The following is a 53,471-nucleotide window of genomic DNA, read 5'->3' on the forward strand; positions in this document are numbered from 1 at the left end:
TCATCTGGCCTTCAGAGTTTTACAAAACAGTGGTGTCTCACAAAATGACATTAGCTATGTTTAACTTAGTGTGAGGCTGGGGTCTTTCAGAAGCATCCCCAGAACACAGGCTATCAGGGGGTGTGAGTGAAGGAGAGTGGTAGGTGGCAAAGCGGGGGGGGGGGGGAGAGAGGGGAGGCAGAAAAGATGAGATCATGTGGTCAGAATGGTCGAGCTCCGAATTCGCCCGAGCTTTGCTCTTCTGGGAAACTGCAGTCCTGAGGGACTGAAGCAGGAAAGTGAGGTGATGTAGAAAGAGTTTGGGCAGCTGCTGGCGGTAGAGCTGACAGGGGCAGGAAAGCCCCTTAGGGGGAGATGTCCCACCAGCCTGGCACATCCACGTGCCCCATGGCAGTGTGCCCTTCACCTTGGCGCCCTGTGAGACCAGTTAGGTATGTGTGGGACACATCTTTGTTAAGCCCTGGGAGTCAGGAACAGGCAGCGTGAGCGCGGGTGTTCTGCTGCAGCCACTGCCATCTCTTCTCCCCACCCTGAGACGACCTATGCCCCACTGCCATCCTTTGTCTCCCAGCAAGATGAAGGCTGTAGGCAGAGATCCTTCAAAAAAAAAAAAAAAAAAAAAAAAAAAAAAAAAAAAAACGCTCTCACCCCAGTCTTTCTTGAGACCTTCCTTCATCAGCCTGTTGCCATGACAACCATGGCTGACCCAGCCTCCAGCAAGCGGCAGCTGCAGTCCAGAAAAGCTGTGGTCCTGCTGCTGTTCCAAATTACTCAGGTCATGATGAAACCATGGCAGGTTGCATATGACACACACACACACACAGAAACACACACCTTCTGCGTCTATTCTTTGCACATATTTTTCTTGAGACACCCCACCCCCAGCAGTATTGGCGGATTGCCTGAGCAATTATAGAAGCTTGTTCCCCCAACCCACAACAGTGATTTAACCAAGTGGTGAGCACAAAACCCCGGGGAACAGGGACAGTTCATTTGTTGGGATAAACACCAGAGACCTCAAAAAAGAGGCTTCCTTCCTCCCTGTGGGTACCATGCCTTCACCCCAGTGTTAGAGGTCAAGGATGCAGAGGCCAACGGGGCCAGCATTCCCATAGCATCTAGTCCCCGCTTCTGAACCCTGTGAGCCCTGGCTCCCCTGGCTAACACTTGGGGTCTGCTCAGCCTCAGCTTTGGGGGTCATGTGCTCTGTCATCAGAAGCCCAAGTGGATTGGTCTCAGTTAGCCTGTCTGCTCAGCCCCCTCTGAAGGAATCACACCCCTCCTGTGTCCTGTATTCCACAGCTCCAAAAATGGTTAGAAGGCATCTTGGCTCCAATGCTCTCCACTCTAGACGGGGTAAGGATGAAAGAGCAGATGGTGGAAGACTTAGGACAGGACCAGGCCAGGGGATTCCGGAGTAATGCTCCTGTTAAGGAGCAGTGGGAAGCTGGGCAGGGGAGGAGCCTTCATAGAGCTGGCCTGAGGCTGGGGGGTCAGAGCTGTGCTGCCATACCTGGAAAAGGGCACCTCCTGGCAGTGACAGGCTGCTGCCAACAGAGAATGCACACAGCTGGCACACTGGAGAGGATGTCTCCAGAAGCCAGCCTTCCTCCTTCCCAGAGAAGTCCATGCTAGTAGCAGGCCTTTGTTACTCAGCTCGGACTCACTGTTTATCCCAAATGCTGAAAGGATCAGCCCTACCATGCATGTTTGTGTCTGCATATCCTGTGTCCAAACGTACAAAGGAGCTCAGGAGGAGGGGGAAAGTTTTAAACAAGTAGCTGATGGGCCAGGCAAGCCTTTGGTTCTAGTACTTAGGAGAGAGAAGCAAGTGGAACTCTGTGAGTTCGAGGCCAGCCATGGCTATGTGGTGAGACCCTGCCTAAAACAAAACGGAAACAGAGAACCATGTCAGATGTGGGGAACCTGATCAAGGCTACCGTCACTCCTTCAAGTGGCTAGCATTCACTGACTGGTGTGGAGACAATACTGTAATCTCAACACGGGAGGTGGAGATAAGAATTAAACGTCCAAGGTTATCTTGGTTACATAGCAAATTTGAAGACTGGCTTTAGGAGACTGTCTCAAAAACAAAACAAACAACAACAAAAACAAAGCAGCCAGGCACAGTGGCGCATGCCTGTAATCCCAGCACTCAGGGAGGCAGAGGCAGGGGGATCTCTGCAAGTTTGAGGGCAGCCTGGTCTACAAAGTGATTCCAGGACAGACAAGGCTACACAGAAAACCCTGTCTCGAAAAAACAAACAAAAAACAACAACAACAACAAAAAAAAAACAAAAAACCCATAACCAAAGGTCTGGGGAGATGGCTCAGCTGGTTAAGTGCTTGCTGCCCAAGCCTGAGGACCTGCTCCACACTACAGAAAGCCAAGCCAGAGGGAGGGTGGTACACAGCTGTCTCCCAGCACGGGGGAGGTGGAGACCAGAGCATCCCTGGAGCTTTCCATCCATCTAGTCTTTCTGAATCATTGAGCCCCAGGTTCAATGAAAGGACAGTCTCCAAAAATAAGAGGAAGACGCTAAACACTGACCTCTCCTCACCAACATGAGAGGTAGGTAACAAGAGCAAATATTTATAAGCTTTGGGATGAAGAGACGGTTCAGCAGTTCACGACTGTGTTCAGAGCACACAATGCTCTCTCGGAGGACCCGAGTTTGATTCCCAGCACACACATTTGGTGGCTCATAATCAACTGCTGTAACCAGCTCTAGGAGTTTCAAGACCCCTGAACATACACACAACATAGTTCTTTAAAGTAAAGAAAGGAATTTGGGCATGGTGGTACACACCTGGAAACCCCAGCACTTGGGAGGCAGAGGCAGAATGATTAGGACGTCAAGGTCATTCCCAGCTAAGTAGTAAGTTCAAGGCCAGCCAGGACCACATGAGGCTGGATTGGGAGATAGCTCACTCGGTAAAATGTTTGCTTTGCAAGCGTGAGGATCCCAGTAGAGGTCTCCAGAACTGCCTACAAAGCCAGGGGTGGTGGTGCACACCTGTAACCCCAGTGATGTCAAGATCAGAAGCAGAGACAGACAGAACCATGGCGCTCACCAGTCCGTTAGCATACCCGTTCAGGGAAGTTCTAGGCCAGTGAGAGGACCCAACCCAGGTGGAAAGCACCTGAGGAACATTATCTAAGGCTGTCCTCTGGTCTTCTCATGCAAACACACAGGCACCCATATATACAGGCACACATGCAAACACACAGGTACTCATACATACACACGCATGTGTAAGCACACACATGACTCTGCTGCTCTGAAATGTTGAGCAGTCACACAGCTCCTAGGTGCTGAGATAGAAATGACTGGCAGGGCCACCCCGCTCTCCACCCTGGGGCTGGATGACCAAAACAACACTGAATAAACAAACCAGCAGAGTGGGCAGAGTCGGCGGAGCTTCCTCTGCACTGCGAAAAACCCTCCTCCACCTAAAGACGCCCCGGGTAGAGACTCCTGGTTTAGGATGAGCACTGAAGGCTGAGCTAACCCGGGGCTGGTTTTGTGCTCATCTTCTTATTCAGGACAACATCCCCAAAGAGATGGCAGGACACCCAGGTTGGGGTTTTGTTTTCCGTCCTCTGGAAAGCTCTGTTGGGCCTCTGCTGCCATCCACAGAGTCGCTAACCACGTGCACCACGGTCATCGCTTGTGTCCATCGGTGTCCCTCAGCCAGACTTCATTTCCCAAACTCCCCTGCAAGAAGACCTGGCCAAGCTCCAGCCAACTACGTGAGAACAGAAGTGCGCTGGGCCCCGCTCAGGAAACAGGGAATATCTTCATGAGCAACTGGGGATACCGAGCCCGGGATGGGGTTGACCGTGGAAAAGCGCCGCTCACACACGCCTCTGAAAGCGACGCAGAGGACCCTGTACAATTAACTAGGGTGGACAACTCAAGTGTTGCCTCACTTGCTCATCGCTAACCCCTGCACTGTGGGCATTTCTAAGCCCTTAGAAATATGGTCCAGCCTGAGACGCCACGGTATATTTTTGTATACCCACAAGATAGAAAAGTGCTGGCAGTTTAAACTATGACACTCAGAACCTCCAATTCACACTCACTGGTGTTACAGGGATGTTACAAAGGTGATTAGTCAGCAGTTTTAGAACCGGAAGTTTAAATGAAATATTAGGGACCCACAGGGGGAGTCAAGGGAACGGAACCAGGCCCGAGCACACAGTCCACACAAATACATACATGCAGGAAAAAAGACATAAAAATAAAATAAAATAAATCTTTCTCTCTCTCTTTTTTTTTTTTTTTTTGAAAGAATATTAGCTAGGCAGCGGTGGCAAATGCCTTTAATCCCAGCACTCAGAGGCAGGAGGATCTCTGTGAGTTCGAGACCAGCCTGATCTACAGAGCGACAGCCAGGGCTACAAAGGGAAAACCTGTCTCAAAAAAAAATTAACGTACAAAAGAATATTAAAATAACAATAAATCATGAAGGCCTGAGCATATATGACCTTGATTATGACTTTGCTCTCTTTCCAGATGTAAATCTGCAATTTCTTAGAATTTCACAGGCTACAAACTTTGCTTACAGTAAAAACATATCTCCCTGTGTAACCTTGTGACCTGTGGGTTTGTGGGAAACTATGGGACCTGAGAAGGGAGAGGAGCCTGCCATCTCGGAGTACAATTGAAGCCTCTCAGCTGAAAAAGCAAGAATTCAAACACAGTCAACGCTTGCTGTAAAGCCTGCCAACATTGGTATTCCTTTCACACACAGATACTGTGTGTTAAAATAAAGGTGGCCCTTGGCTCAAGGCCTGAATGCTCAAGACCCTTTAGGCACCATCTTACCTTTTTCCTATACGTTGCCCAAGAATTTCAAACTGTTTGCTGTAAAGCTATCCTACCTTCCTGTGGGTTGGACTTCTATAACTGTACCAGGCGCCCCTCAGGAACCACGAGAAGTAGATGACTTCATACTCCACCCAAATTCTATCAAATGCCACCCAAATCCTGTATATGACTATTGTAAAAACAACTAGTTGCATCTCTTCCTGGAGGCACTCTACCCCCTTCTGTAGGGCTTACACTTTTTTTTCCTCTCCTTACTCCTCGTAGTTATACCTGTATTAAAATATTTTGAATAAAAATCTCAAGTTCTGTTTTGTGTGCTGGCTCATTCTGAAAACCTTTTCAGCATTGAAGTCCCAAATCCTGATCTGGCCTGTGTCAAGGTCCCTAGAATCATAGAACTTCTCAGGTTGCCGAGGGTGACGATGGAGAGTCATAGCTCCCTAACTTGTCCCTCACCACCCCACCCCCCAAACATGGACAGTTTTCTTTATCTGACTTCAGGCTTATCCAACGAACCCCAGCAGTCACGCTGGGATCTTATTTTACTGCCAGAAAGAGAGAAAACAATTCCTCAGAAAACCTTTGGACAACGTAACTCCAGAAGCCTCCAAAACCCAGCAAGGGCGATGGCTCAGCACACAAAGGCATTTGCTGCCATGTCTGATAAGCTGAGACCCACGAGATGGAAGGCAACAGTCAGCTCTTGTAAATTGTCCTCTGACCTCCACATACCAGGTCCCACACACACAATTAATGTAAAAAATTAAAGAAGTCGCCCAAACCATATATATTACTATTGGCTGTTGTTGCTGCTGTTTGGTTTTTCAAAACAGGGTCTCTGTGTAACCCTGGCTGGCCTGGAACTCACTCTGTAGACCAAGCTGGCCTCAAACTCAAAGACCTGCCTGTCCCTGCCTCCCCAGTGCTGGGATTAAAGGCGTGGCCGTTACCACCTGGCATATGAAGATTCTGAAAATAGCCATGAAAAACCTACATTTGGATGAGGTTATCCGCTCCCTAAGTATATTTTTCTGTTAATACCAATGGTTAATTCTCTTTTCAAAACACTCCAATTCTAGGGCCTGGAGAGGTGCCTCAGTGATTAAGGCACTTGCTCCTCCAGAGGACCTGAGTTCAGTTCCCAGCCTCCATGCTGGGCGTCTCAAAGATTCTAACTTTAGAGACTGAATTTCAGGGGAAATGGGCCAGAAGTTTTAAAAATATGCTTTAGATCCTCAATGAATACTTACTAAAGGAATGAGTAGATGTCTCTAGTCTGTAATCTGTGATTGAAAAATGATTTAAAAAAAAAAAAAAAACTTTTTTAGGGCCATAGCCCTTAGCTACAGGGACGACATCTGTGGCAAAGCTAGGATGATTGTTTTCCTAGGTTGCTCCTGACAGACAGCAGGAAGTACAGTCAAGGAGCTAAACAACAAGCGAATGAGCTCACATTGGAAGGAGTCCTGAAACCTGGTAGATGCAGCGCAGTTAACCTCAGTAACTCAGCGATTCTGAAGGGGACAAGGCTCTGCCTCTGCTTGGCCATCCTGTACACATTGGTATGGTCCTCAGACCAGTTTTCTTCATGGTCCCAAATGTGATAGTCAGACATGACAAACTGAGTAGAGGGACTGTAGCTTTCCCGTGACATGCTCCGAGGAGAAAACCTTTCCCAGGAGTCCTCCAGCAGGCTTGTGTCTTTGGCATCCTCTCGGCCATGTGCCTGCTCCTGAAGCAATATCTCCAGCAGAGAAGAATAATTGCCATGATTACATTGGATCATTTAGGATGTGTCATTGGGCTTGAATAGAGTTCACCTTCCTTCAGGGGCGAATGCCTGGAAGTCACCCAAGATTCTATTCCTGTGAGAGAAGCGACCCAGCAGCAAGTGGTATTCATTGGTAGGCACCAAACATTCATTTGTAAAGCTGATTTAGTATCACTCACATGCGCACACATATTGTCAGAGAAATTATCTCCTACAATGTATCAATACTCACTCTTACATCAAGCTATCATCACTCACTGCTTACAGACAACAAATTGATGAGTGAACATAAAACAAATGTCCTACCTAAAATATAAAAAAAAAAAATGTTCTTCACACAAGAAAACAAACAAATAAACAAAAAGCTGGGCACGGTGACACACTCCTTTAATCCCAGCACTTAAGAGGCAGAGACAGGCAGATCTCAGTGAATTTGAGGCCAGCCTGGTCTACAGAATGAGTTCCAGGGCAGCCAGGGCTACACAGAGAAACCCTGTCTCAAAAAACAAAACAAAACAAAACAAAACAAAAGAAGTCTGTGCTAGCACGCTTGGCACATCCGAAGGATTTTAATTTTTATTTAAAAGAATAATGCAGGCCCAGCTCGGTGGCTCAGTGGCTCAGGACACCCTGCTTTTGTGGAGGAGCCCAGTTATATTCCCAGCACCCACTCAGAGCTGTCTGTGGGTTCCAACTCCGAGGGACCGAATGCCTTCTTCTGACATTGCAGGTACCCACACACGATACTCACACACACAGACACACACACACACAGACACACACACACACACAGACACACACACACACACACACCTGACAGATAAAAGAAACATTTTAAATCTTGGGTGTATTCAAAGTCAGCTTCCAACTTGCCAGGCAGCTGAGGATGACTGTGAGTTTCTGACCCTCCTGCTTTCTACTTCCTGAGTGAGATAAGAGCCACACACACCCATTTCTGGTTTAAATGGTACTGGGTATTTGAACCCGGGGCTTTGGGCACACTAGGCAAGCCAGCCGCCTTTCAGCTGAGTCACATCCTCAATTCCTGCAGCTATGCTCTAAAGCAGCTGTTTCACACGAGGCCTCTTTCACATCGAAATGTAACGTTCCTTTTTTGCATAGACAATCATTCCTCAGAAGCAAACTTCAGGCGAAACCAGAGGCCGTGGTAGAAAGTCCAAATGAGAAACGGGGTAATTATTTTCTTCTATGTTACAGAAAGGCGAAAGAGTCATCCTGGATGACAGGTCCAGGAGCAAGAGCACTTGGCCACTTTGTTGAGGGGCTTGTTACTTTCTAAGATGGTTTGAAGAAACATTTTCCCTTCAATTCTATCAATTGCCTGTCGAGGCTTAAAATTCGAAATAGTTAGCGCTTTAACATTTTATTCCCCAGGATGGGAAGCTCTACACTAGAACTGGGGGAGGGTTGAAAGAGATTACACAGTAGCACAGGTCATAACGATATTCTAGTAAATGTTACATTTTCGGGGTGTGGTACGAAGGACACGGGCCTTGAGCCCATTTCCAAGCCATGTGACCTTGGGCAAGTCCCACAGCCGCTGTGGACTTTATTTTATACCTAAGGAAAGGGGGGTTGTGAGAACACAAAGGAGAAACCAGTGCGACCGTGTCCGATGTATAATGTGCCGAGTATATGAGAGTCAAAGCAGAACCTTTGTTTTCGATCCTACAGGAAAGAATGACCTCCAGATTCAAGCCAATCAGGCGGCACCGCGCAGGCACAAAGCCCTCCCTCCCCGTGTTGCGGAAGCCCCAGGTCACTTTCCCACCAGAATCTGTTCAGAGCATGCTGCCATCTGCTGGGCACAAGGGGAAGTGAACATCCAAGCATCCCTGAACTGCAGAGGGGAGGAAACCCTAGAAGAACTGGACCGGGACTGTGACCTCCTGTCCGTTGAGACAGGCCGCGGCCCCCTTCTTTGGCCAACAACTTGTTACTACTATTTCAATTAGCTTTTTTTTTTTTTTTAAGTGGCAGGATATTTATGATTTAAGGAAAGAAGTCCTGACACACTGCTTAACATGAAGGGCATTATGCTAACGAAGTAAGCTGGTTTAAAAAAAAAATCTGGTGAACAGCATTGGGTGCTATTTCGGATGATCCTGGCTTGGTTCCCAATGCCCACACAGTGGCTCACAACCATCTGGAACTCTAGTTCCAAGAGATCCAATACCCTTTCCTGGCCCCTTTCAGCAACTGAGCTTACACATACTCCACACGCACAGGCAGGCAAAACAGTCACACACACACACAAACACACACACACACATACACACGCACGCGCACACACACACACAGGCCAAACAGTCATACACATAAAATAAAATAAATCTTTAACAAAACAAACAAAAATGGGACCACAAGCTGGCTCAGTGGAATCGAACACAAAGATTGACGATTTGTATTTAATCCCGGAAACCCACAGGGTGGGAAGAGAGAACTGGTTCCAGCAGGTTAACCTCTGACCTCCACAGGTGTGCTGCACGGCACACAATAAATAGACATGTAAAGAAAAGGACAAATACTGCATAGTTCCACTTACTTGAGCTATCTGTATCTAAAGTTGTCATAGACACAGGAGAGAAGTAAGGAATTGTGTTTTTTTGTTGTTTTGTTTTCTTTTCTTTAATGGGTTCAGAGTTTGAGTTTTGCCAAATGAGAGCATCCTGGAAACTGATTGCACAACCGTGTGAATATATTGAATATCACCAAGTCACATGTGTAGAAATGGTTCAAGTGGCCAAGCAGTGGTGGCACACACCCTTAATCCCATCACTCTGGAGGCAGAGGACAGGCGGAGCTCTGAGACTGAGGCAAGCCCGGTCTACAGAGCAAGTTCCAGGACAGCCGGGGCTACACAGATGTGGTGGTTTGAGTAGGTGTGGCCCCGGTAGATTCATGTGTGTGAATGTTTGGCCATAGGATGTGGCACTATTAGGAAGTGTGGCTTTATTGAAGGGGGTGTGGCCTTGTTAGTGGAAGGATGTCACTGTGGAGGTGAGGCTTGAAGGTCTGAAATGCCCAGTGTGAAACACATCCAGTGTCCTCCTTCGGATTGTCTGCCTGCCATGAGTCCCACCATGATGATAATGGACTAAACCTCTGAAACTGAAGCCAGCCCCATTTAAATGTTTTCCTTTAAAAGAGTTGCTTCGGTCACGGTGTCCCTTCACAGCAATGGAAACCCTAAAGAAGACAACAGAGAAAAAAGAGAGAGGCAGAGAGAAATAGTTCAAGTTTAAATTTTATGTTTAAAGTGATAAATGTTGTTTGTAAATGTTACCACAATAAAAACCCCATTAAAGGACGGAACCAAGCCCATGGGAGGGGCACAGCTCCACGCTATAGAATCATGATAAGCACTGACTGAATAAACATTGGGGAAACGGCCCCAGACATGGGGTGAAGGTGACAATAGGCATCTTCCCTTTACTAGAAGCACTCTCTATGTGATGATTGCTCTTTCCTTGAGCTGATAAATTGGTTGTCTTTCCTGCTCCCATTTCAAGGTCAAAATTAATTAAATAATGAATTAGCTTGAGACAGTGTTTCACTGTCACCTAGCCACCCCTGTAACTCAACTAGGCTGGCCTTAAACTCACAGAGATCCACCTGCCTCTGCCTGCCCAGTGCTAAGATTAAAGGCGTGGGCCACCACACAAGGCTCGATTTTTTTTTTTTTAATTTCAGGTAATTTTGAGGACAGTATGACTGAGTTCAACGGACCAGATCATCCTCCCTGAGGCCTATCTGTCCTGACCTCTAGTGGCAGTCACAGGCAATTTTCTATAGGTATAGAGCAGTAAACTGCTGGAGTCCGTAGCCATCAGGGCTCCATGTGACTGTGGGGCACGTGGACTGTGCCACTGGGAAAACTGGCCTGGAGCTCAAGTGAGAGGAAGGAAGCAGGACCCAGGCTCCAGTCCAACATGGGACCTCATGAGATTAAAGAGGATTTAAATATATGGATACGGATATCATTACAAATAGAGGCTCTCCAATGCCACATGGCCAACAAGCGGCCAGCAGAGGCTTGACCCTCCCTATCAGGGCCACCTCTCCACAGGAGCAGGGACAGAGGCAAGGTTCTTCCTGGGGTCTTGTCAGTGCAGGCAGGACTTAGCAACGGAAGTCTCTTTTCAGACATCCCACGCCCACTAGCCATGGTTGGGACAGGGTAACAGGGATGGGGCGAGTGCTCACAGCAGGACTGGCAGACAGGAAGCAGGCATCAGGTCCCCTAGGACCATGAGTCCCAAAATGTAGTTTCTCTTCATCGTCTGGTGCTCCTGGAGCCCTAAATATACAGCTTCTGTTCCTGAACAGCCCTAAGTCACCGTGGCTTCCCCACCTGACCACCAGTCTACCCGGAAAGGCAAAGCCATAGAGACACAGGACAGGCTGCCATTTCCAACTGTGGGGATCCAGAGAGATTGCTCACCACAGGATGGAGCGGCTTTCGCTTTCTACCAGGCTAAACCAACCGCTTCACCCTCCCTTGGGGCCTTACTCCTCTACCCTTCACAAGAAGTAGGGTGAGAGAAGCCAGTAGCTGTTTCTCTGAGTGGGATTGCTGACTCTGGGTAGACTCTGCTGTGAGCTGGAGAGCTCAGTAGGTAGCTTCATCCTGGCAGAGGCACAGGGCTCGGTGGAGGCTCTATGGAGGCCGCAGGGAAACTGCTTGGCTCTGTAGTGTAACAGCTGCTGTGTGGTTTTCTCACAGCTGACACCCTCGGCTGCTCCTGAGACTGGGGCATGCATCTGTCCTCCAAACAGGCTTCCCCGGATCAGGCTAAGCTGTGAGTGATTCATGAGTTGAGGGTATTGCCTCCTTCCAGAGATGGAGAGAGGAAGATGGCTCCTTCCCTGGGCTGGGTCGTTGGTGCTTTCCCAGTCTCTTGCCTTCTCCTTTAACGTGTCTTTGAGGGGTGTGAGGGGTAACCTTGCCAACTTGCTGGAATTTCGAATCACCATGGAAACAAACCTCTGTATCTGTGAGAGATGATCTGGATTAAGTTCATGGAGGTTGGAAGACCATTCTACCTCTGGTGGCTGTGGCTAACTGTAGAGAACTAAACAGTAGCATTCCTGACTCCATGCTTCCTGGCTCTGCAAATATTCTAGTCTTCAGAGACTGAACTTTTGCAGCCTTGCAACCAAGTTAATAATTTGCCTGGAGACCACTTAAAAGCTACGTGCTCGACCTGTTTCCCTGCTGTGTATTCAGCCTGTTTACCTTGCTCTAAGGAAACAATGTAGCCAACCTTTCTAAGGCCTTGGACTTGCCTTGTAACCCACTTTTACAAGCTAAACTCAATGCTTGACTTTACCCTGGAACCCTATTCTCCGTCTCTCCTTTGTGACTCTTTCATGACGCTTACCCAGAACAGTGTGTGTGTGTAAGAGAGAGAGAGAGACAGACAGACAGACAGACAGAGATTAGTTAAATCATCAGATGAAAATGGCAACATAGAAATTGATGATTTAATTGTCCTGCATAAACGTTGGAAACAACATTCGGGACATAGGTTGATGCCATCTGTTTGCAGTTTTGAGTGCTGTTATGGGACAGTATGGCTTAATAAAATGAATTCTTTCCTTGTAAACTCTGGCTTGAAAAATTAAGTCAGGGGAGCCCTCAGCCCTTTCCTATAAATTTTTTTTTCTATGTCGTTCAATAAACACAGGGCAAAGCCCTTAGGGACGGGCGGTGGACACAGGAAGGGTACTGGAGGGCTCCAGTTGGGATGGCTCCTGGCATGGATTGCCCCATGAGGAACACTCTCATCTGTGTGGAACTGTCACAGCCAGCTGCCATAAGCTGTCATTGCCCAGGCTCCCCTACCGTATGGGACGGTTCCTTCAAACTGCAAGCCAAAATAAGACCTCCCTTGTTCCGTGTCTGGTATTCAGCCACAGAATCAAGAAAAGTCATTAAAGCCGAGGGAAAGTATTAGGAGCAAGTGGCCATTGCATGACTGTCCTCATGGGGACATTCATGATAGAGAAATGGGGAGCCACTGGGAAGGCCGGGACACACCAGGGCAGCCTGGCATGGCACACATCATCCATCCTCAGCCAGGAAACTTAAAGGATAACAGGAGGATCTGGTGATTCACTTCTGGATCACCTTGTGCTTCTTTATAAACCAAAGCATTAGCCCTGGCAGGTTTATTCCTCATGAGGCTGTTGAAGCCAGCAGGCAGTCTGTCTCTTTTAGGCTCTCCCTTTATACTATACTCAAATCAGAGGGAAATCCTGCTGATTGTGTTATAACATGGGAACATCCAGGACCTCAGGGTGGAAACACATATTTTTCAGTTAATTATTAATAAGCCAGTCACAGGGTGTAAACCCTGGGGTTTTCGTTCTTCGGCTGGAAAAAAATCAGTTGGTGGTGAGACAATTCCGGGGGTGGCCTGCAGGGGGCAGCACTTCTCTAGAAATGACCCCTCTGCCTACTTTGGAAACATGGCCAGAAGTAACACATTTTATTAACTGGCCAATGATTAAGTTACTTTTAGGAACTGCTATATACTGTGGATGTAATATATCATGTCAATATGTTCCCAGTAAGTAATTCCAGCCATATTTCATATGGGGATGCTGGTTGGGGTGTGTGTGTGTGTGTGTGTGTGTACTGTCAGGTATGGTTGGAGGTAAAATAGACTTGCCTGAGGCACAGAAAGTACAGGGTGAGAATCAGAGGAAATAAGTTGGGAAAATTGGTGCTTGTGCTCTGAAAGCTGTGCTGAGATTTGAGTCTGTCTCCTCCCAGACTCATGTTAAAGCTTAACTGTTGCTGGGTAGTGGTGGCCCACGCCTTTAATCCCAGCACTCTAGAGGCTGAGGCAGGCAGATCTCTAAGTTCAAGGCCTGCCTGGTCCACAGAGTGAGTTCCAGGACAGCCAGGGCTACACGGAGAAACCCTGTCTCAGGAAACTAAAAGCCATAAACAACAAGGCGGCCTTTCATCCCAGCACTGAGCCGGAGGCAGCTGGCTCTCTCGGAGTTCAAGGTCAGCTGGTCTACAAAGCTAGCTTCCGTTCTTCGTAAACTACTGGACCGGGGATGTGGCTAAATTGGTAGCGTACTGCCTTCTTTGCTTGAAGACCTCTCGAGGCAGAAGTAGGTCACCCTTACGCATTGAGTTCAAGGCCAGCCTGGGCCATCTAAGACCTTGGATGAACAAATAAGACACAATACATTCTTGCAGGTGTTCTCTTACAGCAATACTTTTCTTTCTGGTTAATAGTTCGACCGGGAGAACCAAATGCATTTGAAATTCTCTCCGAGAGCAAGCTACTAATTCTTTTAAAAACAAAACCAGGAATCTTGGTTTGATAAATCTTCATTTCAAAGTCCACTCCACGTACATTCTTTAGAGACAAGCCTCAGGTTTATGCAGGTTTATACACATTCAGAGCTTTGTATTTTACACACAGGCGCACTGATTCCAAAGCACCGCACCCGAGACCACAACCTAAGAAGGGACCACTGAGAACAGCGAAGCCCAGACCTTGGCAAAGGTCTCTCCTTCAGAACCCTTCAGTCATCTGAACAGAAAACGGATGGCTTTATTTTACCGATGTCTTAGCACCCAGCCCCTTTCAAACTATTTTTTTTTTAAGATTTATTTTATGTGTATGAATGTTTTTGTCTGCTTGTATGTACATGCACCATGTGAGTGCCCAGTGCCTGTGGGGGTCGGAAGAGGGTGTTGGGTTCCTGGCAAATGAAGTTACAGATGGTTGTGAGCTGCCCTGTGGGCACTGGGAAGCAAGTCTGGGTCCTCTGCAAGGGAGGCGAGCACTCTTAACTGCTGCATCACATCTGTTACAAGAGGAGGCAGCAAGGTGAGTCAGCTGGGGAGGAGCCGGACCTTGGGGATCTCAAAACAGCAGGAGAGCCTGAGGCAGCGATAGCTCCCTCCGCCTGAGTGTGGATAATACAAAAGGCCTGGCCCCTTCACTCCTGGTCTGGCTGTTAGCGCCCTCCGCCTGAGTGTGGCTAATACAAAAGGCCTGGCCCCTTCACTCCTGGTCTGGCTGTGTACTTTGGGAAAGCCTGAGGGTCAAGAGCTCTCAGTCAAGGCTGGGAAAAAAAAACAAAAAAATGGGATCACGCACTTCTCCTGTACCCTCTAGTGGGTTGCTGATGCTATAGATGGAGAAGCCAGGTGGCTGGCAGCCAGGACAGCCCCCAGGAAGTAGGATACCGCAGAGAAGGTAAGGGGTGCTGTGGCCCTGGGGTTGTGTCTTAGGGCCTGCTCTTCCCTCTCCAAGCACATGGAATAAGTACAGGTCCCCGACAAATATATTGGAGGACCAGGAGTAAAGAGGAAGCTAAGGGTGTCATGTGACCAGAGGCTGAGCAGCAGTCACAGAGGGGAATGGTGGGTACCAGAGAAGCTTTTCAGTCCTTGACAGTGGGCAAGGCCCTGCCTACCCTCATGGAGTAGACATCATTTCTTCCTGATCAACAGATACCACACACAGTCAGGCCTCATCATGACCACCAGGTGTGGACCCATCCCACCTAGCGTAGACCCAAGGTCAGGGCTCAGGTCTGGAGAGATAGTTCAGTGGTTAAGAGCACTTGTTTCTCTTCCAGAGGACCCAGCTCTGACGCCCTGCGCCCACATAGCGGCTCACAACCACCCACAACTCCAGTTCCAGGGGATCCAATACTCTCTTCTGACCTCTGAGGTCAGGGCTCCAGGTGAGGCAGAGGGAGGTATCACTTCCTTTGAAAATGAGGGCACCCCTCGCCCAGTGGTGCTCTGATGAAGAGGAGCCAGGGGGAGTCCGGCCTTCCTCCTGTCCCACCAAGGAACGATGGGAGGCAGAGGAGGAGTTCCCAATCACTTTCCACCCCGGGGGAGCGCAGAGGCCCCAGGCTGGGTGGCCATGATGTGGTAGATGGATTCCCGGAAGCGCTGGTCTCGGCTTAGCCGCTTGGCCACTTCCTTCAGCTCCTCTATGTTGTTGGCTTCTAGTTGGGAGGTCATGAAGGACTGGGATGGCTTCACTGGGGAGACAAGGACCCATTGCCCCATGAATGGCATTCCCCCATGCTGAGACACCCCCCCCCCCCCGCGCTTCCTCCCTCACCCCAGCCCTACATGCTACTGAGCTTCACTTGGTCCTTCCTGCCCAAGGCTGGTAGAGGCCTATTCAAGGACATACTGCCGGGCCTTATCTACTTGCTCGCAACCTCGCCCTTTCCCTGTTTTGCCACCAACAGCCTGTGCCATCTGACCCCGTGCTGGCACATGGGCGCTTACAGTCATTCCAGGAAGTGCTGGACCGGCGGCGGTGGAACCGGCAGCTCTTGATGCGGCGAGTGGCCGCCTTATGGATGTACACGGAGTTCTTCATGATGACTGGCATCTTGGCCTCCAGCTCCGCGTTCCGGATGCACTCCTCGAAGAACCCTGGTGGCAGGAAGTACTACTGGTTCGGTCTGGTGGGAGACGTGTTGGCCTGTTCTTTACGTGACACAGTTTGGCCCTCAGACTACAACCTATAGCCATCACAGGGATGACCTGCTGGGAACAGAGCTCTGAGCTTCCGAAAAGAGGACAAAACTCCAGGTGTTCCTCCCATACCTTCACCCCAGGCTCAAGTGCCACAAAGAGGCATTGCCAAAGGGACTCCACTCCTACGGGAAGGTCCCTGGAGGAGCAACTCCAGGAAGAACCGCCTCATACATGCCAGGCCTGTTCCAGACTCCAGTGGGTTTGGGTCTGTGGGGCTGAGCTCTGGGACTAGGGCTGGGCCCTGGAGCAAGGCCTTACTTTTCAGGTGGCTCACGTCAGCCCGCATCCTCTCTTCCTTCTCCTTGTTCCGGATCTTGGAATTGAGGCCTTGTTCCAGGCTCCGCAAGGCCGCCTCTGCCTCCCGAAGTCGCCTCTCCAGGTCCATGCGCACCTTCACCTCAGCCTACACAGAGGGACAAGTGAGAGGGGAGAGGAGTCCGGGACGCAGGCTCCACCTCTCCAGAAGGCTTCTGTGATGGTTTTCATTGCTAACTGTCCTGGATTTAGGATCACCTAAGAGACACGCTCCAGGCTGTTAACCTTCAGGGAGGTTTAACTGAGGATGGAGGATGCACCCTGAGTGTGGGTGACACTGTCCCGCTGGTTGGGGTCCCGGACTGAATTAAAAGGAAAGGGGGGAAGGTGTGTAATCACCAACATCATCTACAGGCAATGCTGCCGGCTGCGTCCTACTCCCGCCATATCCCCCTCAAACCATGAACCTTCCTTCCTTAGGCTGATTCTGACAGGTACTTCATCACAGTAATGGGGAAAAATAGCCAGCACCCCTGCTCATTATGGGCTCAGTAGGCATGGATGGATGTTTCCACATCTTGCTTCCACGCCTCAGCCATGAGCCAGGCGGCTCGGCTCGGCCCAATTCCCAACGCTTGTCCATCCATGATAGAGAGACTGCCACCTCTTTGGATAAACCCATCCCTGAGCCTGGCCGCCTGGACATACTGGGAGAGAGGATTAGGGCAACCGTAAAGTACAGGGAGGGGTGGGAGTCGCCGGTCCTTTGGAGGGCCCAGAGCACAAGCACCCGGCATGCTCTGCACCTTGAGCTCCCGCTCGGCCTGCTGCTTCTCTGCAGTCAGCTCCTGCAGCGAGTTCTGCAGGGCTTGGGACTGGCTGGAGTAGAACTCCCGTTCCTCCTCAAGGGCTCTCGAACGTTCCTCATTCTCCTTCATCCTGTAGGGAGAAGGGTTGTTTATGAGGTGCTCATCTACAAAGGGGGTTGCGCCTACTAGAGACATGGCTAAAGAAAGGCTGAGTCCTTTCCGGGTCCAGTCAGCTAGGTCATGAGAGGGATGGTATGGGGGTGCTGGGAGCCCTAGGCTTAGAGGTTCAAGGATTGCTATTTCTCTGACCTCAGAGAAACCCTCCGACCCCGGTGAGGCTCAGTTTCTTCATGGGTGAGGTGGGTAGAAGCTAAGGGAACCTGCTGGCTGGCCACAGGCACTTTTCGGACGACCTGATGATGCTCTATGGCTGGTCAAGTCAGCTTTGGGAAAGCCAGGCCATAGGCAGAGAGGAAGTAAGTGACTCATCTCAGTGACAGCTAGAACTCAAGTCCAGCTGTCTAACATGAGGGTAGCCACAGCTCCTGAGCTGCTGGAGGACCCAGCCATTAGGCGCCTCACCGCTTCTCTGCCAGAAGCTTCTCTGCCAGAAGCTCCTGTATCCGCTCTTCGATCTGCCTGAGGTTGCTATGGAGATCATCACTGGCAGGAGGCTGCTCACTCTGATTGGTCAACGGCTGTGGCTGGTTCTTATCTTCCTCCAGCATCTCTAGGGTTTTCTTCTTCTCTATGGAGAGTTCCTGGCACAGAGGCAGGAAGGAGCAGGGGTTAGCTCTCCAGCATGGCTGCTCTGGTCTCCTTACAATTCCAGGGAGCAATCTACTCCTCCCTCAGTCCTTCATGAAGGGCATTTCACACGTCTCGTTCCAAGATCTCCTTTCTTACAGCAATGGCCAGGTTACTCCTCCATCAAGGCAGACAGATCAGGAGGAACTCAATGTGACTTCCAATAGAGACAGTACCTGTCAGAGCTAGGTCCCAAGGCCCAAGTGCAATGTGACCTTTTGAGGCCCTTGCTCCCCAAGGAGAAAGGAGACGTATTGGACTCATGTGAAAACCCAAAAGGATCAGTGCAAGAGCACACTTAGACATTCTCTGTATTTATCAGCTGGGATCTTCACACTACAATGAAATTACGTGGTTGAAAATATCCATGGCAACCACTCCCCATGACTGGGGAAGAAAAACAAACCATGGCTCCAGTCACTCAAGGGAGACTAAAGCCCTCGCAGCCTTCATGACAGCTCATGGACTCAACTAAGGTGTATGGCCCTAAGCTCACTTCAGGTGCTGGACCTTGGGATGCTGCTGAGACATGGTCAAATGATGTTTGCAGTTTTGGAAATATAACCCAGAGTTAATCCTGTAACAGGTATACAAAATGCACAGGAACGCAGAGCAAATACCCACCTAGAAGAACCAAGAGAGGCGGACTGAAGAGATTTTAGTTGATCTGAAGACAAATAGTTCTCCAGACAAAGAAGAGATGAAAAGCTTTTTCCTTAGGGATATGAGCTCAGTGATTGGAGCAAGGGCTGGGGTGGCTTTGGGGGGGGGGGCGTGTGGAAGGGCAGCAGGGGAGGAACAGCTAGGTGAGGGTTTGTACTTGCATGCTGTGCTAAGAAGTTTGTTCTCTGTCCTTGACACATGCTGTTTGCCCCTCCCCGCCCAGTTCCTTGTATCAGATGAAGGTGACCAGGAAGTTGACTTCCCTTCATGCTTAATTTCACCCAGGAGCAGCTAAGTGAGGGAACCACAGAAGGATGTGGTGGGTGATTCCAACGCCCACGCTAATCAATCCTGCCGCTGGTATAAAAATACCAGCCCTCCAGAAAGCAAGCTTCCTGAGGCCATGGTCGTTGCAAGGGCAAGCTGGGATTTCGGTTCTGGCTCTGGGAAGAACCAGTCCATGTTTTGGGTTTCATGTGCCAGCTAGAGCTCCCAACCATGCACAGGGAAGGTCCTTCAGGTAAGTTCCCCTCCGTGCTCATCCTCCTGCCCTGGGAAACATATGAGAAAATACAGTATTATGGAGCCCAAACATCCAGCTTTGGGCAAGCAGCCTCCTCACCTCCAGCGTGTGCTGTAAGGATTCTGTGAGATGCCTCAGCTCCTTCTTCTCCTGTTCCACACCCTTCAGGCACCTTGCAGTGAGTTCTAGCTCCCTGCGGGGACAGAGAGCTGGAATGGCAGCGCGCTGAACCCTTCCCAACCTCTGTGTGCAGTCACGTTTCTGTTGTGACTCCATAGGGCCCTTGGATCGTGGGTGCTCTGCAATGCTGGGTACTGAAAGCAAGGTCAGGGCTGAATGAAAACCCGGCCAAATGAGGCGGAGTCACTTAACCAGATAGAAGTCCTGAAGCCGGGGGGGGGGGGGGGGGGGGGGGAGGAGGGGCTTATCTTCTAATTCAGTGTCTACCGGTGTTTGCCTTTGTGGTATGACACAGAACGCCATCGACTACAGCATAGTTCCCAGATTCTGCATAGACTATATCTGAGTCAGCTGGGTTGGGGGGCATACCTTCATGAGATTATCATTCAATTAATGCTTACAACCGGCAACCAGAGCCGTATATAATGGAGATCCCAGTGTATCGTTAAAACTAAAATGTGAACGGGCTTCTGGGGAGACGGAGAATGTTTGGAGTCTTTGCTGGCCGCACTTCTAGGCCAGGCCAGCTTGTTGCCAGCAACCTGGGCTAAGTGGCTCTCACAAGGATAAGGAGGGGCTTGTTCCGTGGGGGAGGCTGGCCTGCACTCACCCCGTCTCACGCTCACGCCATTGCAAGAGATCATTATCAATGAGCAGAAAAGAGCCACTGAGGAGGCCCCCGTATTCTCCTGGGTCTACTCAAGGCCTGGAGCATTGGGAAGACCAGGCCATAAGTGGTTTCCTGGTAAAAACCTGCCCAAGTCTGGTGAACATCAGTCTGCCAGGGCCAGGGCATCCCGTCCCTGTTGTCCCTCCCAGGCCCACCTCTTGATCTGCTCTTGCTCCACTCTCAGCTCTTGCACCACCTCCTCGAACTGCTGCTTTTCAGCCTCCAGCACCTGGTTCAGACGCTCAAGCTCCTGAGGGGAATCAGACAGGAGGAAAGTCACAGAAAGGACAGAGCCCCTAGGCTGAGGATGAGAGACCCCAGGCTGAAGATGACTTCCTTTCGATAGCCCAGGGGGCCCTCTGGAATTTGGCTCAGTCTGGGGCATATGGCCAAATTGGAAAGTCCTGAAGGGCCCAGATTCCATCAGGGGCATGTGGCCTCAACTAACCCAAAAATGTGATAAACCCTGCCCCTGAAAACTGTTAGCAAGAGGAAGGACAGGGTTGGAAAGTCTCCCAACAAGGGTCTTCTAGTAGAGAGGACTAATTCTGATTGTTGTTCAGGGCAGCTCTAGGAACTAACACCCCAAGGTGAGGTGGCTATGCCTCAAGCATGGAACACACAAACAAACAACAGCAAAAACATGGAGTGTGTATTTCCAGGATACAGAATGACATCAAGTAGGGTGGTGAAGAGAAGCTATCCCCAAACAGAGAGTCGGAATCAAGACCACCTTTATCTCAAGGCATGAGGCAGGTGGATGGCTTCCCTCTCCTCAGCCCTATGGGAGTTGGAGTGTCAGGAGGCCAGGGAGCCAAAGCAGTCCCTTTAGAGAAGGGAGCCTGCCTGAATGTTTCCCAGCAAGCCTCTAGGCCAGGAACCGGATCTTCCCTGTGTCAGTAGCAGGTGGTATTAGGGAATCTGCTTCACCAAGACTGGCTCATCACAGTAGTTTTGTGTCAACTGTTTTGTCCCTCCCACATTCTATGTTGTGGGAACATTGTTTCTGCAACTGCTTTTCACTCTCCAGTTCTAAACTACTCTCTAGTTACCTGACGGGGGGGGGGGGGGGTTGTTCTTAAGTACAATGGTGTCCTTGACAGGGAGCAGCACTGCCTGTGGAGGGTGATGTTGCCATTGAAGAGATGCAGAGAGGGAATAAAATAGAGAGAGGAAAAAGTCTGGGTTCAGTTCCTACTCCTAAGTTTCTTGCCCACGTGAGTTACTTCCTTCTCATCTAATCTTTGCTGGCACAAACTGCCTCAGTTTGCCCAATGTGCTCATCGCCTGGACTGCTCCCTGGTGTTCTGATGTTTCTGGGCACATCCATAGCTACAGTCCATTGGTTGTGAGGGGCTATGATCCCTGCCTCCCTGGAATGGGTAGGGAACCCCCTCAGCCTGGATCCCCAGGAATGAAGACATATGAAACAGTGCTCCAAGCCAGCCTGAACAGCAGTGTGAGAAAGCACATTTGTGCTGTGAAAAGCCATGACATTATGAGGGCTTTGGGTTGCTACAGAAGCCGTGACCTAGCCTATATATATTTATATCTGACATGCCTTGTATAAACAAAATATAAATAAAATTAAAATTGCACATACCCCATACCCTAATAACGGAAGACAACTTGAGGCCCTAAAAAAAGAAGTATGAAACTCTGCTTTAATACTCCAGATGTTGCTGGTGTTGACAGCCTCTCTGGCTCTAGAGTCAACAAACTGGACCTGTCCTTCTCTGGAGGTGTTTGTCAGCTGTCAGTTTGTCAGCAAGAGCTGTTGAGAGGCCCATAGGCCTTCCTAGCCACAAGGACCTGAGCCCCAGGGTGGCTTTCACGGGTCCCAAGGCTTCTGTTTCAGACGTGATCATCCAGGACTCAGTAGAGGACTCCACCCCACAGCCCTGCTTCCTCCCTCCCCCGGAAAGCTTCCTGGCACTGCAGCTTACAACCACCTCCTTCACTTGCTGGAATAGCTTTTGTTGAATTGTCAGTCCCTGTCTGAAACGGAGACGCTCCTTTCTTAGCATTCAAGCTCCTCATGCACCAGCAGTGTTGTGGATAGAAACATGGTTTTATTTTGGTCCCAGGTGTGGGATGTGGACTGATTCAGATGGTCCACAGCAGCAGACTATCTGCCTCATGCTGGCTCTGAGAGGAGCTCTTTGCCAGCTGCAGATGCTTTAAATCTGAGGACTCTGGAGAGAGAATAAATGCCAGAGTCCAGAGAGTGAGAAGCTCTGAGAAAGAACAAGGCTGCTCCTGCTTCCCCCTTGCTGCTCCTGGTTGCTGTTGTGAGACAAGAAGTTGGAAATCTGAAACGAGCATGGACTGTCTCCAAGGAACCTGACGATCCTAACCAGCAGGAAGCAGCTAAGAAAGAGAACTGTGCCCTTTTTCCTGCTAACCCTTTCTCTCTCCTACCTGGTGTTGGGATGTTGGAAGGGATTTGGGTGGAGTAGGGAGAAAAAGATAAAAGAAATGTAAATAAGAGATTTTTAAAACTATGCCAACAAGGCAGTGCCTCGAAGAACCCAAAAGGGAAAGTAACTTTGAACACAGCAGGGCAACGGAAAAAACTCAGCCTTGCTTCTCCAGTCAGTGGGCCCAAACCTATGTGATAAGAAGTTTCTGCTTGTGTCAATGACTAGCTATGCCCAACGAAGCATTTGCTGCTGCCTTGAAGGACCAGGAGACTGACTGCCATAAACCAGACCCCTCCAGGGCTAAAGCAACTTTAAAAAAAAGTTCAGTCTTTGTGGGATGCTTAAACCCCCTAATGAGTTTCTACCAACAGGTGGTCAGGTTTGGCTTGAGTGACTCTTAAGGTAGAAAATCAGAAAACCTGTTTCAGCTTTGACCAACCTGCAAAAAACACACCCCACCGCACCCCCACCGCCAGCTCTGGGTCTCACTCTCTGAAAGCCACAGCTATAAAGAATTGGTGAATGGTGGAAGAAGATTCTGTGGAAATCTTCACAGGCACCCAAGAGCAAGGCTCCACTCCTTTCCCAGTCCCTTGAGCCACCCTTACCCTTGTTTAAATTTTCCCTCCCTTCAGTAGCTGCCTCACTGGTGGTCTTTATCACCACGCTTTCTTCCAGGATTCTCTCTGAGCCCCTGAGACCTGTGGATCCCCAGACCACAAGATCAGAGATAGAAGGCAGTGCTGAGCCAAACAGAAGACCAGCCGGACCAAGGGCAGCAGCCAGCACCTGGTCATTCCAGGTTGCTGTAACGCACTGGGAGAAGCAAGCGTGCCATCTTCTCCACTACTTCCACTTCCACCCCAATCTGCCTCCCTCCCAAGTTCCCTCACCAAATCTACTTCTTCTTGGGCCATCAACAAGACTAATTCCTTTTCCCTTCAAGTATTTCTTTTTTAAAAAACAAAACAAAACAAAAACATCCTGTTCCCAAGTTTCTTATCCTCCCAGCTAAACACATCTTGTTTGCCATGCTTCACAGACCATGATTTCTTGTCCTCAATAAAACTAATTATACTCATGAAAGGAATGCAGCAACAGGGGCCCCTGACAGGGAAGACTTAATACAGGGAGGATTCTTTGCAAGTCATTTACAGGTTCAGTGCCATTCCAGGAAATAGCTCAGGGAGATGTTTTTTTCTTATAGTTCTATTCCTTCACGCTACATCTATTTACCAAGTGCATAGTATGTTCCAGACACCTGCTGGGCTCTGCACGGAGGATCTGAAGCTGTTCTTGTGGAGCCTACAGTCTGGTGAAGCTACTAAGAAACCCAGAGCAGGATTTTGGATCAAAGGCAGGAATCTGGCATCACTAAAACCACCAGGTACATCAGAGAGTGCTAAAAAACAAGATCCACATCCTGCAGGACAGGAACCCAGTTCAGGTCAAGCTGGGTGGCAGTGGGAAGAAGAGCAATCAGTTGATTCTTGAACTAAAAGGCAAAGGTGAATAGATAAATGGATACGAGATTTAGCTCAGTGGCTTACCTAATAAGTACAAAGCCTTGGGTTAGGCCCCCAGCACAGGAAATCACCAAGCAAACAATAAATAAAAGGAAGAAAGGGGAAAGAGCACTCCAGGCGAAGGAACTGTACATACAAAACCCCTGCAGAAACCTGTTGCCTAGAAGAACCAAGTCATGCCCACCTGAGACATGAGAGCAAAGATGATGGGCAAGAGGCTGGGGTCAGAGAAGCAGGGAGGCTGACAAAGGAGACACCATAGTCATGCAGGGCTTCTGGCTTAGGTGAGGATCTTGTGGTGGTGGTGGTGGTGGTGGTTTGTTTGTTTGTTTGTTTGTTTGTTTGTTTTTCTTGAACAAGAAGCAAAGAACTTTTTGCCAGTTGGTCAGTTGCTTGGAGTCTCACATTGAATGTGCCACCTACCTCAGTCTGGCCTCAAGTTCACAGTCTTCCGGGCATAGCCCTACTGAGTGCTGAGATTGCCCACGTGCACCTTCACTGCCGCAGCAGCAAAAGATCCGAGAGCAGAAGGATGCTGGCCGCCAGCAGGATTTAGTCTCCCCTTAAACACTGAGTTGGCTGCAGTGTGGGGGAAAGGAGTTTAAGGAGCCAAGGCAGGAGGTGACAGCACTAATTGGGCCAAAGCCTGGTGCCAGCTGGGCTTGGGAGTAGGGTGGGAAAGAGGGGAAAGGAGAGAGGACAGGGTGAAGCACGGCCCCCAAGTTCCTGACCTGCACGAGCCTTGGGTGGGACATCCCCTGAGATGGGTATGTGAGAAGACAGCCAGCCCTCAGACAAGATGTGCCCTCACTGTTGGGTATTAGAGGATGGGAGCAACAGAAAGAAGAGAATAGAGGTTCGCCCTCGGAGTCGTTTGCCCATAAATAGCAAAATGAAGTTAAGGATTGTAGTGTGGACAGCCTTAAGATGGAGAGCAGAAAGGAGAGAGGGAGTTCCAGTACTAACTGTAGAGTTACCAGGAGGCTTGCACAAGCTCACTCACACAAACTGCTTGTAATGTAGTAAGTGCTTAACCAAGTGCCTTCCAGGCCAGGCATGGTGGTGCATGCTTTTAATCTTGGCACTCAGAAGGTAGAGACAGGCAAATCCATGAGCCTGGTCTACATAGTACTATCTCTGTCTCAAAACAAGGTATAATGTACAGTCTGAAGAGATTGTCAGAATCCAGAGTCAGATGGCAGGAGTGTTAAAATTGTCAGACCAGGAATTAAAAACAACAACAACAAAATAAAACCATCTGTGGGTTATAGGCTAAAGACTTTAATGGAAAAAAAGATATGTAAAAATAGATGACTAAAATATGTAGCAAGATGGGAAATTTCACACACACACACACACAGCAAGACTCAAAACACAAGACATTTGGACAACGGCCAAGCCTGATGGTGTGCTCTTGTAATTGCAGAACTCGGGAAGAAGGAAGATCAAGGCTTACGCTACATATCAGTCTGCTTCAGAAAGCAAGCAAGCAAATAAGATCCAAAGCAAAACAACGAAGCCATACTATGAAAGTATAAAGGATGTTTTTGCAGGGTGCGGAGACATGGCTCAGCAGTTAAGAGCCAACTGGCTGCTTGTTCTTCCAGAGGACCGGGGTTCAATTCCCAGCACCCACATGGCAGCTCAGTCTACAACTCCAGTTTCAAGGGATGCAACACCCTCATACAGGCAAAACACTGATGTACATAAAATAAACAAATGTTTTTTTTTTTTTTATTTAAAAAAAAGTCTTTGCTGAGAAAAGCTTCCAAATACACCAGGGAGCTTGCTCTTCATCTCTTCCTAAGTGTGGACAGGAGAGGACACAGAGTATATCATGAGCCGGCAGCTGCCTATACCAATGGAAGAGACCTTAGGATAAAACCTGCCTTTCTGACAACTTGATCCTGAATTTTCTAGTCTCCGGAACTCTGGAAAGTGAATTGCTCAGCCAGTTGGCCTGAGTTTGTCATGGTAGATCAGACTGACTAGGATCAATAAACCACACCATTCAATGATAGCATATTTCACATTATTCCCAAGCTTACATACACCATTCACCAATACAGGTTAGACTTTGCAGGAAGAGACACACCTTAACAAATTTAAAAGACTGGAAATCTTTTAATGTTTGCTCTTAATTATATAGAAACTGATTAACAAAATAGCAAGAAAATCCACAAAGTGATTGGAGATTCAACAATACCTTTCTGAATAACACAAGTCAGAGAGGTGATTTCAAGAGTGCCCCCCCAATTAAATATTGAGTCATACGTCTAAAAAATATAACATCCCTTGTTATTTATTCAAGTGAACTGACAGCACCTGTCCCCACAAAAAAACTTAAAAAATTATTTATACAGCAATTTGCCTGCATGTGTGCCTGACTACCAGGGGAGGGCACCAGATTTCACTATAAATGGTTATGAGCCACCATGAGGTTGCTGGGAATTGAATTCAGGATCCCTGGAAAAACAGACAGTGTTCTTAACCTCTGAGCCATCTCTCCAGGCACCCCCACCCCCACCCCCACCAAAAACAAAAACAAAAACAAAAACAAAAAAAAAACCCACATCTATAGTATCTTCATTCATAATTGCCAAAACTTGGAACAATCCAAAGGTCCTTCAGCAAGAAAACAGATAAATTGAGGCTGATCCAACTATGAAAAGAAATCAGTGTCCAAGCCACACAAAGGCACATTGGACACTTAAATACACCTTACTAAGTAAAGGACTCTGCTCTGAAAGGTCTCTGTGGCTTATGATTCTAACTCCACAACATCCTGGGAAATGCAAGCTTTGGAGACCCTCAGAAGTTCAGTGGTTGCTGAGGTTAAATGATGGGAGAGATGAATACACGGAATACCGGCTTTTTAAGGCACTGAAACTATTCTTTGGGATGTCACAAAGGGTGAATTAGTGGCATTTTACATTTGTCAAGATACAGGGAATGTGCTAAGAGTAAAGCTCAACAGCCCTAGCAAAGATGTCCAAGCAGCAATCTCTGCATTCTCGGCTCAGGCCCTCAGAGTCGCACGCTCTTTCTGACACATGAAAAATGTCATGGCTACACCATCACACACTGTAGTTACTAGACTAGAACTCTAGTCCATTTCGCCTCTCGGCAACCCAGAAAAAGGAGAGGCAGCTGTTACTTGTATTGGGTATTATGAATAAAGAACCTGAAGTCCAGAGGAATCCAATGGCATCCACATCATCAGCCAGCCAGGGCGCTGGCTGCAGATTCTGAGGCTCCCTATTGGTCAGGCTGTCCCCCCAAAACCTCACACATCATTATAAGAACCATCCTGTCTCTGGGATACAGTAATCTTTCTATGTGGCCCCAAACCCTCCACCCATTTCTGGTCTAGACTAGGATGGAGAAGGCACGGGGACAATACACATACCCTATGGGTGAGCAAACTAAAGGAGAGAAACCCTGAGGCAAAGTGACTCAGTCTGGTCGTGCCTGCAGAGTCTGGGCTCTGCTTCTCAACACATCACTGACAGGGAGCTTGAACCTGCTGTAGTTCCCTTCCCACTGCCTGCTCCAAGCAGCATCCGTCCCATCAACAGCTGGGCCTGCACCTTCCTTGCGCCCTGTAGCTGCCAGCGTCCCACTTCAGTGCCATGGCATTAACTGAGGCCTGTGTGCCCTGGGTCTCTTCTGCCCTAATTTCCAAGCTAAGACCTAGATAGTGTGTCTAAATTTTCCTCGGGCCAATTGCTGCCCCAGATTCAACCTCTGTTGGCTAAGTCTCCTCTCCCCATTGGGGGCTGTGTCTCCCACTCCAGCCCATGCCAGGCCTCCCAGATCATCTGTCCTTAAGGTTTCTGACAATATAGCGGGTCTCACTTCCAAATGCACAGGATGCAATGGAGAAAAAGCCCAAATTCTAATGGGATCTAGTCATGAGTGTGGAGGCCTTAGGGCTCAAGCTTTGGGGGAAAAGAGGCACTGCACTAAGATGAGGCTAGTCTGGAGGGTCCTACGCCCCCATCTGCCTGGGCACCAGGCCCACATGTGGTGCACAGACATGCACTTAGGCAAAACGCTCATGCCCATGAAAATGCTTTTCAAAGATGCTCAACCCACCCCAACTTCAACCTCCCGTCTCCGAATTAAAATCTTCAATCTTTTTTTTTTTTCTTTTATTTGTAATCAATGAAAAGACTCTGAAGCAGTGGCTCTCCACCTTCCTGGTGCTGTGAACCTTTAATGCAGTTCTTCGTGTTGACTAAACGAGCACAGGAGGCAAAAATTTGGAAGAACAGAAGCAGATTGCCCTAGTGGTTTGAGATGAAGCCATAAGGTAAAGCTGCAGGGATCACGTCATCTCAGCCGTGACTCCTTCCATGGATACCGTCTCTCATGTGAAGCCTGAGGGTGTAAGCCTGGGTGCTGTGCCAGGACTTGGAGGGTTTGGGGCCTGAGGGGGACATGTGTTTCTTGAGGGGTGGTGGGGAAGGAGCTGAGTTCCTGAGACAAGTTGCAGCCGGCCATTGAGGTACAGCTGATGGCCTCAGCCCGGTAGCTGGCCTGAGAGAGGACAGTGAAAGGTGACGAGGCTAAAGGAAGTGGATTGTGTGGGTCAATAATGAGCATAATGCTAAGAGAAATAGCTAGGTACTAAGGTCACCTTGCACACACGGCGTGCCAAATGCTCTTGCCGTAACGTCTTGCTTAATCTTTATAACATTCCTAAAAGGGTGAGCTTATTATTTTCCTTGAGTTTTGGGTGAGAACATTGACCTTCAGAGAGGTTAAGTAACTTGTCGGGGATCATCCAGTTAGAAGGGCTAAGGTCCAATACAACCACAAGCAGTCTGGCTTCAGGCTTCCCTCGGCCTACCACCTGCCCTGCCCCTCAGATGTGGGAATGAAGTTGACGTCAATGGCTCAGATGAAACAAGAGTCCCCTTGGCCTTCAGGCTCCTTTCAGCCTCTGCTGAGCCTCCACAGGGCTTGTATGGTTGATGTCAACTGAGTAAAGAAATCTCTGAGGTCCTCAAACCTTGTCACTCTTACGTACCAGAAACCCCCCACCACGGATAACTGAGGACGTTGCAAGCTCCTGTGGGTCTCAGCAAGTCACTTATGAAACGCTTAAAAGGATTTATCTCTGAGACCTGCTCGCTCATTCTTTTCCTGAGGGTTCACAGAACTATGCTTCCCACCAAGATGCTATAGCAAGGTGAAAACACTGTCTTTCAGTGGCCTCATGGCTCCATCCCTTCTGAAGTTTCTCAGGCAAGTTTCTGGATTCTCTCTCTCTTTCTTAAGTGTGCACACACACACACACACACACACCAACATCATCCCCGAATGCAGCCGTGGGGGCGGGGGAGCAGAGTTTTTCTCTGTGGCCACCCTCTGTGCTTACCTCTCTCTGCTCCCTCTGAAGGCACAGTTCTTCTGTCTCTTCCATCAACTTGTCTGCCAAAGGAAGCACACACTCACTGAAAACAGCTCAGGCGTCCTGGGGGCAGTCGCCTTAGGTGGCCTCTGTCTCATGTGCCATCTTCCAGGGATGAGGTCTGCACTCCTAGCCAGAGGGCTGGGTCCTGCTCTGTTGAACCGACACTGTCTCACTGGCCCAAGCTGCCTTTTAGGTCACCTTCCCTGTTTTGTGCACTCATAGATCCACAGAGGACTTGAGCATGGCGGCTCAGGTGGGTCTTCTCAGCCTCTATTCTCTACAATCTCCTACTACCAGAACTAGTGCCTGGTTAATGGGGGTGGGCATATTCCTGGCAAGGGAAAGGTGCCTAGAGCAGGCAGAGAGGAGCCAGGGCCTCAGATGTCCCAGCAAGCTCCCGGGAAGGGGATCAACCCATCTTCTCTCCCAATCAGAGCGCATTTAGTGGACAACTGGGGTTTGGGGTCTGCCTTGAAGCTAGGTTCAAAGTGTGAGGAAAGGAGAGGCTAGCTGCAGGACCTGGGGCTCAAGCAGGAAAATATTTTTTTCTATTTCTAGATCCATCAACTCAAGACCTGACACATACACGTACCCAGGGGCTTCCCTTTAAGCTGATCTCCACCCACCTCTAACACCTGAGGTCATTTTGGTCTCTTCTTTAAGGAGGAGAAACTGAGGCATATAGAGACTGAGTGGTGGACAACAGATAAGTAGATGACAGGACTAAAACCATGGTCCTGGCCACTAGTCTTTCCTACCTCTAGCTCCCTGGTCAAAAAGGACATTTATCACAACATAAAGCTTTATGGTGCCAAGCGTCCTTCAGAGTCCCAGAGAGACACCCCTCCCCCATTCCATTTTCACCAGGTCCCTCCCTGGCTGTCACTCAGGTCCCCACATGCCACATCAGAAAACTCCGGGTTCTAGCTCACCCCTGTCACCAACCTAAATATTCCTGCTTCTCCTTGGCCAGCTGTAGGCCCTGCGCTTCCAGGCTTTTGATCATAGCTTCTCCTAGCTGGGCATTTTTCCACGTCCTGGGGAGGAAAAGGCAGAGAGGAGAGTGGAGAGGAGGTGAGAAATATGAACAGTTAAACCAGGAGGGAGGCCTGGGCGAGAAGGAGAGTGCACATTTGCTGCGTGAGCCTTGTCCTCCGCTCTGCAGAATCTCAGCTCCCTCTGGCACCCAGTGCTCTGGGCACGCCACCAGCATTGATCAGTTACAGTAACTGGAGGCTGAGGTTGCAAAGTGGGCCACGGGGACAGAGCCAAGAGCACTCAGAGAGGAGGGAAGGGACTGCCTCCCTAGCAGCCTTCTACATCACGGCATGCCTTCCACCCAGGTGCAAGTCTGGGTACGCTGCATTATTGGTTGGGTTAGAAGTATGTCCTGGCTTGAGGGGGGGGGGCACAGGTTGTGTGGGTCAGGTGGTTTCTGTGACCCGCACTGTGATTTGTAAACAACATCTCTGGACCTTGCTAAGGCTAAGTGCAGGTCTGGGGAGGGAAAGAGGTACTGAGGTCCTCCACCCACTCCCAAGAATTGGAGGTAAACGCTGCCCGCGCCTGCCCACCTGTCACTGCAGACACCTTCCCAAACTCACCACTCCGGGGACCCTCACAGATGCTCAACAGCCTGAGTTGTCTCCTCCCACAGCCCTGCCCAGCAGAGAAGCAGGTGGGCAGGCCCAGCCTAGCCCATGCTGGCCTCCCCCCCTTCATCCTGGTCCCTCAGATGCCCTGCTGGCAGACACTTACACCTTCCCAGACTCCTGCAGCATCTCAAGCCATTGTGTCTGCTCAAACTCAGACTCAGCAGCCAACAAGACATTCCCCTGCAGGGAAGAGGAGCCAGAATGAGTGGTACCCATCCAAAGGAAGAGTAGGCGATTTCTTCTCCTCCCACCCCACCCTCCACAGGCCTGGGCCTTGGTGGCTCTCTCAGGCTAGACGTCACAGGGCTGTTCCCAGAGGCTAGGGGAGGGTCCCCACGCACATGGAAGTCCTGATGGGAGATCTTCATGGCATAGGGCATGCTGGGCTCTTCTCTGGCCTCCACCAGGCAGCCGCCTAGGGGGATGACACCCTGAGGAAGAAAGCAGAGTAGGCAGCTCCCACCCTATCCAGCTCACATCACTTAAGAGTCCCAAGAGCCTTCTGGAGCAAGCCAAGGGCTTTGCCAAGGGCCTCAGGCTGGAACACATCCCAGGATTATGCCACTAAGGCTAGGACTGACTTCCGGAAAGAAGAATAAGAGCTGGGGCAGGTTCTGCAACTCAGGAAATGTGTGTGCTTGTGGAGGGAAGGACTCAGCAGGTGGAGGGAGGCTGGAAAAGGTGTCTTGAGTCCTGAGAGGACCTGTTGTTCTCCAAGAGTTCCCTACCATCCCCAAATGTCCCCAGAGGGCCCTCCCTTGCTGTGGTCCTGAAAAGGAGCTTCCTCACCTTAGGATGTATATTGAAGTATTTATTGGTTTCAAAGTTCTTTTTCTCACTCTCAGAGTAGTAAAGCAGAAAGCTCTCTTTGATGATGAAGAACCTGTGGAGGAGGCGTGAAAAAATGGTGAGACCTGGCGGGTCAGCAGCACCCTGGGGGGCCCCTGGGGACACCAGCTCACACTGCATGCTAGAGGTCTCAGGGGGCCTCCTGTGCAGGTAGTGGAGGACAGGGCCCTTGATCGTGATTGGCTTCTCAGACTGCCCTCTTCAGCACAGCAGGAGCCTGTTGTCTTTCTCCTCTGGTCCCTTTATCCTCTGAACTATCAGCTCCAAGGGCAAGGTCACTTGGGAGCTCTTCCAGGTGTGGACGGAGGAGGCGACAGATTGATTCCAGATGGGCATTTTGGTGAAACCAGATGGAATTGATGTCAACTGCTGAGGTCTGCCGTCCTGATACCCCCTGGTGATACCTGCATTCTTGTTTGTCTCAGACTTCCTTTCTGGGGCTCAAGTCTAAGTTGGGATCCAAGTGGCCATGGTACTTTCTGGGTCCTGGGAGGCAAGTCTCTATGCCAACAGGTAGACTCCATGTCCTGCCTGGGGAACTCTTACAGAACTAGCAGCTGAAGCTTTAAAAAAAACCAAGTGTGCTCCAGGGGGAGCCCAATCAGGCCCCTGAGGCTCAAAGCCACTAGAGTTCTTCCTCCTCCAGGGACACTGCTGTGAGGTGACCTGAAAAGGTGTTGGAGGGATCTGGAGTTCTTGAGTGGTGTGTCCGGGGGCACCTTTGGAGCAGCCACGTGCTGCCCACAATGGCCCACAGTGTGACTCACTCACCTGCTTAGCACTCGGTGAAACCACACTGGCGGCAAGAGCATTTGCACCATACCATGACAACCAAAACTGCAGAACCACCCCAAGAGCCTGTTATTAAACCGCTCCTTGGTCCTGCTTGGGAGGAGCTTGCAAAGATGTTGGTGGCAGCAAGAAGTCAGAGGAACCCTGCAGGTCTCCCAGCTGCATGATCTTCCTTCCCTGCCACCACGGCTGCTCTGGGACAGAGTGGAGGGGCAGCCTGGATGGCTGCAGCCACTCCTCCTTCTCCCGAAGGAAATGAAGCTCAGCTTTGTCTTTTACCGCCCCGCCTCTCTTTTGAGATGGGCTGGGGAGGTGTGTCTTGCTATGTTGCTCAGGCTGGTCTTGAACTCACGGACACTCAGCTCCCTGAGCTTCAGTCTCTTTGTAGCACAGAAGTGATGGCACCTACATTAAGAGGTGGCCCTGCGGACTGAGTGAGACCGTAGGGATAACCTAGCCTGGGTGTGAAGGACCCAGGATGGGCTTGGATGTCACATGGTCTGGTAAGGTCCCTCAGCAGGAAAGACAGGCAAGCAGAACAGAGCTGCCTCCCCGCCCCCACGACAGAGCCTCACGAACCCCTACATATGTCCCTACCTGCAGAGGGACTGTATCCGGACCCAGGATTTTTAGGAGGTCACTATGGTTCGGTGAGCTAATAATTAGGCAGGAGCATGATCTAATGGAGCTGTGGCTTTTATAAAGAGGAACCCGGGGTTGGCGGGTGGGGGGTACTTGTTGGTAGCGTGCTGCCCTAGCACGCACAAAGCAGTCTCTTAACACCATAAAAACTAGGCATTGTAGCACACACCTATAACCCCAAACAGGAAGTAAAAACAAGAGAATAAGAAGTTCAAAGTCATCCTCAGCTACGCAGTGAGTTCAAAGCCAGCCCTCACCATATGAGACTATCTTAAAAAGAGGGGGGGGCAGGAGGAATTGCTAGCGGCACATGCCTCTAATCCCAGCATGCCAGAGGCTGAGATACAAGGGCTACGAGTCTGAGGTCAGCCTGAGCTACATAGAGGCCCCTATATCAAAAAGAGCAAGAGAAGGGAATATTTGAAGCAAGGTACCTCAGACACAGGGCCCAGGGGCACCAAGGTCCTGGGTTGGTTCTAAAAGGAACCGGAAGGCTGAAGTGGAGGAAGTGGGAGCATAACCCCTAGGCTGCAGGGGCGCTGTGAGAGCAATAAATGGCAGCGCTCACGTTCACTGAGCCCTCACCACCCCAGCCCACCCCGAGTCCACGCAGTTGCTTCTGTTACTGCATTTAACGCCCTTGTTACTCTCCCAGGCAGGTACTCCTGTGCGCTCTCTGAGGAGAAATGGAGGGAGAGGTGGCATGAACTGCTGAAACCACTTGGTGGTTTAGAGTAAGAGGGCCATGGGAGGGCTGTGGGCGGGGGTGACGCCACCTGACTTACATTGTAAAAGGCTAGCCCTGGCTGCTGCATGGGAAGCCGATTGTCCTGGCACGGGCAGGGGAAGCTGCTAAAAGCTGTCGCCACACATCTGGGGGGTAAGAGATGGGTAGGGTGGGTAGAGGCATGGAGAGTCCCCCGATGTCCTCCCCTCCTAACGCAAGCCCAGAAAGGCAGACGAGACACTCCCAGAAGCCTTTGTTCCATGGCGGCCACACTCTCAGCAGGCTGAGGAGCACCACGGACTGCCACGTGAGCCATACCTGGTACAGACCTGGAGGTGGAGGGTGAGCCCCTACCCACCATGGTTTGTCTGACAAGACCTTTGCTTATCAAGCCGCCTTGGTAGTAGCTGCTTTTGCCGATGCCTTTTAGCTTCTACTCGGCTGCTGGGGCCCTTGCCAGTCTATGTAAGACTGCATAGAAAGGCACTCCTTTTCTCGGACCTTCCTCCAAAGTCCCCATGTTCTAGATGCTGCATGTTCGGTATGCAAGGCTGGGACAACCTCCTTTGGGTCCTGCAGAGTTGAGCTGGCAGTGAGTGCAAGGGCCGGTCACAGGCACCATTTTCATGTGTGAGCTTCTGGGAGGCAAGTTATGTGGGGATGAGACAACCTGCTCCTCAGAACAACGCTGGAGGCGGGGCCTTTCGCTCCCTTTCTTTCTCAGGTGAGGAAAGACAGGCTTAGAGAGGAAGTTAATTTATAACTGCAGGAGGAGGATTGGAACCCAGGACCACCAGGCCCTCCTCCTGCTCCCTCTATGGCTCACGGGGCTGCTGTCCTGGCTCAAGACACACAGCCAGGGTAGAGGCACAAGTTGTAATGGCTAAGGTTGGAGAGACATACTGAAGAGCAGTGTTGGGGCAAGGTATTCTGAGGCCTCAGGCCCCTTGTGTGAAACTTGAGGATGATGGTTAATGGCCTTTTCTTCTCATGCCTGGGAGGGAAAGGGTCTGATCACATAAAGACTTAGCTCCTAGTGAACACGCAGGAAATGTTCATTATTATCCCGGTTACTGTTACTCCTTACTGTCAAGGTCAGCATCTCTGTAGCCACCCTGCCCGGCTTCCCATTTGTGCTCACACAGCAGCTACTGAAGAGAACACAGCTGCAGCCCACCTGGTGGCTTCCTGCCTTCTAAACACATGTCCCAGCCACGTCCTCCTGTCTAGGGACAGCATCTGTCCTTGGAGAAGCTTTACTGTCAGCTTTTGCTTTTAGCCCTCCTGGATCATGGAGCCTGGAGTAAGTGCAAGGTAAACATTTCATACCAGTACTGGCTGCCTCCACTCCTTTCTCTGGTATTATTATTATTATTATTATTATTATTATTATTATTATTAATTTAGTATTTTAAGGTAGTGCCTCAGGTGGCCTATAAACTCCCTATACAGCTGATGCTGATCTTGAACCTCTGACCTTTCTGCCTGCACCTCCTGAGTGCAGAGATGATAAGCATAAGTCACCACGCCAGGTTTATGGAGTGCTGACAATTGAACTTAGGGCTTCATGCATGCTAGACAAGCAGCCTTACCTACGAGCCACATCCTCCCGCTCTGGTATTTCCACCTAAAGAACATTCAGATGGCAGCAAGGTATGCCCTTTGCTATATATAGTGGGTTTTTGTTTTTGTGTTTTGTTTGTTTTTAGTTAGTTAGTTCTTTGAGACAGGCTTTCTCTGTGTAACAGCCTGGCTGTCCTAGAACTTGCTTTGTAAACCAGGCTGGCCCTGAACTCACAAAGATCCACCTGCTGGGATTAAAGGCATGCACCACGACACCCGCTATACTTTGACTATTAACGCTACCATATTTAAATGACTAATTTAAGTGATGACTTACTTAAGTGATGGATGGTTTTGTTGTTGTTGTTGTTTGTTTGTTTGTCTCATTTTTTCTTAGTACACTGGTAAGGAAACTGAACCACAGGGAGATTGAGCAATTAGCAAATGGTGAACTCTTTCTAATGATGCCCAGATTTTCAGCTGCCTGCGTGCTTATTGCTAGCTGTCCTCAGCTCTGTTTCCCAATGTCTGTCTCCCTTGAGCTGTACGCCGGAGAATGGCTGCAGTTCCCACTTGGCTCAGGTAAGAGAGCTGTCAAGGAGGCAGCGACTTGGCCTAGTCAGGTCCTGTGCTGAGCCATGCCAGCTTGAGGAGTCCCTGCCCTCAGGGAGCTTAAGAGATAAATGTAGGAGAGAGCCTGTGCAAAGAAATAATTTTAAAATAGCTAATGTTTATCAAGTCCCTTCTTTGTACCAGGCCTGTTTGAGCAATAGCAATTTGTGTAGTAATGCATTCACTGCTTATCTAAAGTAGGCGAGGAAAGTGGAATGCAGAGAATTGAAATAATATGCCCCAGATGACACAGCAGGGAGATGGGGAAGCTAAAAATGTAAAGCGCTAGGAGAGAGGGTGACACTGTCAGGCCCCAGGGACACACAGCAACATGGAAAGCACCCGGAAGATGCTGTGAAGCACCAGAACACATTACTGAGACATTATAACATAGCAGAGTGCTCGGCAATGTTACAGTGCCTGGCGGATACACAGTGGCGACAAAGTAACTGGCTACATGGCAACAAGGTAAGTTTGTGTGAATAACAGAATTGTGGCCACAGACGAGATGAATGGCCTAGGGTCTGACCAAGTTCTGAGAGGAGGTCACAACTGCTCAGGGTTTGAAAGAATAAGCAATGCAGCCAGGCATGGTGGCACACGCCTGTAATCCCAGCACTCAGTGAGGCATGGGCAGGCGGATCTCTGTGAGTTCGAGGCCAGCCTGGTCTACAAAGGGAGTCCAGGACAGCCAAGGCTACACAGAGAAACCTTGTCTGGGGGGGGGGGGGATATGTCTTAGCCTGGGAAGAGGGAGAAGAGATGTCGCCAGTTAGAGAAAAACATATGTAGAGAACAGTGTGCTCATGTGCTCAAGGTTATCAAAATATGTCTGGTGTTACTCGAAGATAAGCACTAAAGGCGTGGCCAGGGTATGGAGGCAGGAGAGAGCATGAGTCTGTGAACAGGAGCTGAGAGTCTCCCCACGCCCACCTTGCACAGATATCAAACAAGTATCCAGAGCCCAACCTGTGGTTTTAGAATAAGAGGGGTAGCCTTGAGGAGGTTGCCAGCTGGGCAAACAGTGAACCCCAGTTAGCAAAAGGTAAAAATCAGCAGGGCATGCTGAATAGTTAGACCAGGTCAGGGTGACCTTAATCTCATGACACCATGGCTTGAATTTTGGCCTGAGTGTCAGGATGGACACGGGTAGGCTTTTTGTATTGCGGCTTCCCTCCGCCCTGTGCTCTGAGTATAATAAGGTCCCAGCCAGGGCTTAATGGTAAACTCTGGTCGCATGAGACACCCAGGGGAGGCAGAGGAAAATCTTCAAAGCACAGATGCAATATACACCAGGCAGGTCTTGTTAAAGAAGGACCAGCCTGGGTCTGAAAAGATGGCTCAGTGGTAAAGGGTACTGGCTACTCTTCCAGAAGAACTGGGTTCAGTTCCCAGCACCCGCATGTCACTCACTACCATCTGTAACTCCAGATCTGGGCAATCCAGTCCCCACTGCTTGCAAATGATATACAGGCAGAACACCTATATACATAAAATAAAAATAAGCAAAATCTCAACAAACAGAGCCACCAGCAGCGGTTCCGTCTGCTGAGCTCTTCAGTGTTCGGGGGTGTAGACCAGGGGGAGAGAACTTTGAAGTTGAGGACATCCTGTAGGGCAGAAAGGAAGAGGCATGATGGGTAAGTGCAGTGGAGAAAGGGACTCAGGAGCATGTATGAGTTTGGACCAAGGACGTGGCGTTACATGCACATGGCATACATGCAAACAAGCAGGCACACACACAGAGATGTGAATTTTAGAAAAGAAACTAAACCTAAAAAAATCAGAATACAAAAACTGGAAGAAAAAAAAAAACAGTGTTAAATAAAACAGGCTTCAGAAAACAGAGCAAAGAGTCCATCTGAAGGAACTCGCCCTTCCAAGAGATGAGATGTCCCTAAGCCTCTATGTTGTCACGCTTTCCCTTAAGTGGAGCTTACTCTGCCCGAAAAGACCATGTGTGAGAGACTAGAGAAGGCTGGGTTGGGGGTAAGGAGACTGAGGGATGAGCCAAGTTCCACCTAAGTTACACAACGCTCGGCAGCAGGACACCTGGGGATTAGTGGGGACAAGATGCAGGATTTGAACTTCGATGGGATTTGATCTTGGAGCCAAAGTTATCTCACTCTCAAGAGGGCTGCGGGAACCTACCTATGGATGGATGGGTGTGGAGAGTATGGGTTCCCAGAGAGAGAACAGAGTGAGCTGAGTCCTGGATGGCTCATTGGTGGTCTCAGAAGGGCAATCCCATCTACCTACCCCTTGCTGACCCTGGCCAAAGCCAAGGCCATGCCTCCTCCTGTTCAGAGCCACTCAGGTTTTTTGTTTGTTTGTTTTGTTTTTGTTTTTTGTTTTTCAAGACATGGTTGCTCTGTATATCCCTGGCTGTCCTGGAACTCACTCTGTAGACCAGGCTGGTTTCAAACTCAGAGATCTGCATGCCTCTGCCTCCTGGGTAGTGGTTTAAAGGTGTGCACCACCACCACCCCAAAGCCACCCAGGTTTTTGCATTTGCCTTTATGCTCCTCCCAGAGGAAGAAGAGGACTGTGATCAGTTTACCCTCAGACCCCTCTAGAATTCTTTTCTCTGTTGATGAACACTTCTGATTCCCTTCCCTCCTTGTGCCCACAGGAGAGTAAACTAACCATGAGGACAAATTCCCACTGCTGTTTGGCCAAGGTGGAGGTGCAGGTGGTAGTGGTGGTGGGGTCCTGGAAGCTCCTCATAAGACAGAGCCTGAGGAGAAGAGCTCAGCCAGCCACAGCCGGTTCCATCCTGCCCAGTGGTTATTTATGCAGCATGGAGCCTTTCCAGGCCTCTTCCCCTCAGCTGCCCGCTAGAGCATCGATTCCCCTAATGGCAAGGCTCTGCAGCAGCGGGTGGCTATTGGCCGCCCTGTCCCAAGCCTTCCTGTGGTTGCTAATTAGCTGGGGTCCAGCCACTGCCCCTCACAAATGGGAAAATGCGGCCCAGAGGCCCTACTGGGTGAGGCTGGGCTGAGCATCACGCCTCCTCTGGACTCTCTGACTTTCTGACTGGCTGTTGCTGACTCAAGGGAAAATCATGTGTGCTGGGGGTGGAGGATGGGGAGGCATTCTCTCAGAGGAGGGAACATACACAAAGGTCTAGAGCTGGCAGATAAGATGTTAACTATTTTCTGAGACGCAGAGGAGGGAGAGTGTTTGTACAGGGACAGCTCCTGAAGGGGTCAGAGGTGACAGTCCCTTTCAAAGCACAGAACTGACTTGGCACAGATATACTGTTTTGACTTGGACTGGTTTGGTTTGGGTGGCTGTGGGGACTGCTGATGGAGACTCTCAGAGCCCCAACCCCAAGTGCCCAGAGCTATCAGCCCCAAATCAATTGTGTTTTCAGGAGCCTGTACCCACAGCAAAAAAGGGAGCCAGGAGACTCAGCCCAGGGTCCAAGCCACCTAACACATACTAGATGCAATCAGCTGAAAATGCCGGCCAGGAAGTCTTAAAAGAAGACACAGAGGAATTCCTGGGACAGTCAGACCTGATGGAGAGGGAAGACTGCCTGCCTTCTCTCAGGATATTCTGCCATAGCCTATAATAGCCCCTCCTCCCCCCAAGCACCACAGCAATGACAGGATACTCCTGGCCCTCAATGGCTGCAGTTCAGACAGTGCAGCCTCTCACATAACCTCCACAGCGCTCAGGGCCTTCACTTAAAGCATCAGAGAAAAACTTGGGAGGGACCCAGGGGGGCCTGTATCCCATTAAATCCCCGAGAGAAATCAGGCAGAAGTAATAAAAGTGTACGAAATCGGCTGTGTAAAACGCGCAGTCCCCATCCACATCTCCATTTGTTCTGAGGTCTTACCAGCGGAATATAAATTATTCACCAAAATTGAGCATCAGAACTAACCAATACGACATGCACGTGACCTGCGGTCTTGAGAACATCTAAGGCATTCAGACTCCTGGCGTGGGATGGGAAGAGCAGTCAGACCTGCCAGGAAGGGGCCAGGACAAAGTCTGAGTCTTCTAGACACCAGCAGGAAATCTTAGTTGTCTTGAAGAGAGCTGGACTGAAAATGACCCACTGACCTGTGACCAGTTTCGTGAGGCTCCTGCAAGCCCCGGTCTGGGAATTCCTCTTCTCCCAACACCTGTCATGGACATGTGTACATAGAGAGCCCTGTTGGCCTCTGGGACCTTGATTTGGAGTTGGGAACGGAGAGTGGAGAGCCTGGTGCTGAGAATGGGGCCAGGGTTGCTCTGGCTCTGGCTCTCCCCAACACTCCTCAAACATCAATCCTTTGGGCAGGACCAACCTACCCCCCCCCCCCCCCCCCCCCCCCCCCGGCCGGCCCCCCCCCCCCCCCCCCCCCCCCCCCCCGTTCCATCCTTAGTGATACACATATATCACCAGAAGGCGCAGCTGGAGGGGTTGGCAACCCAGCTTCTTGCGGTTCTCTCTCTCCTGAGTGTTTCTGAACGGCTAGGGGTCGGCCTTGCTCAAATGCTGTGAAAGGCTGAGGGTGGGTGGATGGAGAGAGGAGAGTGGAGCCTGTCTCCATCGAAAGCCTCGAGGAAGGGATGGAATTGGCTGTGGAGGTCTCTGGAGAATCCCTGCTTGGACACAGGGCCTCTCTTTCTGCGGAGTCTGGCCCAACTCAACCTCAGTCTCTATCCCTCATGAAGCCTTACACTTGGGACTCGGAACTCAGTTCTCCCCCCACAGAGACTTCCCGGCACCTGCTGGCCGGTGATTCCATTCTAGCTCCGGCTGCGACCAATTAAAGTCGCATCTTGCAGGTTGGGGACAACGTGGAGAGAAACTGGCTGGGCGGGCCAGGGTCGCCGTTGAAGGCTGAAGCGGGGCGGTGACTAGGAGAGTGGGAGGGGTCCTGAGGCCCCGGGCTCCCTCACGGGAAACGGGGACTCACTCACCGCCGGGACCACTTGGCGGACGACCTCGCGAACGGCCGCTTCCACAGAACCCCGTAGAGCTGCACTTTAGTGCTGATGTCCAGCGCGTCCGCGTCGGCCTGCTCCAGGGACGGCGATGGCGACACGGAGTTGGACTTGGATGCGAACATCGTGTCTCGGAGGAGGCGCTGTCCCGGCCGAGCCCACCCCCTTCGTGGGACGGGAAGGGACAGGGAGGGAGGACGGCGGGAAGCGGTGGGCGCCGCCGTCGGGGCGCGTCGCAGCCAGCCGAGTGGAGAGAGGCGCGGGAAGCGCAACCGGCGGCTGGGGCGAAGCTCCGGAGCACCGCGGGGCCGGGAGGGAACTCCGGGGCGGGGGAGGGCAGCTCCGCCGCAGGCTCGCATCATCAGCCACCCCCCCCCCCCCCCCCCCCCCCCCCCCCCGGCCCCCCTCCTCCCGCGCGGGCAGCCTCAATTCTGGTGGCCTGGATTGGCTGGGAACGGCAGGTGAGCCGCTCAAGGCCGGCCGCGAGCGCCAATCAGGGCTGGCGTCGGCTTGCCCGGGCAGGGCCTGGCTCAGGGAGTCCGCAGGGTCCCAGCCTGTCGCCGGGGATTTGGCCACCCCCCACCCCCCGCCCAGGCACCCAACACTCCTCCCAGTTCCTTACGGACGGTCGGTCGCGCCTACATCAAAACGCCAGCCAGGTGTGGTTGGTGATGGGCAGGAGTCGCTCTGCGGACACCTGCTCGCCTCCGGGCGTGGGCGTGGAGTTAGAGAACTGGGTTTGCGAGTCCGACTCAAGCTTTCAATGGCCAGGCAAGCTGCCGGACCGTGTCCTTTTCCACCCGTAAAGCCGAGACGCTCTTGCCTCTTGGGGCGGGCCGATGGCCAACTAACACTTCGGTAAGTGTCCAGGGACCGGCCTCGAAAAGAGGTTCCGGCGAGGTTCACGCCCCTCTCTCTCCCCGTGTTCCCGCAGGTGGGTTTCGCTTTGCGCCACCAAGTCTGCCCGGACCAGATTGGATTTCCTTTCCTGGCGCTTGGCAGTCTGTGTTGGCATCTGGCACTCGGTGTCAATCTCAAACTGCCAGTACAGTTTGTGTTCGTGATTTATCTGTGCGCCTCCTCTGCTCCCTAGGGCTACAGGCTCTATCCACTTCCGCGCTCTGCTCTCGGTGTACACTTTTGTTGACCTCCTCACTTGCTAGCCAGGCCCGGGGGTGGGGGTGGGGACTGCCTCGCCTCCTTCTCTGCTGGTGGAAAGACACTCCAAAAGCGAAGGGTTTGTTTGCCTACTGGAGGCGCCCCCCCCCCCCCCCCCCGCACCTCCGCCACTCCTTTCTTTAGTCTCTTCTAGGTTGAAAAGCCACTGGCAGTCTTGACTGACCCGTGTCCTTAGTGAAACCACTTTCCTCCCCAGGACCTGTGACCTCTCTGAGTGAAATTGCAACAGAGAGCACAAATAAGTGGGTAATCTGAGAGCCAAATCGGTTTGCTCAGACTATGAATTTGCCCTGAGTGCTTAGTATACTTGTGTATTTGATATACAAGGGCTCATTTGATGAATGCATGCACCACGTGACCGCTACCCCAAACAAGATTTAGCTCCTTCCGGGCCTTGCGCCCTTCTCCAGTCAACCCACAATCACTCCCCTCACTCTCCACTATTTGCTTAATGTTTTAAAGTTATTGGATCTGAATGCCCGAAAGGGCGTCCTTCAAAGACCTCGCCGTCCTCATCTCAAGGTCTTACCTCACCGGCTTTTCTTCCCTGTGGTCTGTAAGACTTGTTTCTGTCTTCCGAGGATCAAACCCAGAGCTTTGTGAATGCCTAGCATTCGCCTCCAGTCCCTCGCAGGTGCTCAAGTTTATAATCCTGATGTCTGGACACCTTCCTTACTTTAGGAGTCCTGCTCTTCTTAGATACAACAGGAAACAAAAAGAAACAAACAAACAAAACTTGCACCAAGAAGAGCCTGTGGTATTGTGTTTCTGGGAGCACGATAGGACCTTCCGTTGCAGGCGAGAAACAAGGTAGCAGTTTAAGGCACCTGACTTGCTGCAAATGGTCTTGTGGCTTCGGTGCTGCCTTCCTGATGGAGCAGTAGCCAGGGAGCCAGCTGCGGTGGTAGTCACTAGGGGACAGACTCTGACATCATGTGTGGCAGGAGCAGGATTCAAGGTATCGTACTGGAAACTTCCTCTCAGGCATGGCTCCTCACCCTCTTCTTTTTAGCAAATTCATCCTTGCTGTCCTGAAGCAGGTAAAGACCAAGGGTGAGCTTGTGAGCCATGGCATGGGTAGAACCATTCATGAGAATTTTTTTAAGGGGGATGGCTAAGCGAGCCCAGGGGCTCCTGGAAAACATTCTGCAATCAAAGGAACAGAGATAGGTTTCTTCAGTGGCAGAGAGGAACCAATCTCTGCTTATTTCACCTGCATGCAGGACAATCTGGATAGTCCACAGCTAACAACAGATAACGCTGGGTAGAAAAACTGTAAGAGGCAAGCAATGAGACATTCAGTGATTCTCTTCCCCTTGTCAAACAGCACAGATGCTGCCAGGTCGGGCATGGGCAAAGTTTTCCATTTCCATGTGTTGTCTTGCCCAGTGAATGCACACTAAGAGTTCTGGGGAAGACAAAACAAGCCAAGGCTGCCTCAGCATTTTCTTTATCTTCTTCTTCTTCTTCTTCTTCTTCTTCTTCTTCTTCTTCTTCTTCTCTCTCTCTCTCTCTCTCTTTCTCCTGTGAGACAGGATCTTGTTATGTAGCTCAGCTGGTCTCAATTTTGTCACCCTCCTGCCTCCACTTCTAGAGTGCTACAGACCCGTATTACCATGCTTGGCCAGGATTGCCAAGTCTTAGCAATCAAATGAGGCCAGGGTGGAAATCCAGGCGTCCTAAAGAGGTGTGGAGCTGCTGTTTTTGTTTTTTGAGATAGGATTTCTCTGTGTAGCCTTGGCTGTCCCGGACTTGCTTTGTCGACCAGGCTGGCCTTGAACTCACAGAGATCCACCTGCCTCTGTCTCCCCAGAGTGCTGGGATTACAGGTGTGCATCAACAGCCCAGCTGGAGCTTCTGTTTGCAGAGTGCTTAATTCAGCTACTTGTGACAAAAGGCTAAAGGGAACATTGTATTCTTAATTGCCCCAATGGGGGAAAAATCAAGATTAAAAAAGTTTGATCTAATTCTTAATTTGTTTGGTGAGTCATATGTCCCCAGAAATTTATGCATTCCATCTTTTTGGAACACAGGCTTCAACACACTCCCTAATGATCCTAGATGCCATTACTATCTGTTGGAACAACAACACCCCACATCCTATGCCTTTCATCTCTAACTTTTTGTTTGTTCTTTTTTGAGACAATGTCTTACTCTGTATCCCAGTCTGACCCCAGGCTAGCCTGGAACTCACAGAAATACTGTCTCTGCCTCTAGAGTGCCGAGATTACAAGTGTGTGCCACTATTCCTGGCTCTAACTTCCTTAATATTGGTCTGCTTTTTTCCCCCACCTTTGGTGAATTTGGCTAAACGTTGTCTGTCTTTTCAAAGAACTCTTAGGGCAGGGAGATGACTCAGTGGCTCAGAGCGATTGTTGCTCTCTTGCAGAGGATGAGGGTTCAGTTCCCAGCACCACACAGTGCCCCACAGTCACCTGTAACTCTAGTTCCAGGGGATCCAGTGCCCTCTTTTGACCTCTGGTGGTACCAGGCACACATGTGGTACATGTACATGCAGGCAAAACATTCACACATAAATAACCTTGACAAATTTTTTAAAAGAACTGTTTCCTTTTATTTTTTTTTTTTAATTTTCGTCTCTTTTTTATCACCTTCTATCTTCTGGTTTGGAGTTTGGCTTCTTCTTGCTTTCTAAGACCCTGGGGTGCACTGTTCAGTCGTCTTTGTTTTTAGAAGCTATCTACCAGTCAGGAGAAACACTTCCGTAACCCTCCTATTCAGGAGGCTGAGGCAAAAGGATCTCAACCTTGACAACAGGCTGGGCTACATAGTGAGACATTGTCTCAAGGGGGGGGGGGTGTACTCAAGATTACACAACTAGGCTTTTCCTGAAATATGGTGGCCCTGTGCATGTAAGCGGAGTGGGGACAAGCAGCTTGATCAGGCATCTTGATTTGTTCTGGATCTAGACCTTTCCACTGCAGCACCCAGCCTGTGAACCCAGGTGGGAGCCAAGGGCGTGCCGAGCCATCTTGAGGGCTGGCTCTCTGTGTTATAATTTCTCAATGGACAACTTACCTACAACTCAGGGTTCTCTAAAAGACCGTTCTCTAAGATTTGTTTTATGTGTACATAAAACATTTGTTTTATGTATGTTGAGTGAGCTTTGTGTGTACATTCAGGAGCCCTGAGGAGGCCAGAAGAGGGTGCCAGATCCCTTCAACTGGAGTCACAGATGGTTGTGTTATTACAGATGCCTTGTGGGTGCTGAGAACTGAACTCAGGTCCTCTGTAAGAACAGTAAATGGTTGTTAAGACAACTCTCTGGCCCCTGAAGAGATCACTCTAATTGTACCATAAAATTCCCACATCTCCACTGGGCTCAAGCCCTGGCCCCTGATCGGGAACACATGCTCACATGCTTTCATAATGTAGCTGTTATCCCAGTGTGCAGGACACGGGATGGGCACCCTTGGTCCGGGAATCAGGTATTAACAAGACACTCTGGAGGAACAGCCTCCAGGAGGAGCTGTAAGAAAGACACCTAATGGGATGAGCTCTCTGCTCTTAGACACCAGGCTAACCTACACACTCAACCCAGGAAAGGGCAATAAAGCATTCCCTGAGGGAAATGGACACAAAGCTTTCACTGGAGTCACACCCTGACTGGGCCGCAAAAGCTGGCAGCAAGCATGTTCAAAAGTGGTCTTCCCACGCTGTCACTTCCTCAGCTCCCTAAACACACTCTGTTCTTGAGCCACCGCAGAAAGACCATGCCATTTCCACTGCTTCCCGACATATACCAAGTGGAAGATCCAGAGTGATGCAACTCTGGCTTCTCTGACCTACCTCAGCACAAAAGTATCTTTACAGGGGCAAGTAGAAGTGGCTAGATCTGGGCTTCAGGTCAAGCCCTCCCAGGCTTGCAGCAGCAAGTGTCTCCCTCCTCTTAGGCTAATTGCAGGACTTGGGCTCTCACGCTGGACTCCGCATACAGGCTGTGACAGCAGTTTCAGATGACTGTGGTGACTGAGGGCGGATCTTTGCACGTTCTTGTATTCCAGCATGCCGGTTTTGCATTCTGCTCAGCTTGGAGTTTCTCTCCTGTGTCTGCCGCTCTTCTGTTTATGAGCTACCTCAGGGCAGGAACAGGGCAGGCAGTGGGCACTCAGTGAATGAAAGCTGTGCCGATGCATCTTTGCTCAGAAGTGGAAAGGTCAGGTACTTTTCCACCTTCTGTCGCCAACCAAATGGAGACCAAAACGTATCAGGCCCTTGGCTTCTTCTCCTTTAGAAAGGAACCAGCGGAGTGCCTGAGAATGGATGTGGTAGCCATATTTCAATGCCAGGCTTTTGAGTACTGGTCCAGACTTCACCTAGGCATTAGCTGTGGGAAGCAAGGATAAACATTGGGCTTGGAGGGCCTGACACGCTCAACCTCCACTCCGAGATTCACATGCATTTTTTTCACTTGAACTCTCCCACACAGCATGCTCACACAGCCCAGGCTTCCCTGCTGACCCTCATCTGATCTCAAAGCCCAAAGCCAACCATGCAAGTTGGCGATCACACCCACCACTGCTTTGACCCTGGTCCCCAACTCCTGATCTTTGGCTGCAATACCCCTCACAGCCTGCCTCCTCCACCTACCCACCTCCATTCCCATCAAGACTCACCCCACACCCTCTAGCTACACAGGCTGTAACAAACTTTTGTGTCTTTTCTCCGCTTGCCCACCCCTCCGTCTAGAATGTTGCTCCTCTTCTTAATCCTGCTTAGCCTCAGGTCAGGACTCCTTTGTAATGCCTTTCCCCATGGTAAACTCCGTTGTGTTCTATTCCTTCCGTGATTGGACTTTCTTTTGTCTGTTACTTGTTTTTACGAGACACAGTTTCTTTGTGTAGCCTTGGCTATCCTGGAGTTCATTCTGTAGACCAGGCTGGCCCCCAACTCACAGAGATCTGCCTGCCTCTGCCTCCCAAGTGCTAGGATTAAAGCATGCACCACCATCACCTGGCTTGTGATTGGACTTTCTAATGCCAGGAGGGTTTGTTGTGCAAGGCTTGGCTGCCTCAAGAGTAACCTTGGAGATGCTGTGTTCTAGTTTCATTTCTGTTGCTATGATAAACAGCAACATATGAAACAACCAAGAGCAGAGCAAATAATCACTTGCTTAGTACTCTGATAGTTTACTCTCACAGGCCAGAGCCTAGCCCATGGAATGATACCTTCCACCACCAATTAACAGTCAGGAAGGCCTACAGGAGGCCAACCTGATCTAGATAATTCCTCATTGAGACTTTTCCCCCCAGGTGATTGTAGCTTGTATCTAGTTGACAGTTAAAACTAGCCAGCGTGGGAGGTGAAGTGGGGTACACTCACCACAGGACAGCACAAAAGCCAGTAAGATAAAGGTTAGGGAGGCAAATGAGAGCACTATACAGAGATGGAAGACTGGCTGCCTTGACTGGGTGATCTGAGTCCCTTTAGGCCCTACAGGAAGGCTTGCCTGCCCGGGAAGCTTACCTGAAGCCATCCTGCTATCCCCGTTAGAGTTCCCTGCCATGGCCCCTTGCACTAGTCTGGCAGCTAAGATTGTTCTCATCATCAGGCAGCCCACTGCCCCAACTACCTACCAGTGCTCACACCCAGATATGCCAGGGGAGATGTTTCAGGGGTAGCTGGAGCGCCTTGCTGCCCTGCCACTTCCCAACACTAATATGGGCTTTTGGAGCCACAGGGTATCACTGGGGAATGAGATCTCTCAGAAACGCTTATGCTGCTGCCCCTTGAGGAGGGTGCTATGGGAATTGGCTACATATATTTGTAGCTATTGTTTGGCTACTTCGTGGGTTCTTCTTTTTCCCACCCTTCTCCACCCCTTTTCTTCTTCCCCTTCAACTCCCTAAAACTAGATATTTGAGAAAAAAAGGATAGAGAGGAAGGGAAAGAGATTCCTGAATGAAGTCAGGGTTCAGAAAGGGGGGATATTATCGCTGGACTACTTCCTGCTGATTAAAAGCGTCTAGTTTCTTGGGGCAAGTTTGATCTTAACCTTCAGAGTATCTAATTTCTTCTTGTTGCTTCTTCGTGCATGACTATTTAACAACCCCCACCCCCGACCAACAGCAACAAACAACCCACCAACAACCTTCCCCACCTCTCAGGGCTCTAACATTTACATATCCTCTGAAAAGTTCCCAGAATTCCAAACATCACACAATCGCAGAAACTATCAGCTGCTGGCAAAATCACACTCCTACTGGAGCACAAGGCAAATCACAGTCAAACTGCTACAAAGCAGCTCCATATCCCCACACCTGTGATTAAAACGAAGCCATATTCTTATACTTCTGTGCTTTTAAAGAAACCAAAATTCCAAAATTCTCACTACATATATTAATTTAGCTCCTAAGAGCATGGTTATTTTATTTGGGTCTGGGCAGATGTGTTGAGTTTGGCTAGTAAATCTCATAAGCCATTTATTTGCTATAATCCTGCACATTCCTAAAACATCCCTACAGTTGTACAGAGGTTCGTCCCCTGTAGAACTGAATACAAGGTTTAGCAGGCCAGAGACCAGGGATTAGCCACCAGCATTAGCTCCATCTTTGCGCAATAAAAAAAGTTGAAGATGAGCTACTTTGTAACCCTCTAGAACTCATATATGAAAAGGGGGCCCTGTGGTGGTGCAGTCTCAGCAATTGGGGGGCTGAAGCAGGTGGATCATAAATTCAGGGTCAAGCCTGAGCTACGTACTTAAGACCCTGTCTTAAGTGGCAGAGAAAGCCTTCCAACACTCAGCACCATATTAGCTTGGGATGTTGTGCAAGTTCCAAACAAGGCTGATTTCTGATTCTCAAAGTATTACATACATCTGCCTATGGCCAAGGCTCAGGCTAATCCCCAAAACATATCCAATCTTGTTGAGATATTGAATAGGACAAAGGCTGTAATAGATGAGAATAAAACAGGCCTGTTTCTTCTGCCCCCTCCCTACCTTTACCTTTTGTCCTGAGCCCAGAAGACCCAGCTAAACTACAGGCTGGAGAGCTAGAAAGAAACATAACGGCTGGAGAGATGTCTCAATGGTTAAGAACACTTGTTGCTCCTTCGGAGTACCTGGGTTCAATTCCCAGCACCGACGTAATGGTTCACAACCATCCCTAACTTTGGTTCCGAGGGATCCGGAACCCTCTTCTGTCCTGAGGCTATTAGACATGCACGTGATGCATATATAATCATGCACACAATACGCTCATACATATAAAATGAAATCTAAAAGAACCTTGAAGGTTTTGATGAGAACAGTAGAGGGCTATGAATACAGGGCAGTGCGCAGGGCCACTCCTATGCGAGGACATGCCTTTTTTATAATTCAGGGGCAGAGAGCAGAGGAACACTGGAGAGAAGGCTGGGGGCAGAGTGAGCAGCCTGCCTCCATGAAGCAGAGCTCTGCTCAGGAGTAGGGAACAAGGGAATCCTTAGTCCCCGGACAGGAATTTAGTTAAGACAGGAATTCAGGGTTCAGGAGGGGAAAAAAAAATCAGCCAATAGTCACTAGAGGGAAGAGACCCAGAAATTCCCAACTGCCACATCTAGGTGACCAGGCAGACTGCACCTGGCAAGGGACATGGATGTGGCCCAATTATCTACAGAATCTTACACTTTCTTCCCCACCCCTTCTCTTTGGCAGGGTCCCAAGTAGCCAGGCTGAACTTGAACTCCTGACCGTCCTAAGCAATAACACAAAGTAGGGACTGCTGGCTCCTTGGCTTCTCCTTGGTTTCTCTTTGCCTGTCCTAGAAGTGAGGCAGGAACCATGAGGTGCTGGTTGTCTTAATGTTTTCCAGAAGACTGGAGCACCCTGGACAGCGACGATCATGTGGCACCCAGGAGTCATAGGGGACCCTAATGGCGTACAATAGCACTTCATTACCACACTGCCATTTGCAGCAATCTGTGTCACGGGTAAAAATTACCTGAGCTGGAGGTACTGGTGCACACCTTTAGTACTAGAGCTACAGGCAGGCCTGGGTCTGAAGCCAGCCTGGTCTACGGAGTTCCAGGACAACAAGGGCTACACAGAGAAACCCCATCTTGGGGAAGGGGTGGGGAGATCTGTACTCCAAGATCTAAGCCCAGGCAACATTTTTTTGAACAGGCCTCCAATACCTCATGAAATAATAGTATGAGAACCAATAAATGGGACTACATCAAATTAAAAAGCTTTTGAATGCAAAGGAAACAATTATCAGAATAAAGAGCCTACAGATGGGAAGAAAATCTTTTGTTGGCTATTCATCTGACAGAGAACTAATATCCAGAATATGTAAGTAACTGAAAATATATCCAAAGAATAATGCAACAAGTGAACAAAAGAACTGAACAGACACATCTTAGAAGACGTGCAAATTGATGACAAATGTGTTAGTTATTTTTAAACAAGTCCATGAAAAAAATATTTGATGTGAAAAACTCATGTCTATGGCCACTGGGAAAATTAGTCTAAATACCAAGAATTTCACCTCACCAGTCAGATAAGCATCATCTAAGACGTTGAATTCTGGCAAAGATGGGCCAAAGGAAAGCCTCCAACACACTGTGGGAACAAAAACTGTTAAACAGCCATGTCAGTCAGTATGGAAGTTCCTCAGAAAACGTACCAGGCCATTAGGCTATGCCACTCCTGCGTATGCACTGGAAGGCATTAAATTCAGCATGACACCTACTTACCCATGCTTAATGAACACAAGAGCCAAGTTACGGAATCAGCTTAGTCACTTACCAGCAGATGAATGGTTAAAGAAAGCTGGGCAGTGGTGTCACGCACCTTCACTCCCAGCATTCAGGAGGCAGAAACGGGAGGATCTCTCTGAGTTCGAGGATTGCCAGGCATACACAGTAGAACGTTATTTGGTCATAAGGAATAAAATTGTGCGGGAGATCATGATGCTATGTGCAACGAGACAGACTCAAAGGCAAATGCTATATCTTATCTTAGCTCTGATCTCAATTTTAAAAAAGATCACCCACCCTATCCCCCTTGGTGTGGGGCACATGACTTCAATATGAGAAGCAGGAGGAACATTGAACCTACAGTCTGCTTTACATAGAGTTCCAGGTAAATTAGGACTACATAACGAGACCCTATCAAAAAAGAGTAAAACATAACAAAAGAAACCATGAAAGTAAAAGGCAGACTATTTAGGAAGGAGCCCACAGAAAAGGTGGAGGAACAACAGAACATAATAAGGGACGAATATAATTAAAGTACATTATATGCATGTATGCAAATACAGTGAAATCCATTATTTTGTACAAATAATATCACTAATATTTTTTGTGTTGGGGGTCTCATGCAAACCAGGCTGGCCTTGAACTATGCAGTTTAGAATGAACTTAAACGTCTGATCTTCCTGCCTTCATCCATTTCCTGAGTGCTAGGATTAAAGGCCCCAACTACCATTTGTTTTGTTTTTTGAGATGGGGTCTCACCCTGTAGCCCACCTTGAGCTCATGGCAGCCTATCTGCTTCTGCCTCAAGAGTGCTAAGTCAACAGGCATGAGCCATTAAAAATAAAGACAATAAGCCAGGCACTGTGAATCAGAGGTTAGCCTGCGCTACAAAGCAAGTCCAGGACACCCAAAGCTACACAGAGAAACCCTGTCTCGAAAACCAAAGCTAAATAAAAAATACAACAAATAAATGTTACTAATAAATATAACTTAAAAAACAAGAACCCCACATGCCAGTGAGATGGCTCAGTGGGGAAAAGTATTTGTGGCTTGTCAAGCAAGCCTGCCAGCTCAGGTATGAACCAGCCCAGGGCAGGAAAGAGACTCATAGATGTTATTCTCTGACCTCCACACTCTGGTAGGTCTGCGCTTACACCCCTCAGCGCCTCCATGCCTAATTCAAAAGTCAGACCTTCGATCCAAGTTATCTCTTTCCAGACACAACTATCATAGCTTTTATGTGCTCACATAACACCCTGGCCTTTTGAAAAGGGTGTGTGATCCACTAATGTGAGGCAAGGGCGGGGCTATCCCTGGATTTGTCTTTTGGAGCAAATGGCATACTGGGTCCCCCATTTTCCCTCCCTCTCTCCTCCTCTGCTTAAAGGGCACCTTTCTTCTGTCCTTTACAACTTCCCACACTACCTGAAAATGTTTAAATTACAATTTTACTTTGTTTGAGGGGATGGTACACATATACTATGTTACACATGAGGTCATAGGTCAACTCATGGGAGCTGACTCCCTCCTTCCACATGAGATTGAATTTAGACCAATAGACTCGGCAGCAAGTGCCTTTAGCAGCTGAGATAGCCTGGCGCTCAGCTCTCTGATGTTCAAATGTGCATCAGGTCTGGTTGCCAAACACAGATATTGCCAATGTGTAAGTAAAGAGCCACTCACACAAGGTACGCACTAATAAAAATTTAATATCATAAAACAAATCGGAAAACAGCGTTTTTTTAAACCATTCACAATTAAAGTGGAAAGAGACAAAATTATAAGGCAGCCATCCATGGAATGAGTTTTATTTGTACAAAGGATCCAGAAAAAGGGACAATTAAAATCACCGTTCAGGCCACCAAACTGGGGGAACTGTGGTGTTACCCTCCCCCATTAGACTCCCCAGCTTACAGGAAGACACCAGACAGGGAGCGGATCCAGGCTCCGTGGTTAGGTCCCGTGTCGGACCGAGCACACCTAAAGCAGCACTGCAACCTGGCTGCCAGGCCTTTCCCACCAGACACGCACCTTCCGGTCTCCTGAGCTGAACTGTGAAGTCTTAAGTACAAAAGGTTGCAGTTTAATATCTCCACCAGCGTTTTTTAGGGGTGGGGCTTGCTCTGTACTGAGCAGAAGTCTGCCACGAACAATCTTGCAGAGTGACTATCCGGTGCTGCAGCTGTCTGGGGCTCTGGGCAAGGACAGGCAGGAGCATTTTAGAGGTTTGTGCTATTGAGAGACAGTGCCCGTGTTTAGAACTTCACTAGCATGAGGGCCAGGCCTTGCCACACTGCCGATGGTGCGCTTCTCCTAGTGTAATCCTTGGAAAAGAGAACCAGCCAGTGACAGACTGGCT

At 49.7% G+C, this 53,471-nt stretch overlaps 1 protein-coding gene across 1 annotated transcript; it reads right to left on the bottom strand.

The window, feature by feature from the left end:
- Positions 1-13,973: 13,973 nt before the first annotated feature.
- Positions 13,974-41,522, bottom strand: Plekhd1 (pleckstrin homology and coiled-coil domain containing D1). The gene is made up of 13 exons (XM_055595413.1): positions 41,210-41,522; positions 31,894-31,987; positions 31,446-31,535; positions 31,208-31,284; positions 30,395-30,486; positions 29,414-29,466; positions 20,234-20,328; positions 19,328-19,421; positions 17,818-17,996; positions 17,233-17,365; positions 16,430-16,574; positions 15,917-16,066; positions 13,974-15,660 (listed from the first exon to the last, which is right to left on the bottom strand). The coding sequence occupies exons 1-13, from the start codon at positions 41,356-41,358 to the stop codon at positions 15,494-15,496; spliced, it is 1,518 nt and encodes a 505-aa protein (XP_055451388.1). The 5' UTR covers positions 41,359-41,522; the 3' UTR covers positions 13,974-15,493.
- Positions 41,523-53,471: the final 11,949 nt, after the last annotated feature.

Source organism: Psammomys obesus, unplaced genomic scaffold, assembly GCF_907164565.1.
Source record: "Psammomys obesus unplaced genomic scaffold, mPsaObe1.curated_primary_1811, whole genome shotgun sequence".
NCBI lineage: Eukaryota > Metazoa > Chordata > Mammalia > Rodentia > Muridae > Psammomys > Psammomys obesus.

What these genes read in the sequence shown, in the direction of transcription:
- Plekhd1 (XM_055595413.1), bottom strand. Translation starts at nt 41,358, where the DNA reads ATGTTCGCATCCAAGTCCAACTCCGTGTCGCCATCGCCGTCCCTGGAG. An exon ending in ACTTCAATATACATCCTAAG is followed by an intron (nt 31,536 to 31,893) that starts GTGAGGAAGCTC and finishes TTTCTTCCTCAG; the next exon opens with GGTGTCATCCCCCTAGGCGG. An exon ending in GGAGAAGCAGGAATATTTAG is followed by an intron (nt 29,467 to 30,394) that starts GTTGGTGACAGG and finishes TTCCTTTGGCAG; the next exon opens with ACAAGTTGATGGAAGAGACA.